The following is a 72089-nucleotide window of genomic DNA, read 5'->3' on the forward strand; positions in this document are numbered from 1 at the left end:
ATGTTTACATTGCAAAACTGGGTCTCTATTTTTGCGAGTGATATTTTTACATACAGTCTCTCTGCAAGTACTTCCCGAGTTTTTCTTTTAAAGCAAAAAGGAAAATGTACAAACTGTGTCCCAAGAGTTGGTCTTTTTGCAGCAATAGTCCATGGTAAATCCCTCTTTTCCTTTTTCCTCTCTCAGTCTCCTCCCATCCCTCCCTCATCTCCCACCCCACTCCTCCAAATAGTACAGCGTTCAACAATAACCAGATAAGGATAACAATAATCATAACAGTAATAATCAGAGCTGAGTTCGATCCCCTCTCTACACTGATCCCGTTGGGATCTTGACCGTCTCTCATTGTCAGGTCTCTTGTTCTCCCCTGGGCAGTAGCAAGAAGACAGACCTCATAATGTGTGAGCAGATGTCCACTAACTCATCTTTCATGTTTCTCTTCATACAGAAAACCCCATTTGCCTCTCAGGTGTTGTTCTAATAGGACTTCAGTGTTTCTAAGGGGGAATAAAAGCTGTGTTTGCACCGTAGTATGTAGAGTGTGTATGTAGGGTTCCCATTTTTTCATAAAAGGTCTGGTTCTCAACTGTACATCTCTTAGGGTGTCTGCTGCTTCATATGTAAGCTGTTTGTGAATGTTCGTTTTGAGTTGTGATAGTGTAGGGGTCCCTGGACTCAACCAATTTTTGAATATGAGTTTCCTAGCTTGTAGGATGATGTTTGTGATCACTTTTTTAAGGGAGTTAGGTGTAGAGGCTGGGATCTCTAAGAATACTATCAGTCTGGGGGAGACTATCAGTTCAGTGTGAAACGTGGATTTTATCCAATATGCTGTCATGCCCCAAAATTTCCGTATCATAGGGCAATGCCACAGCAAGTGGGGCAGGTCCGCATCTGCTGCTTTGCATTTCTTACAGTGACCTTCTGTTTCTGGCCTCCATGTGTTTGCTTATTTTACATGATATGAAGTCTGCATGTTTTATGATAGCTGAAAATTAAGGCAAGGATGAGTGTCTTTCTCTGACCTACAAATTTATTTGGACAGTAAGATCCGTTTGTGGTACACTATTGGAGGACTTTCAAGGTCTCTTTTTCCTGGACTGAGTTATTCAATTTTATTCTCTTATCACTCTCATAGGTGTAAACAGGAAAAAAGAAAACTTCTTAATTCAAGTCCTTATAATAACAGTGGTTATGCTTATATGTGCTGGTTTAAATATGTTGTTTTCAGGTATTTATTAGATACTGCACACTAATATATATCTGTCCTCTTTAATTAAGATATTTTTTTTTCTGGATAATATAACTCTAGATCCCTCTTTATATAAAGGTCTGCTCTGCTCTCTTTGATTGTCTACATCATTTAATTTTGGCAGGAATTCTATTTAGCTATTGGGCTCTTTGTAACTAAGCACGGTAAAAACCTTTCTACATAAATATATATATATATATATATATATATATAGTACTCGTCATTTATACAGGTATTCACTTGCTATTGTGCCTAAATAGGACGGAGTTATTTTTTCTGGCTTTTTTTTTGAGAATTTGTTTTTGTTCACAATTTTGATATTATATCACATGTATATTAATAGAAAAATGTGTTATATATTATATTATCTTACATATCTCGATCAATAGTCTCCAATACACGATCTCTAATGTTTATGGTCCAAATCTTTTGCACCAGAGTTCTGGGTTCTGATTAAATCTAAAATATATCCTTAGTGTAGTAATAAAATATGGCACTTTGCCCTGAAATGGATAGAATGTTTAATAGAAAGACCCCAGAATACAGTACAATAAATAGTTTAAAAAATTCTGTTCCTCTCTTAAATTAAAAGATATCTGGAGAATTAAAATTCTGGATACATGTGCATATTCCTGTGAATCTAAATCCTACCGTACATTTCCAGGATAGATTATATCTCGATCTTAGAGCAACTTACTTTACTGGAATCTATGCCTAAAATATATGATATCTTAATTTCAGACCATGCAATAGTATCTCGTACATTAAATTTATCTAAAAGTGAAAATTATTCCTCGTTTTTTTAATGAATAATGGTAAATTATTAATTAAAAATAATTTAAAGTGACGTGTAAGAACACAGACGTACGCGTGGTGGGGGCGTGGCTGGGCGGATGCGGGCATGGTAGGGGCATGGTTGGGAGGGAGCGGGCATGGCGGGGGCGGGACCGCTGCACTGCAGAAAATGGCCCGTGAACACAGGCTTTAGGACTAGTATTACAATAAAATAGAAACTTTCTGGGAAGCCTCAAAAGCTGTAGTAAGAGGGCAAATTAAATCCTATATGTGTCACTGGAAAAAGAAACACAATGCTTTTGAAACCAATTTTCCAACCAGGTTAAGAATGTCTATAGAGGGTATCGAATACATCCTACTAAGGATAATTGGTCTAGATATTGTGGTGCTAGAATTGAAAGAGATGTTTTTATTAAACACAAATGTTTGTTGGAGGACATCAAAATTAATCATCGTTTCAAGGGATATTATGGATGCTCTGCTAAATACCTAGCTAAGGTAGTAAAGAATAGGAAAAGTAAGAACTATATCAATGATATTAAAGACAGTACTTTTAAATTTACTGACAGTAAAAATATTAGAGAGGCATTTTACAAATTTTACCAGAGACTCTATACAAGTTCAGATATGGATATCACAAAATAGGGTTATTTTTGGTCCAAAGTTGTGATACCTAATATTCTGGATTCTGATCTATGTAATATTAATGTTCCAATCTCTCTTGAAGACAGTGGCGTCACTAGGGGGGGGCGGGCCGCACCCGGGTGACACCCTCCAGGGGGTGACACCAAAAAAAAAAAAATTTTTTTTTTTTTTTAAATTTTATTGAAATTCAAAGAAATACAATGTTGAGATGCATAGATTTTTTTTTTATTAGAGGGGCTGGCATTTGTGAACATTGGTGGGACTGGGGAAGATGTAGACACACAATTTTTTTGCCCCTTGAGCCAGTGCTGCAATTTCAACAACTAGTTTTCCCGGCTGCTTTTGCTTGTTTGTACTTTGCTTCTCCCCTGCCCAGTTTCGCTATGAATGTTGTGGGCATGCCGTGGGGCTTGCAAAGTTGCGCTGCTAGCCTAAATCTGCCTGCCTATCTGTGCTCACTGCTCAGTGACATGTGGAGCAGTGGAGTCACTCACTGCTGTGCTGTCTCTCTAAACGGGAACTGGCAAATCATGAGGGGATGCCTGGTACCTGACCGCATGACTGTTTGACACTGTCTTTAAAATGAAGGAGCCACGTATGATGCCCACCAGACCATTACGGTTACGGTACACTAAGTGCACACTGAACAGGTAGGAGGGCGGGCGGGGGTCTGGGGGTGGGCAGAGTGCAGAGGTGATTGGCCATAAGAAGCGGTAGGCACGCGGCCCGGGGCTGTGCACTGACAGGCTTGGAACAGAGTCAGAGAGCAGAATTGTCATAGTTTGCACCTAAAACTTTTCTTTAGTGATTTATTTTTAGAGTGCTCTGTTTATCTTTCATTTGATGCTCTGCTGAGCCAGGGAGCAGCTCTAGGCATGTGCTTTATAATTAATGCAGTGCAGTTTACATATTTTGTAAGTGTGTGTCTGAGTTTTTGTGTGTGTGTGTGTCTCAGTGTTTTTGTGTGTGTGTTTTTGTGTGTGTGTCTGAGTGTGTTTCCGAGAGTTTGTGTGTGCATCTGAGTATGTTTTAAGTGTGTCTGAGTGTTTGTATGTGTGTTTGCCTGTGTTTTTGTGTGTGTCTGCTTTCTGGGGGGGGGGGGGTGACACCATAACTTACCGCACCGGGTGACACCAACCCTAGTGACGCCACTGCTTGAAGAGATCAATAATGCCATTAAGAAAGCTAAGTTAAATAAAGCGGCTGGCCTTGACTGGCTTCCAATTTAGTTTTATAAAATTATATCGGAAGATATTAAACATACCCTAGTCAAACTCTTTAACAATTATTATACCACTAATAATTTGGTTTCTAATTATTTTGCTGCTGCTAATATTACATTAATTTCTAAGAAAAGGAAAGACCCGGAAGAGCTTTCATCTTATAGACCAATTTCAGTACCAAATGGTGACTATAAAATTCTCACATCTATTATTACTGATAGACCTTTTGTCTGCATAAAATTATCCATTTGGATCAAACAAGTTTTATGCATGGTAGAATCTCGATGATCAATTTACGAAAAGTTGAAACTACCCTAGATTATTTTTTTTTTTTGAAATATCATTTTTATTGAGGGAGAGACAGAACATAATGACAACGCAGTAGACCATCTTGGAGGTTACAAAGAGTAAACACAATTGCTTTGAGTTACAAGATGACAGATGAGTGGCAACATAAGAGTGTAAAGGCATTATGGTCTTAAACATATAAACATTTCAGTTATATAAAAGTTTACAAATGTGAGGCGAGGCCGGCACTGCATATGTCTGCCAATCCCAGACATTTTATTAATTTTTTAGCCTATTAACCCTTTATCCTCTAGCTTGAACTAGCTAGGTGACTAACTAACTATTTAACCTAATAACCCTATATACTCTAGCTTGAACTAGCTAAGTGACTGACTAACTATTTACTACAACTATTCACTATAACTTGGGCCGCTAAGAGCCAAACGTGGGGACGTATAGTCCCCGTAGAGACTTGATTACTACCCCTGTCGAGGCCAGGCGAGGAGAAAAAAAAAAAAAAAAAAGGGGGGGGGGAAGAGGGGGGGAGAGTAAAGGTAAGAGGGGTGAGGCAGGAGAAGAGGAGGGTCAGAAAACAGTGAGAGATAAAATGGAGAAGTGCAACAAAGGCTCAGCAAGGACTCAATAAACGCCCTCTATTGTGCTATATGGAACAGATGGTCCCAATCGCCCCTCAACGCGTCCTCCATGAAGACCACCGAATCCTTAAATGGTCTAAGAACTAGTCTCTGAATTTCTAGCTCAAAAGTGAGAATTAATCTACGCCATTTGCGCAAAAACAGATTAAGTCGGTTCTGGACATCCATTCTTACATCCATTTGTTCAATGAACATCTGGGATTGCAACAGATTCCTAAAACCCTTGAAAGAGGGGCCTATAGCTTTTATCCAGTGTTTTAATATATGTTTCCTAGCTACCAAGATGATTAAGCTCAGTACCGAATCATGTTGTTTGAGGCGCTCATCCCAGTGTAAAAATATTATGGTTTCAGGTTGTATGTCAAGCTGTATCTGAAGTTTTTGTTTCAACCAGAATTGAATTTTACCCAAGTATTGCTTAATCGGGGGGCAGTTCCATATATAATGTAAGAGGTTAGGGTTATCTAATGCGCATTTAGAGCATTTGTTTGTGCAAGTGGGTACCCACTTCGCTAGTGCCCTCGGCGTAAGATATGCCCTGTGTATGAAGCGCACTTGCGACTCTCTCAGCATAGCTGACAGAGAAGCTTTCCTAGTTTTTTCCATACTGTTCCTTATCTCTGCCCAAGTGACCTCCTCAAGACCCTCCCTGACCCAGCCCTCCTGAATAGACTGTTGAAGATGTGAAAGACGGTGCTGTAAAAGGGTCTGGTAAATTTCAGAGAGAGAGAACCTGCCCAATGCGTACAGAGATTGTGTGATACGGAAGGGGGAGCCTTCCCAGAAGTCCGTTGTGTCTCTGACCAGTGTCCCTGCATAATGGCGTATTTGAAGAAAGGCATAAAAATGAGATCTTGGTAAACCAAAATCCCTTTGTAGGGTACCAAAGGTCTTAACTGTTTTAGTTAGTGGGTCAAATAATTGTTTGAGTGACTTTATCCCTCTTTCTTCCCAGATCTTAAAGGGCAGGGTGTCTGTTCCTGCCGGGAAGTCCGGGTTTTTCCTGATAGGTAAGTAAAACGAGGCGTGGCAAGTTTTACCTAAATATTTGTGGGCGAGGTGCCAGGCCTTCAACGGGTCCTTAAACAGAGTGCTAAGTCCCAAGGATCTCAGGGATCTCGAGTCAGCAATATGTGGAAGATAGGCCAGAGAGACATCTCCCAACACCGCCTGCTCCAGGTTCGGGCGACAGAAATGGTGGGTGCCCACCTGCCAGTCCACTACCAGACGGGTTAAGGCAGCCCAGTTTTAAAGTCTAAAATCTGGAAGTGCCATTCCTCCATTAGGAAAGGTCATGTTAAGTTTATCTCTCGAGATCCGTGATTTTTTCCCCTGCCAGATGAACCTTCGAGCTGCAGAGTTTAAGAGCTTAATATCAGATTTATACAGGAGCAAGGGGAGCATAAGGAGTGGATATAGAAATCGGGGAAGAACCACCATCTTAAGCAAGGCAATTCTCCCTGACAGCGACAAAGGTAGAGAGTTCCAGCTATTCATTTGAGCCTGTAATTTGGCGCAAATGGGGTTTAGGTTGTCGGCATAGAGTTTATTGGGGTTAGCAGAGATCTTGATACCGAGGTAAGTAATATTGTGTTTAGCCACCGTAAATGGGTAGGTCTCATCAAAGTTCGTTTTTCTATTTAGCCAGAGTATCTCCGATTTTTGTAAATTTACTTTATATCCCGAGAATAGACCAAAGGTCTTGAGGTTGTTCATGATGACGGGTATGTGCAGCGTAGGATCCTGTACAAAAAGGAGCATGTCATCAGCATATAGTGCCAGATGCTGTGGTGCCCCAGCTATATCCATGCCCGGGAAGTCATGACGCAATTTAATGGCTAGGGGCTCTAACGCTAAATTAAAGAGTAGGGGTGACAGGGGACACCCCTGTCTCGTACCCCTGTGTAGCTGGAAGTCAGGTGAGAAAACATTGTTCACAAGTACATTAGCTGTGGGTAAATGGTAAAGGTTTTTAATGAGGGTGAGGAAGGGGCCAGAGAAGTTAGCACACGCCATGGTGTCGAACAGGTGGCCCCATTCCACCCGGTCGAAGGCCTTCTCTGCATCGAGAGACAGCAGGAAGGCCTCCAGCCTGTTCATCCCAGTTCGGGCTCTGGAGTCAGACCAGAAATGTTGAACCGCCTGCAGAACCCTACGCACATTAACCACCGAGGAACGTGCGTGCATGAAGCCCGTCTGGTCTTCGTGTATGATGTCGGGTAAGATAAATTTTAGTCTCTCGGCAAACAATTTGGTAAGGACCTTGTAGTCCGAGTTCAACAGGGAGATCGGCCTATAAGATTCGGGTAACAGGCAATCTTTACCTGTTTTATGAATCAGTGTAATAGAGGCCGACAGGAATTCTGGAGAGGGTGGTGACCCTTCTCTGAGATAGGTGGAATATAGGGCCAAAAGAGAGGGGGACACCTGAGACTTAAGCAGGCGGTAAAATTCGATTGGCAACCCATCGGGGCCGGGCGCCTTACCCAGTGACATGGACATGATTGTTCTCTCAATCTCTTCCGTCTCTATCGGGGCGTTGAGCTTGTTCAGTTTTTCCTCAGAGACTCTCGGAAGCACAATAGATTCCCAGAAGCGGTCTCTCGTCTCGCTATTAGGGGGGAGTTCACTAGTATATAGTGTAGAGTAGTAGGATGCGAAAGCTTCCGCTATCCTGTTAGAATCCCTGAGAACTCTGTCCCCCAGCTTTAATGCTGCTATATGTTTAGAGGAGTTATTGAGCCTGACTAGAGTGGCTAAAAGCTTTCCAGACTTGTCCCCGAAACGGTAGTATTTGCCTCGAGTCCGAAGGAGAGACTGGGAGGCCTGATGTGCGAGAAATGCATCGTATTCAGTTTTGACACCTATATATTTACGGTAAGAGCCCTCGGAAGGGGTCACACAGTACTCACGATAAGTATCCGAAAGGTTGTTCCTCAGTGTCTCGATCTTTTCCCGGCATTGTTTCTTTCTACGGGCTAAGTACGCGATGATGTCACCGGCAAGAACCTTTTTAGCCGTAGTCCAGAAAAGTTCTGGCTTGTTTATGTGTTGGAAGTTATTTGCCCTATAATCATCCCAGCAGTGAATTAGGTAAGCCTGGAATTCCTGGGACGTCGCGAGATATTTAGGAAATCGTAAGGTGCGTCTGTTACAGACTCTAGGAGCGACGTCAAGGAAGAGTGCAAGGGGGCATGATCAGAGACCAAAACTTCGCCAATTCTTGAATCAGTGACTTGGGTAACTAGAGAGTTGGAAATCATGAAAAGATCAATACGTGACATAGAGGGAGTTGCCCGGGATATGCAGGTATAGTCTCTGCCATCCGGATTAAGCCGTCGCCATATGTCAAGAACATCCAGGGTTCCGCCCAAGCTCCCAAAAACCTCTCTCTCAAATTTGTCTGAAGACCTAGGCAGGTTCTTAGCTATAGACCTATTGGGGTCTCGGAGTCTATCACAATGAGGGTTCGGAGTTAAATTAAAATCCCCTCCCAGGATGAAATGAGTGCCAAGGAAAGGTGTAAGTGTAGTCAAAATGGAGTTCCAGAATTTCCTGTCTTTTTGATTTGGGGCATAGATGTTACATAATGTGTATATGTTGTCTGAGGTGCGGATCTGTACTACAATGAATCTGCCCTCGGGATCTTTAAGTGTGTCTAAAACCTCGTAATCCAATTGTTTGCCAAACAATATGGCTACCCCTCTGCTGGCTGACTTGTATGAGGCGAATTCTACTCTGTCTACCCACCCAGTACGCAATTTGTTATGTTCTGAATCCAAGAGATGCGTCTCTTGAAGAAACACAATCTCCGCACGTTTTTTCCTGAGGTGGTTCAGGATGGTCTTCCTCTTGATGGGGGAATGAATACCCCCTACGTTCCAAGAGTAAAGATTAAATGTTGTCTAAAATTAGCGATCTGTTGGTGGGGCCCGCAAGCATGTGCAGCATAGCAAGTGCAGAGGCATAGAAAGGAAAAAATGCCAGAGGGAGGAGACAGAGGAAGAGGGAAGGAAAATAGAAAAAGCGGAGGAGGAGAGGAAGAAAAAAAAAAAAAAAAAAAAAAGGGGGGTCACACACCTCGCTAATGTGACCCACCATGGAGTGAGTAAGGGCTTCCGGTTCAGCCCTACATCTCGCCATTCCCACGCCTGGCCTCGCCAAAGGGGCACTCCTGGCTGTTGAGCTATAAAGAGAGTCAAATCCGTCAATTAAATCAATTTCCGTACATCTTTTATATCATAACCAATGAAAGTTAGCGTGCTATGACAGACATATACCCCCCTGTGTGTGTACCTGAGTAACCATAGCGGAGAAAAAAACCAACCCACAACAAACCTAACCAAGATCTTAAAACATTTCTTATAAAGCATTAACTTTGGTGCGATAAAGAACCTCAAATGTGACATTAAACTCCATAGTAGCATATCTTTAGTGGTGGGACCAAAAATAGATAAGGGGGTATGGCAGACATCTTTCCCCCTATACTGGTATCTAGATAGGAGCAGCGCATCAAAGGCAACATTGGCATAAAACGTGGTACAATACTCATGAAACTGTGTGAGAGAAAAGACAAGAAAACATCTTGCTCTACCTTCCCTACCTCTTGGCTGCTGCCCATGTTGGGGCTTACTCTCCCAGGTCCTATCTGAAGGCCTAAGGCATAAAGTCCCAATCAGGTCAAATCGTTCCCCTAACAGGGAGCTCAGTATACATAAAATCAACAGGTTCAATTTCCATCCAACCATGATGTTGGAATAAAGATTAAATGGTTAAAAAAGAGACTTTGATTTTCCATTTTATTCTAACTCTAGTGTGCTCTCTCAGCCCTCCTCTCCTCTCACCTGTCTCTGTGGACTATGTATGGGGCTGCGAGCAGGGGGCTCATACTTGTCAAGAAACTCCTGAGCAGCAGCTGGGGTATCAAAGAACCTAGGGCCCCTAAGAGTAATTAGTTTGAGCATTGCGGGGTACAAAAGGAAAGCCTGTCTGCCTTGCTTGTGAAGCTGGGAACAGAGGGACGAGAACTCCCTGCGGCGTCTCATGAGGTCCGCAGAGTAGTCCTGGAATAGCAGCAATCTTGCGTTTTCAAACACCAGCTCATGTACTTTCCGGTACGCTCTGAGGATGGCCGTTTTGGTCTGAAAATGCAAGAATTTTATCATTACGGGGCGAGGTTGTGTAACATTCTGACCTTCCCTATCCGGGCCCACCCTATGTGCCCTTTCCACCCCTCCAATTAGATCTTTGGTAGGTATGTTTAATAGTGGTGGAAGTGTATGTTCTACAAAGTGGATTAAATCAGATTGCTTAACAGTTTCGGGAAGGCCGAGGAGACGCATATTATTGCGCCTTGATCTATTTTCTAGATCATCTATTGGAGGGAAGTGGCTTGTCTCTCCAATTGTTCTATCTTGCTATTGTTGGTGAGATTGGAGTCCTCTAGGTCTGATATTCTGCCCTCCGCCTCCCCCATCCTAGTTGAAAACTGCTTAACCTCACCCGCAAGGGTATCAACTCTCCTCTGACGGTTGTCAATTTTGGGCATGAAGAGCATAGTTATTTGTTTAACAATAGGATGTGTGTCAATAGGGTCTACCTCAGATAAAGATTCAGAGCTGGGACCCTGTGAGGCCTAATCAGTTGTCGCCTTATGACGGCGGTCATTGGCTTTATTGCGGCTCGCCATTGGTGTGTTGGTTAAGTATTTATCCATAAACCCATGCAGTGACTAGGGCAGATGTTTTAAGGTAAAAAAAATCAGTGTTATAATACTTAGTTATAATACTTAGTTAGGCTAAGATAGCGCCGGGTGATAGGCCTCTCTGGCAGGCCCAAAGAACAAAATTGGATTATTATTTGTTGTCAAGATCAGCTGCATAAAGCATGAGTGAGCAGGGAAATGTAAAGCAAGTTATCCCTGTGTGAGTGTTAAGGTGCTATATAGTTACCAACGCCAACAACCTAGCTGTCTAGTAGGGAGAAAGAGGCAGTTAACTGCAAATAGTTACAATGCTACGATTTCAATTCCATACAGCAGGTTTCCATAGGCAAGACATGCAGTTAGTTGACAGCATAATATATACAGTTTTATACCAAATTTAACAATCTAGCTGCCTAGTAGGGAGAAAGAAGCAGTGGCATGCAAACATTGACAATGCTACGTTTTCAAATCTATACAGTGTGTTCCCTCAAGCAAGACATGAAGAAAAGCATGGACCAGCATGTAACTCTTGATAACATGTACAGAACTTTCTAACAATTATTAAATGCGGCACACTATAGGAATTAACTGATGCGTAGTTATGAGACTTAGCAATCCTAAACAGCAAGATGCAGAGTTATCAAGTACTTAAACAGTCTGGCTTCACAAACCCTTATTATGCCTCGTTCAGAGTCAGTCCCAAGTGTTATTCTGAGGGTTCTATGCTCTACGTTATGCCCCAATGTCAGTAAAATCTTTGTGAGAGAGCCCACTTTCACAGTCACTTGGTGTCAGCCAGATCTTACCCCCGGTCACTCAGAACAATTTCTGCTCTGTGAGCAGTGACAGCAGGATGATCCGGTGGTGCAGGCAGGCAAACTACCACATAACAGGCAGACTTTTTAACGTGTTGCAGGTCACTTCCCCACTGATTCCCTCTACTGCGGCAAAAAGTGAGATAGAGAATACCCGCCCGCTGCAAGTGAACTGTGACTTAAGCACCCCACACCCGTTTAATCTCCTCCGACAGTCTTATGTACTTGCTCCCACCATGCTTTTCAGTGTGTCTCTGCAGGCCTATAGTGAGGCCAAGATTGTGAGGCCGGCTGGGGTGTATGTCCAGGAGGTTTCTACACTGAGCGTAAGTTGAAGCGGTGTTGTGTGTCTAGGGCTTTCAGGCTTACCGACAGCGGTCTGACGATGACTTCGATGTGCTGCCGTCACCACGATCACCAGTTGTCTGTGTACAGCTGTGAAGTGCTTCTTACTGCCGAGGCAAGATTGCGTGTCTGAGTGTGCGGAAAATGGCGCCCGATGTTTCGCGCCTCCTTCTTGAACCTCTCCGCCACACTCTCTGACCCCACCAAGCCGGGTATTGTTCAGTAGCCTTCGGGGTCCCAGACCGGGTGCTAATCAAGGGCTAGCCTCCAAATTGCTCCGCCATCGGTTCAACCTGGCTCACCAGCTCCCCTTTGCCGGGTTCTCATGCGTGTCTTCTCAAAGATGGCGCCTAGGTGCCGGCTTTTTTTCTCCGGTTACGAGTCAGGGTACAAGGGGCTGATGATGTACCCTCTTGTCTGTAGTAAGTGGTTCCCGGGGCTCCCTCTCTGCACACTTGACTGCTTTAATCCGCCACTCCAGCTGCTATGGATAGCGATGCTGCTCCGCACCCCGGCGGCTTCCTTGCCCTTGTACTCCCGTACTGTGAGGCTAGCGGGTCTTCGGTAGGGGAATGGTGTTATTTTTCCAGCGTTATATTATGTCCAGGCACAGTCTTTGCCAAGGACCAAATCGCTCGGGCACAGTATTTTTCAGTAATATACCATGTATATTAGAAGTTTCACGGAGCTCTAACTTGGAGCTGCTCACTCTTAGCCCGCCCACCGGAAGTCTCTAGATTATTTTTTTTAATAAATATTTAGCAGAAAAAATAATAATAATAGTAAGAGGGCCGATAATGATATATCTATATTAACAGTTGATGCAGAAAAAGCTTTTGACTCTATCTCTTGGGATCAAATATTCTTTACATTAGGGAAGTTTGGTTTCAATGGTCATTTTCTTCAATTTATCCTCAACATTTATAAGAATCCTTTCTCTTCGCTTCTTATCAATTGTAGCTTATCGCCAAAAATCCCTCTTGGTAGAGCCACCAGACAAGGTTGCCCTCTTTCAACACTCCTTTTTAATATTCCCATTGAACCTTTAGCTATTTGGTTGAGGCAAGAATTGAAGGGAATACGATTTGGGTCACAGTTTCTGAAAATTCTACTATATGCAGATTATCTGTTAATTTTCCTGGAAGATAAGAATGTTACTATCACTCAAATACTCCACATTTTCTATTTATTTAGTTCTTTTTCAGGATATAAGATTAACTTTGAAGAAATGTAACTCCTGTGGATTATTAAATCTAGTGGTAGCTGCCTAAATCACCCATTTAAAGTTACTGAATATATTAAATACCTTTTGGTACAAACTAAACTACCCACAGGTTTTCCAGAAAGCAATTTTGGACCTTAAGAACTGGTCAGCCTTACCACTCTCACTATCTGCTAGAGTGAACCTGATAAAGACGACTATATTTCCTCGAATCCTTTATCTGCTTCAAAATCTCCCTCTCTTCATTTGTAATCAAGAGATTTGCAACTTTTGTTTTGCCTGCTCCAAATTTCTATGGGCTGGGCACAAGGTGCGTATTTCTATTTCCAAAATATCTCAAGGAAGGGATAATGCAGGTTATCGCTACCGGATATTAAATTATATAATATTGCTGCCTTAGCCAAAATTGCTTTGGACTGGACTACTGAATTAAAGATTGTCTCTTCTATTGAGATTGAGAGTTCTTTATCTTCCCCATTCGACTTACAAGCGATTCTACATTGCCCTTTAAAAAACCTTCCAATAAATGTGATCAATGTAATAACCATTAAAATGCAATTATTGCTTGACAGAGACTCTGTATCTGTCTAGATTTCAGTTTTTCAGTTTTTCTTTACCCATCCAGGGTAACCCAGAGTTTATGCCTGGAATTTCTTTGACCTATGGTTGTTTAATCCTTTTAAAAATATCAGATAATTATTCAGAATTGTGAATTACAGCGCCTATGCTAGAGTTGGCAAAAAAAATATGTATCCAAAACACCATTGGGCCAGGTTAAAAACAATTTCATGTAATGGAGGGCAGGGATAGGCACGGACCAAGGCTGTGGCGGACATTTTCCAAAGTACTGACATTAGTGAAGGACATCAAGGTACATTTCAAATTAAAAACATCAAAAAACACTCTCTTTACAGAAAGGGTAGTGGATACATGGTGGAATAGCCATCCAGCAGAAGTGGTAGAGACAGTGAAGTAGTTTAAACATGCCTGGGATACACATAAGGTTAAGCTAGATATAAGCCCAGGAACTAATGAAAGTATTCAGAAAATTGGGCAGGCTAGATAGGCTGAATATTTCCTATCTGCCGACATATTCTATGTTTTATAAGTCAGGAGAGCGACACTTTGCTCTCAAATGGGCTGCACGTTGGAGGCCCTGGCCTAGTTCCACAAGTACAAATTAGTCATCTAATCAAAGAAGTTTAAAATAACATTTATATAAAGACTGCTTGTGGTATTACCTTTTATTATTTTTTTTTGGTTATATTGAGAGTCTGCAACTCCTGACCAAACCCACCCACCTTGATGTTAATTGCATGATCATCATGGTTGGTGACTTACTTGGTTACGTAAGGTTTGTCAGAGTAGGCAGCGGTCTTCTACACACAGACACCAGCACCATGCTGCTGCACAGATCAAGGAATTGGGATGAGTCACGACTCACGGTTAGTTGACTGCAGGCAGCTTGCTTCTTCCCTCACTTTCCCGCTACTAAGCGTGGCGCGGCTTGGGTCAAGGAGGTGTGAGGACCAGCATTCATCTGTCCTACTCCTCCCTCTGCAAAACGGGTCACGGACACCAGTGTCCGTGTATGGACACCTTGCCTATGCCTGATGGAGGGGGATCTACACTACGTATATTCATAGCAAAATCAGTGGCCCAATGGTCATTAACCCTTTGTAAATATCAGTTACTTATTCAAAAATGTGAATTACAGCACCTATGCCAGAGTTGGCATCAATTCATGTCTCCTAAACACCATTTAGCCAGGCTAAAAACAATTTTATATCATGGAGGGGAATCTACCCTACATATATTCATAGTGAATTCAGTGCCCAATGGTTATTTACACTTTGTAAATATCAGTTACTTATTCAAAATTGTGAATTATAGCACCTATGCCAATGTTGGCATCAATTTCTGTGCCTAAAATACCATTGGGCCAGGCTAAAAACAATTCCATGTCATGGAGGGGGATCTTCCCTAGGTATATTCATAGTAAATATGTTACTTATTCAAAATTCTAATATTTGTATTGATGCCGCTTGTCCTTTGTTTCCAGTTTGTATATAGGATTGTATAAATGGAATTTACCTCTGTGCACCTACATTATATGAAAATCTAAATTTCCTTATCGTGGTAAACCAATGAGTCTTTTGATCTCTATACAAAGTCCAAACACACAACAGCAGAAGTACAATAAAGAGCTCCCATTGATTTGAGTCTTGCACTCACTCTACTTTTGCAACTTTCCTCAACGCTCGCTGTGTACCATGTGATCACTGCAGTCACATGACTGACGTGACGTCAGATGGTTCTCCAGAAGGATGGGATCTAGCTGTTACCATATGTACAGAACACTTGTCATTGTCCTGCATATAGTGGAGCAGAAATAATGCATTAAGCATCGACAGCAGTGAGTTAGACGACATGGTCGGAAGGGGCAGTGTGAGGGCAACACCCAGAGAGCAGTCAGAAGCTAGAAGAATCCTAGAGTAACCGGCGACCTGCTTGAGATTCCTGTTCTAATTTGCTGACTTTTTTTTTTCTTTGCTGGAGGTTCTGGTGTGATCAGGTAATGTAGGAAAATAAGCGTTTTAATACTTTGGCTGTGGGAGAGGGCAGTGTTGTAGCACTCTTGCAACCTTATGGTTAAATGTAGTGTTGATGTGGTTGCTTATAGTTAACTTTTTATAATGTGACTGCGGTCATGCTACATAATGATAATGACGATATGGGTTCTAAGCAATTTTATGACCTAACTATGTGATTGTTTAATAGTGTCCTCCGTGATAAGAGCTTTCAGCGTAAAAAAAATGAAATAGGAAAAATCAGCTTGCTGTTTACAATAATACCATTTGCATACTCACAGCAAAGTGCTAGAAACTGGTTACTGTTTAATCTTGGTTTGAGATTGAGAACCACAATGTGATTTTGTTATACCAAGGTCACAAATTGAGGTTTGGGTTAATTTACTGCCAGTAAGTGATGCTGTCTATATAAAGCAGTGGCGCCCAAACTGAGATCTCATAGATCAAGAAGAATGTTCCACTCCCTGCACCAAATAACACACGTCTAACGTTTCTAAAATTTCTAAATTTAACTTTCACCAGTAAGATACTCAAATATAGTCAGACACTGGATTTAAACATTTTCCCATGGATCCAAAATGGATCCAAAATAAATGTCATGTGTCACATATGCCCCTTGATACTGTTCGAGCATCACTACATCTACCACAGAACAGATTGGCTTATGTATATCCTATTTTCATATTTTAATTATTGATAGTGGCAAAATGTTTATGCTGTTATATCTATCAAATTGGCAACATAGTTTTCTTCTGTTTGGGTTTCTAAATTTAGATAATTTAATACTTCTCAAGCTACAGCCAAGTATTAGCTTTACGCTTTCTCTCATTAAACGGACATTAAACAGTGAAAAAGGTATGCATTATCTGTAAAGTGACCTACACTCATATTATATATGATTACCAAACTGATAACATTAATAACTATTTATTTATTTTTATATATATATATATATATATATCAGTGACGTGCAGTGACGTCAGAGGCTGGTGAGGCAGTGGCTTGGATACGCCTTCATTCTTTAGATATCCTTTGTTGAAGAAATAGCAATGCACATGGGTGAGCCAATCACATGAGGTATCTATGTGAATCCACCAATCAGCAGCTACTGAGCATATTTAGATATGATTTTCAACAAAGGATATCAAAAGAATGAAGACAATTAGATATTAGATGTAAATTGGAAAGTTATTTAAATTGCATGTTCTTTCTAAATCATGAAAGAAAACATATGGGTTTCATGTCCCTTTAAATGGTGTCTTAGAAAACTGGTCAACTTAGTAAACATCTGATTTTAGTCTAAAGGATTGTAACAGAAACACTTGCCAGATAACAAAATGCTTGCTCTTATTATGAGATCTAGAAATCCATGCCCATTAAAATATGTTTAAAACATACTTTTTACTTTAATGCTGCAAATTATGATTATAGATTCTTTCATTATTCAGTAAATATAAAAATTTCTTGATCCAGTGGCAGCTGGTGAAATTTAAAGATGGTGGGGCGCTTGACCCCACCCCTTTAAATAAAGCCACACCATCAGATGGCACTACCAATTCATTAATTAAATAAATAAAAGGTAGACAGAAACACATACACAGAGGGTTAGAGAGAGAAAGAGAGAGAAAGAGAGAGAAAGAGAGAGAAAGAGAGAGAAAGAGAAAGACACACACAGAGGGTTAGAGAGAGAGAGAAAGAGAGAGAGAGAGACAGAGAGAGAGAGCAACAAAGAGAGAGAGACACACACAGAGGGTTAGAGAGAGAGAGAAAGAGAGAGAGAGACACACAGAGGGTTAGAGAGAGACAGAGAGAGAAAAAGAGAGAGACACACACACAGAGGGTTAGAGAGAGAGAGAAAGAGAGAGAGAGAGAGACACAGAGGGTTAGAGAGAGAGAGACACACACACAGAGGGTTAGAGAGAGAGAAAGAGAGAGAGAGAAAGAGAGAGAGAGAGAGACACACACAGAGGGTTAGAGAGAGAGAGAAAGAGAGAGAGACACACAATCACACACAGAGGGTTAGAGAAAGAGAGAGAGACACAATCAAACACAGAGGGTTAGAGAGACACATAAGGGATGAGAGAGTCAGAGGGGGAGGAAGCGAGACAGAGAGACCATGGGGGAGAACAACACATAAGGAGAGAGATGGATAGATATAGATAGATAGATAGATAGAGAGAGAGACACACACACAAGGGGGGAGGGAGAGAGACCACTGCATTTTTATGTAATAAAACAGCAGAGCTACAGAGAGTTCAGAAAGTGAAGGCAAGCTGTTAAGTTAGTGGGTGTAAAGGTTGAGGAAACAAAATACAAAAACGATCCTTCAACTGCTGTTAAAGAGTAAAAACACAAAAAACACTAAATCACATTCATTAAATTATAATTTTCACTAACAGAATCCCTTTAAGTGAAATTTAAGGTTGTAGAACTTACTTCAAAGATGTGTCTTAAACACTGCTTATTGACTGAATCTCTTCCTGCTCTGCCTCTGTCTGTATTAAGGAAGTGACAGTGGAACATTCCACTGCACTTAGAGGGGAAATACAGAACTCTCTTTTTCACTTTAGCAAAAGCTGGCAGCTTCACAGCACAGCAACAAAATAAATGAAAGTAGTTTTTTTTCCGTTTTTGTTTTGTTTTATATGATTTAACATCCAGCCCCAACCCTAAGTTCCACTGACTAATGCCTCTCACTAGATTGGTTCAGCCCAAATAGGACTGCCTCAAATAAGCAATTATGGGACATGCAATGAGCTTAACCACTTTAATCCAGTAGGTGGCGCAGCATGTTGTGTATTGGTGGGCAGACCTGCTTGTGCCTCTCCATTGCACAACATGTAGCTGTGAAAAAAAAAATGCTGGGGAAAAAATTTGCAATTTTTTTATTTTATTTTTTTAAAGCCCATAAAAAATATATATATTTTTGCACATATGTAAGGTGAAGCACTGCCTCACCTGCCTCTAGCGACTGCACATCACTGATAGATATATATATATATATATATATATATATATATATATATATATATATATATATATATATACATACAATTGATGTTGATGCTCATGCTATTGCATGTTGGAGGCTATATATGTATATTTAGTTGCTACAGTCCTGCTACATAGCAGTGCAGTGGCTCAGTTCTTGCTTCATCTGACCTGCATATAAGAAAATATAAAGATATTTTATAGGCTTTTTAAAAGAATGTGTATAAAAAGTTTTTTTATCTGACAGTTATAATTGCCATTTTTTTCCTTTTGCTATCTTTATTTGAAAAAGCAGGAACCTAAGCTTAGGAGCCAGCCCATTTTTGGTTCAGCATCCTGGATAGCGCTTGCTGATTGGTGGCTACATTTAGCCAGCAATCAGCAAGCACTACCCAGGGTGCTGAACCAAAAACGGGCCGGCTCCTGACCTTTAGATTCCTGCTTTTTCAATAAAGATAGCAAGATTACCAAGAAAAATTGTTATTGGGGGGAATTAGAAAGTTGCTTAAAGGAATATCCTAGTCAAAATAAAACTTGCCTATCCCTTTACGACTACATGCTCTATCTGAATCATGAAATACAAAATTGGGTTTAGTATCCCTTTAAGATATAGCATTCAGTTTTAAAAAAGCTTTCCAATTTACTTATATATTTTTTTAATTTTCTTTGTATCCTTTGCTGAAAAGCATACCTAGGTCGACTTAGGGCTAGATTTATTAACTTGTGATTGCAGCTTTTTCTGCTATGTGGATCAGGTTTGCATAAATACATACACATATTTTAAGAAGCACTCTCCTCCACCTAAGAGATGGTGAGATCAATCACCCCGACACTCGCCTGTTTGGGATGATTGACATGCCTTGCTCCAGGGCAACTGGTTGCACTGGTGCAGGGGGTGGCATTGCACATGAAACCTCTTGTGAAATGGTAAAGTTTGAAGTTTTATGCAACATTGCAAGTGGTGACTACAGGCGGACATGTTCACTGCTTACAAACATGTCTGTCTGCAGGCATTGTACATTTTGCCTTTAGGAGTAGCAATACAGTACTCAGGCTCACCCAAATGGATTCAAGTAGCTACCAGAAGTGCATTGTTGCTCCTTAAAGTGACACTCAAATATTTAGCACACAAATTGAGAGAACGAAACAGAGCGTCAAACATCCCTTCTATTTTGCTTCCAAACGGTACCTTAACTTTCCATCCTCAGCAAATAGTTGAGGCATTTGCCGATTTCTACAGGAATCTATATGATGGAAAGAAAGTCACATCCTCCCCAAATCTAAACTTAAAAACCAAGACATTCTTAGAGGAAGCAAATTTTAAAATTCTTTCTAAGGAAAATAGAAATCCTTAAGGCACCAACCACAAGGGCTGAAGTCCTGGCAGTGATAAAGGATCTCAAAATAGTAAAGGCAGCAAGACCAGACAGATTTGCCAGTGAGTATTACAATTTTTTTAAGGATATTCTAGTACGCCATATCACAGACTTTTGTAACCACATTTTAGAAGGTCAGACAATACACCCTGAATTGCTACAAGCAAAAATAGTGGTAATTCCAAAATCAGGGAAAAATATTAAACTATGTTCCAACTATCGCCCCATCTCACTTATAAATCAGGACTTGAAAATTCTAACCAAAATCTTGCCAACAGATTAAACCCTATACTCCCCTCATTGATACACTCAGATCGGGTGGGTTTTATTAGGGATAGGGAAGCTCCGGATAATATTAGGCGGATGATAAATATAATAGACTATTTTGGTAAGACGCGGGTGCCTTCTCTGCTTCTATCGCTGGATGCGGAGAAGGCATTCGATAGGATAGATTGGAATTATATGAAGGCAGTTTTAGCTCACATGGGCTTTGAGGGTTCATTTATTAAAGCTATACAAACAATATATATGACACCTTCGGCTCAGGTTACGGTGGCAGGGTACAAATCTAAAATCTTCCCAATACTAAATGGTACGAGGCAAGGCTGCCCCCTATCTCCCTTGATTTTTGCTCTATGCATAGAGTCTCTGGCGCCCAAAATTAGAATCTCTCCAGATATCACAGGTGCAACAATAATGAACCAAGATTATAAATTTACACTTTTTGCTGACGCCATTCTCCTAACCCTGACAAGACCCTTAATCTCAATACCTAATCTATATAATCTATTGACCCAATTTTCTGGCATATCAGGCTACAAAGTCAATCACGATAAATGTGAAGCATTACCTTTGGCCCTCTCACAACATACTATGAAAGTAATTGAAACTAATTTTCGACTTCAAATGGGCTAAGAATTCCCTTAAATATTTAGGTATCCACCTTACAACACAATTTGATCAGCTCTATAAATATAACTTCCTACCCATTTTTAAAGAAATTAGGAAGAACATTAATAAATGGAAGACTTATACATTCTCGTGGTTTGGTAGGCTATCAGCAGTTAAAATCACTATTTTACCCCGCCTGTTATACCTCTTTAGCGCCCTTCCCATCAAAATTCCAAAGTCGTAGCTAGAGAAGTTACTATCAGATTTGGTGACATTCATTGGGGGGGAATGGCAAGAATTCCTATCTCTTTTATCACCAGACATAAAGTGGGGTGGGAGCCCCAAATTTGGTAGAGTATTACAAAGCATCAAGACTAGCACAAACGACTTTACTAGGGAGAAATTCTGGGGAAATCCTTTGGACCAATCTAGAAGCTAAATTACATGGCTCATCACACTGGGATGAGATTCTATGGGATAAGTCACACAAAGACAAAAAAGAGGGACACTATAAATCTCCCATTTCGGAGTCCACTAGATACATCTTGTCGTTTGCGACTAAAGCTAAAAATCTACTACCGCACGGCGCACCACTCGTTAACAACTCCTCTCAGATACATATTACCAAAAGAAACCCAAAGTATAGTTGAATAAATGGGAAAATAAGGGGTTATATAGAGTTGCGGATGTGCTACTTAGTAGGAAAGTGATGACTTTTACTCAAATTCAGGACATTATAACTCCTATGAAACTACATTGGTATCAATATCTTCAACTTACCTTAGTTATTCAACAATAACTAAAAACCACACAAAATTAGGAAACTACAACTATAGAGCTCTTAAAGGGACAGTACACCGTAAAATTGTTTTCCAATTAATTTATTTACAATGACTTGTTATACCAGCTGCAGAGTATAAAATGCTTGATAATTTGCATTTTCATGTTTAATTATGTATATGAATTAGCTTGTTTTGTGCTTTTAAACCACAGCCTATTACAATGGGTTGAGTTTCCAGCTAATATCAGATCTCATTATGTTATCACTTTTATTCACACAGACTTGCTTCCTTATCTTTTATATATGTTTGTAAAGCAAACCTCAATACTTAGAAAGAACAATGGAAAATTAACATTTTATTACTTAAACTTTCCTGCAACCCACTGAGAGTGTAATTTTTTTTTCTGCTGACTGTGTTTACATAGTCTGTCAATAGCATATACTCCAGTATCAACATTTTTAGTATAGGTTGTGATACCACAGGCTAAATCAGCTATTTCATATGCTGAAATAGGGGTAAAGGAGCTACTTGTAAACAATTTAATACACTACAGCAGATAAAATGGATCATTGGGAACAATTTAAAGGGGAGATTTTTTTGGGGTGAACTGTCCCTTTAATAAAAAATCCACGTAGGCCCAAACAAACCATTTCCAAACTTTATACTGCGATCCAATCACTATCTGATAATACAAAATCCAATATAATATTAAAATGGAAACATTTAAATATAACAATGGAAAGGACAGCATGGGATGACATTTTTGACTCTGCTTGCAAAGGACTCCGTTGGTACCGGACACCCCTAAAAACCTCACACATGTCACCGTCCAAAAACAGATTATGCTGCAGGGGATGTGGAGCCATAGGCTCCTACCGCCATATGTGGTGGGATTGCAAACAGGTTAGACCCATATGGGAAACGCTATCTTCCCTACTAAGTGACACTCTTGACGAATACATACAATGATCTATTTCCCAAGCCCTCCTACATGAATCTATATGTGGATATAATAAACCTATTAACATCTTTATCAAAATGTTATGCACAGTTACCAGATTTTATATAGCAAGATACTGGAAGACAGACAAATGCCCCTACATGGACAGAAATTAAAAATAAAATTTCTACAACCTATAAGATGTATGATTTGATAAAGTCTGGTATTACTGGATCTTACAGGAAAGCGCAGATAATTAACACCGCTCAACATTAAGGAAAGTTAAAAGGTTCCAATAGTACAACAGGATCTCTGTGTCTCAAACTTTTTATATTTTTATTATTATTCTCTTTTATTTATTTTATATTTTTATTTTTTTATTTTTAACATTATTTCAATTTACATAGTAACATAGTAGATGAGGTTGAAAAAAGAGTCCATCGAGTTCAACCTATACAAATCTAAAATATATACAAAAAGCTCCAGTTAAAGGAACAGTCTACCATAGAATTGTTATTGTTTTTAAAGATAGATAATTCCTTTATTACCCATTTCCCAGTTTTGCATAACCAACACAGTTATAGTAATGTACTTTTTACCTCTGTGATTACCTTGTATCTAGGAACCTTCTTCCAGCCCCCTGATCACATGACTGTGACTGTTTATTATCTATTATCTTAAATTTAGCATTGTTTTGTGCTAAATCTTAAATAACCCCCTGTGCCTGAACACAGTGTTATCTATGTGGCCCACGTGTACTTTCTGTCTTTGTGTTGAAAAGAGATTTAAAAAGCATGTGATAAGAGGCTGCCCTCAAAGGCTTAGAAATTAACATATGAGCCTACCTATTTTTAGTTTAAACTAAGAATACCAAGAGAAAAAAGCAAACTTGATGATAAAAATAAATTGGAAAGTTGTTTAACCTCTTAAGGACATATGACGGAATTTTTCCGTCATAAAACAATTGAGCAAACTGAAAGCTGTGTCCTTAAAGGGTTAAAATTAAAAGTCCTATCTGAATAATGAAAGTTTAATTTATATTAGACTGTCCCTTTAAGCTTAAATAATCCCACTAAAAGGTGACCCATTTAATACTAGCAATCGTATCCATGAATTTTCTTTATAGACAGAAATGTATCCAAATAATTTTTAAAATGTATCTAGGGTATTGGCATTCACTACCTCCTTTGGTAATGAGTTCCAAAATGTTAAAAATGTTATTGCTCTTACAGTGAAAAAACTTTTCCGTTTGGGTGAACTGTCCCTTAAAGGGACAGTTCACCCAAAAACTTTCTCCCCTTTAAATTATTCCCAATGATCCTTTTTACCTGCTAGAGTGTATTAAATTGGTTGCAAGTAGCTCCTTTACTCATATTTCAGCATTTGAAATAGCTGATTTAGCTTGGGGTTTCCCAACCTATACTGAAAGTTTTGATACTGGCGTATACGCTATTGACAAGCCTAAGTATACACAGCCAGCAGAAGAGATTACACCCTCAGTGGGGGGCATGATAGTTAAGTAATAAAATGATAATTTTCCATTGTTCTCTCTAAGTATTGAGTTGGTGTTTCAGACAAATATAAGATAAGGAAGCAAGTATGTGTACATAAAAGTGATAACATAATGAGATCTGATATTACCTGAAGCTCAACCCATTGTAATAGGCTGTGGTTTCAAAGCACAAAACCAGCAACTTCCGATACACAAATAAACCCGAAAATGCAATTTCTCAAATATTTTATACTCTGCAGTTGGTATAACAAGTCATTTAAAATACATTTATGGAAAAACTATTTTACAGTGTACTGTCCCTTTAAATTGTGACCTCTGGTCACAAACAATTTTCTTGGAATAAACAGCGCTTCTGCTATCTCTGTATATGGGCCTTGAATATATTTATATAAAGTAATCATGTCACCTCTTAAGTGCCTTTTTTCTAAAGAAAACAGACCCAGTTTGGCTTTTACTTTTGTCTTATATTAGGATAATGTTGTTAGGTTGTGAGCAATCTATTGCTCTTGTTTGACAATAAGGAGGAGGAAACCCTCTTATCAATTTCCTGGCACAAATACTCCCTTTGACTTCTCAATGGATATGAAAATAAATAATTGGAGTACTAGAAGCTTGAGCTGGTGGAATGACTATATTGTTTTTCATTTGTACTATACTATGATACCTTCACATATTGGATTCGGTAGAAGAGAAAGACTTATGTAAAATTGAGAGGTACAATATCTCCGTCTTGTTTCCCCCTATTGCTTTATATTTTTCATATGAAAAATATATGTTTTAAAAAATGTTTCAATAAAAAGATTTCAATATAAAGTGTCACTCAAGTCAAATTAAACTTTCATGAATCAGAGCATGCAATTTACTTCCATTAACAAAATTTGCACAGTCTTATTATTTTTACACTTTTTGAGTCACCAGTTCCTACTGAGCATGTTGAAGAATTAACAGAATATACATATATGCATTTTTGATTGGCTGATGGCTATCACATGATACAGGAGGGGAAATAGACATAACTTAAATTTTTCAGAAAAAAAGTCTACTACTCATTTGAAGTTCAGACTAAGTGCTATTGCATTGTCTTTTTATCATGCATTTGTTGATTATGCAAATATACTGTATTTACCGGTCCTTTAACCTACATAAATTTACTCTTCAACAAATTATACTAAGATAACACGACAAATTTGATAATAGAAGTAAACTGGAAAGTTGTTCAGAATTGTGCTTTGTCCTACACCCCCTAGTCAGGCCAAATAGCAAAATCTGTAACCTAGGTTTTCAAAATGCCGCACACTGCATGGCAGAAAAACAAACATAGCTCAGCACCTGATATAACCCTCCTGGGTAGTGCACGCTGGACTGGAGGCCACGGCCAGGTCCCAAGTATGTATAGCACAAAGTTCACGTCCACAGCACTATTAATTCGGCAAGACTTTTAATGAAACATACAGACAAACAAAAAGCTAATTTTCTTTGTATTATTCTTATCCACTATGGGGGTTGTTCATTGTATAAAGCACATTTTGGTATGTTTAGAGTTAATATTTTAAAGGGATAGTAAACCCCCCAAAAAATATTTTATTTATGATTTGGATAGAACATATAATTTTAAACAACTTTTCAATTTACTTCTATTATCAAATTTGCTTCATTCTCTTGCTATCCATTGCTGAAGGAACAGCATTGCACTACTGGCAGGAAGCTGAGCACATCTAGTTAGCCAATTACAAGAGACAAATGTATGCAGGCACCAATTAGCAGCAGCTCCCACTAGTGTATGATAACTAGTGTATGATATGTGAGTATTCTTTTTCAACAAGGGATATTAAGAGTACGAAGCACATTTGAAAATAGAAGTGGATTTAAAAGTGTCTTAAAATGACATGCTCTATCTGAATCATGCAAGTTTAATTTTGACTTTCCTGTCCCTTTTAAGTGTGTGCTCATTGGCTGAAGCAGCCTTCAAAGGTAACACAGGTGTACACAGAAACCATGCAAACTGCATGAGACTGCTATTTGATTGGCAAGTTACACATTTGCATCTCTTTCATGTAATTGGCAAGAGTCCATGAGCTAGTGACGTATAGGATATACAATTCTACCAGGAGGGGCAAAGTTTCCAAAACCTCAAAATGCCTATAAATACACCCCTCACCACACCCACAATTCAGTTTTACAAACTTTGCCTCCTATGGAGGTGGTGAAGTAAGTTTGTGCTAAGATTTCTACGTTGATATGCGTTCTCAGCATTTTTTGAAGCCCGATTCCTCTCAGAGTACAGTGAATGTCTGAGGGATGTGAAGGCAGTATTACCTATTGAATGCAATGGTTTTCCTCATGGGGATCTATTTCATAGGTTCTCTGCTATCAGTCGTAGAGATTCATCTCCTACCTCCCTTTTCAGATCGACGATATACTCTTATATTCCATTACCTCTACTGATAAATGTTTCAGTACAGGTTTGGCTATCTGCTATATGTGGATGGGTGTCTTTCGTTAAGTATGTTTTCATTACTTAAGACACTCTCAGCTATGGTTTGGCACTTTATGCATTTATATAAAGTTCTAAATATATGTATTGTACTTATATTTGCCATGAGTCAGGTTCATGTATTTCCTTTTGCAGACTGTCAGTTTCATATCTGGGAAATGCTTTTTTATGAAAATTTATTTCTTACCTGGGGTATAGTCTCTTTTTCAAATTGGGCAGATTTAGGCTCGCGAGGGCGCAAAATGCCAAAGTTTATTGCGTCATTCTTGGCGCGAGATTTTTTGGCGCAAAGTTACGTTCATTGACGCAAATCCGTCATTTCTGGCGTCTTAGTTGACGCCGAGTCCTTCACAAGGTTGCGTCATCTATGACGCGAGTGTGACGTTTTTGGTGCCAAAAAAATATTTTTCTGTTTGTTGTGCGTCATACTTGGCGCCAAATATATTCATTATTTAAGACCCCATTTTTATTTGCCTCTTGCCTTTTTCTATGTCAAAGGGCTATGCTGTTTGCATTTTTTCCCATTCCTGAAACTGCCATATAAGGAAATTGATAATTTTGCTTTATATGTTTTTTTTTTCTCTTACATTTGCAAGATGTCTCAATCTGATCCTGTCTCAGAATTCACTGTTGGATCCCAGCTGCCTGATAACAGTTCTACCAAAGCTAAGTGCATTTGTTGTAAACTTGTGGAGATTATACCTCCAGCTGTGGTTTGTAATAGTTGTCATGATAAACTTTTACATGCAGAAAATGTATCCATCAGTAGTAGTTCATTACCTGTTGCTGTTCCCTCAACATTTAATGTACAAGATATACCTGTAAATTTAAAATAATTTATTTCTGATTCTTTTCAGAAGGCTTTGTCTGCCATTCCGCCTTCTAATAAACATAAAAGGTCTTTTAAAACTTCTCATAGAGTTGATGAAATTTCAAATGACCGGCAACATACTGATTTATCCTTCTCTGATGAGGATCTATCTGACTTAGAAGATCCTGCCTCAGATATTGACACTGACAAATCCTCTTATTTATTTAAAATTGAGTATATTCGTTCTTTATTAAAAGAAGTGTTGATTACATTGGATATGGAGGAAACTAGTCCTCTTGATATTAAAACTAGTAAACGTTTAAATTCTGTTTATAAACCTCCTGTGGTTATTCCAGAGGTTTTTCCAGTTCCTGATGCTATTTCTGATATGATTTCTAAAGAATGGAATAGGCCTGGTACTTCTTTTATTCCTTCTTCAAGGTTTAAAAAATTTGTATCCTTTGCCAGCATTTAGATTGGAGTTTTGGGAAAAGATCCCCAAAGTTGATGGGGCTATCTCCACTCTTGCTAAATGTACTACTATTCCTACGGAAGATAGTACTTCTTTTAAAGATCCTTTAGATAGGAAACTTAAATCTTATCTAAGAAAGGCTTATTTATATTCAGGTCATCTTCTTAGGCCTGCAATTTCTTTGGCTGATGTTGCAGCTGCTTCAACTTTTTGGTTGGAAACTTTAGCGCAACAAGTATCAGATCATGATTTTTCTAGCATTGTTAAGTTGATTCAACAATTGCTAATAATTTCATTTGTGATGCATTTTTTAATATAATCAAAATTGATGTTAGATATACGTCTTTAGCTATTTTAGCTAGAAGAGCTTTGTGGCTCAAATCTTGGAATGCTGATATGACTTCTAAATCCAGATTGATTTCTCTTTCTTTCCAAGGTAATAAATTATTTGGTTCTCAGTTGGATTCAATAATTTCAACTGTCACTGGGGGAAGGGAGTTTTTTTGCCTCAGGATCTCTGATGAAGCGCATGTGCTCATGCGCGAAACACGTAAGATAGGAGCTCACCTGTTGTCTTATATGGAAGCCTGCTCCTAATAAACCTTTCTGCATCAACTTGAAAACTCAGCTCCTCTTTTTCCTCATCTCCATATGTACCGGCGGTAGGAGGATCCGCTGCATGCTGAGCCTTTCCCTTGGAAGTTGCACATTCAACATTTATTCAGAATTTTAAGAGTACTCCTTCTCCGCACTCACCGAATCATCGCCATCTTTACCGGAATGGTATGATTTCACATTAGAGGGACCCATAGAGCTACGTAAGAATCGGAGCGACACGCTCACACACGCTAACGTGAGAGAAGCTCTCTCTAAGTGAGCTAATCAACACCCGACACGCACAGACGCTAGGAAGCGCATACGTACGGACATCCCTACATGGAGATTACTCAGAAGGACCTACTACGGATCACCTTGTCTACTCTGCACACTCCAAATTGGGCAACAAGTGACACCAACTCTGGCTCCACAATCGGCAATCCCTCTTTTGTTTCTCTGCAACAGATCCAACAACCGGTGAGCGGAGCAAGATAGTTATCACCACTTGTGAGTACTCTTATTCTGATACATACTGTTAAACTGTACTTATATTTGCTACAATAGAGACATATATATTCAAGAGGAATATTGTCTAAGAACTGTTAGAGTCACAGCATTAGGTCTCAACTTTAGTCTCTCCGCAAAAGAAATCAAGTGGATCTCTTTGTGGGTGGGTTTTTCACAACTACAGTACAGTGACTTGCCTGTCTGCTTTTCAATCCCTCACATCACGTGTGGCCTAAAAAACCTATTTAAATAACTGTCTACATACAAAAAACCTAAAGAAGGGACACTGTAAGAACCTTTTTTGATTGGGACTACTCAAATCCGCCAGCTGTGACCCATTTAAATCTGACACAGTGACTAGCCTGTTTTTCATCTACCTAGCAGTATCAACACCATCTTGGAATTCCCAGGACTGCTTTTGCCTATAAGTGTTACTGGCTATATAATACCTAAGATTGATATCATCATAGTTATATTTCTCACTCTAGCCTTGTACACACTAGAAAGCAAATATCGTTGATTGTAGACAGTATCATATACCTCTATTATAGATGAAGTACACACACTTTGTATACTTATACATACTACCTACTATCCATACAATTTAGGTACTTCTATACAGAGTGCATATCTTCCTTTTTGAGAAACTTTTACCCCTGATTAGTTATAGATCATTAGCCTCCACAGTTTCTATCTTTGTTCAGATTTTCCTAACATTTAGAACTATCCTAAGTATTCTCTACACAGTTAAATAGTACACTAGTACTAATAGACATCTTGCAATTCATTATGGCTGAAAGCAACCTTCCAACGGGGGTATTAGACACAGACAGAAGAAAACACATAATGAACAATGCATTAAAGGGTAACTCCATCAGAACAGAAGAACCCATGGAAGGGGATCTAATGCATATTTTTAGCAATTTAGAAAAACAGAAATATAAAGAGAGCAACCTCTGGTGGGACATTGAATTTCTAGAATTATATATCGGTGAAAGAAAAGTCCCTAGAGGACTAAGGATGAAAAAATATCCCTCATTTGCACTACACAACTCTGACTTCATGGAAGAATGGAACAACAGTCTGACTAACTGCTCCATTATTCTAATGAAGCAGTTACTCAGACATTAAAAAGGAGGAAAAAGACTCCTTGCTGGTGCAAATTGAGGGAATATTTGAATCACTGAAACCTTTTGAACCAACAAAAAAATATAGAGACTATAAAACACAATTGGATTCTACCATGCAACAACTAGACACTACATTGTCGGAAAGGAAAGTCAATAAGTATAAGAGATGTGAAAGATTACGAACTAGACATTGTGTATTCATGGCAAAAGAATCAGCCACACAGACAAAAGAACCACTCACAACACAAGAACAAAAATAAAAACAAAAGGAAGGGCACCTTTAACAATACATCTAATGCCAAACGAGTCACATTTTCTAGTATAGACACAGACAACACAGAAACCTCATCAACTATAGAAGATTCTCAAGCGCACAACACTAATGAAGAAATAGCCAGTGCTGACACTACAGAGGGCAGGGTAAAACTACCCACACTGGTAAACACACCTGTCACTAGTAGTACACCAAAAAAGGACACACCACTACGTTATCCAAGTAGGATTAGTAATTAATTTGTCTAACATTTCACATTTTCACTCACCAGTCCACAGATCACTCTGTTAAACAAAGGATTGTCATTTGCACCATCCACTCACTTTGATTTATTTTCCACTATATTAGATATCAATGCCTTGGTTAGGAAAATCACGTTATACAAACACTTTTCATCATTGTCACTAACAAATAACCAACCCAGAGATGTTTCACTATTGGAAAATAACACTATCACTACTCAACAATCCATAGGCCTAAAATTCACGGACCAGCAGGACCTTAATACACTCATTTCACTACAAGCTACAACACTAAGAGAAGCTAGCACTTATGACACTATCCCTAAATTCAACACTTCTTCCCATAATAAATCGTATTTCTATCCAGTCCACAGCAGGAGTGAATCAATAGAAATGTTTCAAAGTTTAATAGAACTAGAGATTACCAGTTTACACTTTTCACTAGAAACACCACCTAACACATCTTCAGCACTTAAGAACAAACATAATTTATCAAGTAAAGAACAACAAGCACTCTTGTCACTCAGTAACAACAAAGACATTGTAGTCACCCCAGCAAGGGAGGAGCTGTAGTCATTTTGAACACAGCTGACTATAAGAAAGAAGTCTATAGACAACTAAATGTCAGTGATACATATCAGAAACTGACATTTAATCCAACTCATAAATACAAACAAGAACTCCACACACTATTAGATTCATCAGTGGAAGAAGGCATCCTCAACCTAGAACTAGCTGAATATTGTCTAGTGGAACATCCCACCATCCCTACCTTTCGCACAGTACCAAAAATACACAAAACTCTTACCAACACACCGGGCAGACCCATTGTGGCCAGCCGGGGTTCACTGTGTGAGAGGATAGGTGACTGGCTAGACAATGTGCTACAACCCATTTTTAAGTCCTTGCCCGGTTACATACGTGATAGCACTCATCTTATACAACAAATACAATCAATTTCCTGGCAAGAAAATTATACATGGCTTACCATAGACGTAACGGCTCTTTACTCAAGCATTCCTCATGAGGAAGGCCTCAAAGTTCTTACATAGATGCTCAAACGGTACACTAGCTATCCTGATCAATTCATTGCATTCGTAGAAGAACTCACATAATTTCTCCTCACCCACAACTACTTTTGTCTTTGAGGGCCAGTACTACCTCCAAAAATGTGGCACTGCCATGGGGGCCAAGTTTGCCCCCTCATATGCTAATTTGTACATGGGATATTTTGAACACCTATCTCTTTGGGGGTGGGCTGGCCCTTGGAGACAAAGTAGTTGTATATGGTAGGTTTATAGATGATCTTATTCTCATCTATAAAAAGAACACGGAACTAACCATACAAGAAATGATTACCTACTTTAACAACAATACACTGAACTTAGAATTTACCCACAAAAATAATGACTCGACAATAGATTTTCTAGACCTCACTCTAGAGCATAATGATGAAGGCCAGATAATAGCACATTTAGAAAACCATTATCCAAAAATACTATTCTTAGAGCTGATTCTTGTCATGCTTCGCATATTTCAAAAGGTATCCCCAAGGGCCAATACCTTAGATTACGAAGAAATTGTAGCACAATATATTTGTACAATAAACAAGCAGAAGAACTCACTCACAGACTAGTAGCAAGAGGATACAAGAAAAGCATCCTCCTTAAAGGGACATAATACTCATATGCTAAATCACTTGAAACTGATGCAGTATAACTGTAAAAAGCTGACAGGAAAATATCCCCTGAGCATCTCTATGTAAAAAAGGAAGATATTTTACCTCACAATTTCCTCAGCTCAGCAGAGTAAGTTCTGTGTAAAAAGTTATACTCAGCTGCTCCCAGCTGCAGGTAAAAATAAAAAAAAAATGAAGAAATGAACAGCAGCCAATCAGCATCAGCAGTGCTGAGGTCATGAACTCTTACTATGATCTCATGAGATTTGACTTAACTCTCATGAGATTTCATAGTAAGCTTCCTTTACCTGATTGGTGAAATAATATGAGAGTTCACGAGGCTTATCCTTTCAGCTGTCCCAGGACAGACACACTAAAATGCTGCTTAGAAATCCTTTACAAAGGGATTTGGCTACTGAGGAACTTTTGAGGTAAAATATCTTTCTTTTTTACATAGAGATGTTCAGGTGATATTTTCTAGTCAGCTTTTTACAGCTATGCTGCATCACTTTCAAGTGTTTCAACATTTGGGTATTATGGCCCTTTAAGACCAAATCACAGGTAGCAAGAATGGATAGGGATACGCTTCTCACAAAGAGTACAAGTACCAAAACTCAGAGAATATCTAATAGTGAGAATAAGACCATCATACCTAAAGAAAATATATGTGTTTCACAACCAGATACAGCAATCAATTCCACACCATAGTTAAGATCATTAAGAAATACTTACCGGTCTTGAACAGAGATATGTCTTTAAGACATAAATTAGACAAAAACATCAAATTTGTAGTCAAAAGAGCACCAACTATACGTGATCAAATTACACAAAAATTCCACTGTAAGACCTTACCTAACACCAATTGGCTAACACCTATTAAAGGTAATTTCAAATGTGGACATCTTCCATGCAAAAGCTGCAAATATACTGACGAGCTCTACATTTAATTCCTCAGAAACTAATAAATCATATCCCATTAAAAATAGAATGGTCTGTACGTCTACACATGTAATATACCTTATAACGTGCACATACTGTAAACAACAATATACAGGTATCACTACACGTCCTTTAAAAGATCGTATTAGAGAACATCTCTTATCAATAGAAGAAGAAATCCCAAGAACCCCGGTAGCCAAACACTTTCACACACATCCACAGAAATTATCCAATTTTTCCTTTAAGGCAATTGAACAAATCCAAAAAAAAACGTTAGGGGTGATAGAAATAGGACATTACTTAAAAGAGAAGTATATTGGATATTTACGCTACAGACTAGAGCACCACAAGGTATGAATAAAAAATATGACGTGAGTTTATTCATAGACTAACTCACAAGTAATCACACCCTCTTATGTTACAAAACTCAAGCAAATACCTGTGCATATCTGCACACCCTAGTCTTCTTTCTCCAAATAATGTCATATTAACACACAACATTTCAAGCAAATCCATGCCCTAAAAAGCTTTAACAGTCCATAGGGTTATCAGAGGCTGCATACTCTCTTATTATTTCTTCCCCTTCCATCTATTCAGTTAGTCTTTCCCTTCTTTTATCTTTCATTTTTAATTTTTTGTCATACAAGAAAATGTTTTTATCTTCTAGAGCATAGTTGTCTCAGTCATTTCCCCTTTTGTTTTCTCTTAAATAACTGGAGTTTGAAATCCCAGTCATTCCTATCTATGAACTTTATTACTCCTTATGGTGTTTTTAAACAAAATAAGTATTACATGATAGTTGTGTAAATGAATGACTAACCACATATCACTTACACATTATAGTTTAATATCAAAATTCAACAGGGATATATACAGAGACACATACAATCTAGCTCGTTCACTTACTATTCTTCTAGTGCTCTCTATTCACTAGTTTGCTAACACCATACACAACATAAAGTGTTTTGAGTCCCTTAACTCATGCTCACTAAATATTGAGCCTAAATGTTATTAACTTTTTTTTAATTATTATTTCTCCTTGTCTGTCAAAGTAATTAATTATTCATTATACACTGGGACTAGTGAAGTTACCCATATTATGGGCTTCAACAAGAGTTTTCTTAATTGTAAACACATATTTGTATATCTAATACAAGTAGTCCCAATATACGGTCTAATGACAAGCATCCTCATTGCAAATACTAACTGTATTGCCATATTTTTATGAATCTGTTATATGTTTGATTTTGTTCTAATATGCTTCCTCCTGCTGGATAACAATATTTTGTGTGGGAGCATCTGTTTGCATTGTCGGGTGTATTATGGTGTGCCATTCCCCTTTTACTAGTCTATACAGCCTATCCTATACATCAAGGGTTAACTTATACACACCTTCTCTAATACACCTCTCATTGGCCCACCACACCTATAAATTGACCTCCAGCAGCAGGAATCATTATCTCTGAGGAAGCACATGCGCGAAACACGTAAGATAGGAGCTCACCTGTTGTCTTTTATATGGAAGCCTTCTCCTAATAAACCTTTCTGCATCAACTTGAAGACTCAGCGCCTCTTTTTCCTCATCTTCAGGATAAAAAACCTAAAGGTAAATCTAAAGCTTTTAACCGTTTTCGTTCCTTTCGACATAAGTAACAGAAATCTAATCCTTCCCCAAAGAAATCTGTTTCCAATTGCAAGCCTTCCTCAAATTGGAATAAATCCAAGCCTTTTAAGAGATCAAAGCCAGCCCCCAAGTCTGCATGAATGTGCGGCCCTCATTCCAGCTCAGCTAGTAGGGGGCAGATTAAAATTCTTCAAAGATGTTTGGTCCAAAATCATTGGATTCAGAGTATTGTCTCTCAGGGCCTGGGGTTTTATTCAAATCTATTCATTGTCCCAAAGAAAGAAAATTCATTCAGACCAGTTTTGGGTCTAAAAATTTTGAAACGATATGTAAGAGAACCAACTTTCAAAATGGTGACTATAAGGACTATTCTGCCTTTTGTTCAGCAAGGGCATTATATGTCCACAATAGACTTACAGGATGCATATCTTCATATTCCGATTCATCCGGATCACTATCAGTTCCTGAGATTCTCTTTTCTAGACAAGCATTAACAATTTGTTGCTCCTTCTTTTGGTCTAGCAACAGCTCCAAGAATCTTTTCAAAGGTTCTCGGTGCCCTACTCTCTGTAATCAGAGCGGAGTATTGCAGTGTTTCCTTATTTGGACGATATCTTGGTACTCGCTCAGTCTTTATGTTCTGCAGAATCTCACGTGAATCAACTAGTGTTGTTTCTTCAAAGACATGGTTGGAGGATCAATTTACCAAAAAATTCTTTGATTCCTCATACAAAGGTAACCTTTTTAGATTTCCAGATAGATTCAGTGTCCAATACTCTGTCTCTAACAGACAAGAGACGTTTGAAATTGGTTGCAGCCTGTCGGAACCTTCAGTCTCAGTCATTCCCTTCTGTAGCTATGTGCATGGAAGTTTTAGGTCTCGTGACTGCAGCATCGGACGCGATCCCCTTTGCTTGTTTTCATATGAGACCTCTCCAGCTTTGTATGCTGAACCAATGGTGCAGGGATTATACAAGAATATCACAATTAATATCCTTATATCCCAATGTTCGACTTTCTCTGACTTGGTGGTTAGATCACCATTGTATAATTTTAGGGGCCTCTTTCGTTCGTCCAACCTGGACTGTGATCACAACAGATGCGAGTCTTTCAGGTCTGGGAGCTGTTTGGGGATCTCTGACAGCACAAGGGGTTTGGAAATCTCAAGGAGCGAGATTACCAATCAATATTTTGGAACTCCGTGCAATTCTCAGGGCTCTTCAGTTCTGGCCTCTGTTGAAGAGAGAACTGTTCATTTGTTTTCAGACAGACAATATTACAACTGTGGCATATGTCAATCATCAGGGTGGGACTCACAGTCCTCAAGCTATGAAAGAAGTATCTCGGATACTTGTTTGGGTGGAATCCAGCTCCTGTCTAATCTCTGCGGTTCATATCCCAGGTATAGACAATTGGGAAGCGGATTATCTCAGTCGTCAGACTTTACATCCGGAAGAATGATCTCTTCATCCAGATGTGTTTTCTCAAATTGTTCAGATGTAGGGGCTTCCAGAAATAGATCTGATGGCTTCTCATCTAAACAAGAAACTTCCCAGGTACCTGTCCAGGTCCAGGAATCCTCAGGCGGAAGCAGTGGATGCGTTGACACTTCCTTGGTGTTACCAACCTGCTTATGTTTTCCCGACTCTAGTTCTTCTTCCAAGAGTGATCTCCAAAATCATCATGGAGCAATCGTTTGTGCTGCTGGTGGCTCCAGCATGGCCTCACAGGTTTTGGTATGCGGATCTTGTTCGGATGTCTAGTTGCCAACCTTGGCCACTTCCATTAAGGCCAGACCTTCTATCTCAAGGTCCGTTTTTCCATCAGGATCTCAAATGATTAAATTTGAAGGTATGGAAATTGAACGCTTAGTGCTTAGTCATAGAGGTTTCTCTGACTCAGTGATTAATACTATGTTGCAGGCTCGTAAATCTGTTTCTAGAAAGATTTATTATCGAGTTTGAAAGACTTATATTTCATGGTGTTCTTCTCATAAATTCTCCTGGCGTTCTTTTAGAATTCCTAGAATTTTACATTTTCTTCAAGATGGTTTGGATAAAGGTTTGTCTGCAAGTTCCTTGAAAGGACAAATCTCTGCTCTTTCTGTTTTATTCCACAGGAAAATTGCTAAACTTCCTGATATTCATTGTTTTGTACAGGCTTTGGTTTGTATCAAGCCTGTCATTAAATCAATCTCTCCTCCTTGGAGTCTTAATTTGGTTTTGAAGGCTTTGCAGGCTCCTCCATTTGAGCCTATGCATTCTTTGGACATTAAACTACTTTCTTGGAAAGTGTTGTTCCTTTTGGCCATCTCTTCTGCTAGAAGAGTTTCTGAATTATCCGCTCTCTCTTGTGAATCTCCTTTTTCTGATTTTTCATCAGGATAAGGCAGTTTTGCGGACTTCATTTAAATGTTTACTAAGGTTGTGAATTCTAACAACATTAATAGACAAATTGTTGTCCCTTCCTTGTGTCCTAATCCTAAGAATTCTTTGGAGAGATCTTTACATTATTTGGATGTGGTGAGAGCTCTGAAACATTATGTTGAAGCCACTAAAGATTTCAGGAAGACTTCTAGTCTATTCGTTTTCTGGTTCCAGGAAAGGTCAGAAGGCTTCTGCCGTTTCTTTGGCATCGTGGTTAAAGCTTTTGATTCATCAAGCTTATTTGGAGTCGGGTAAAGCTCCGCCTCAGAGAATTACAGCTCATTCTACTAGATCAGTTTCCACTTCTTGGGATTTTAAGAATGAAGCTACGGTTGACCAGATTTGCAAAGCAGCATCTTGGTGGTCTTTGCATACATTTTACTAAATTCTACCATTTTGATGTGTTTGCTTCTTTGAAAGCAGTTTTTGGTAGGAAAGTTCTTCGGGCAGCTGTTTCAGTTTGATTCTTCTGCTTATGATTTAAGTTTTTCTTTTTTGAGAATGAACTTATATTTGGGTTGTGGATTTATTTTTTTTCAGCGAAATTGCTGTTTTTATTTTGTCCCTCCCCCTCTAGTGACTCTTGCGTGGAGTTCCACATCTTGGGTATTGCTATCCCATACGTCACTAGCTCATGGACTCTTGCCAATTACATGAAAGAAAACATAATTTATGTAAGAACTTACCTGATAAATTCATTTCTTTCATATTAGCAAGAGTCCATGAGACCCACCCTTTTTTATGGTGCTTATGATTTTTTTTGTATAAAGCACAATTATTTCCAAATTCCTTTGTTGATGCTTTTTACTCCTTTCTTTATCGCCCCACTTCTTGGCTATTTGTTAAACTGAATTGTGGGTGTGGTGAGGGGTGTATTTATAGGCATTTTGAGGTTTGGGAAACTTTGCCCCTCCTGGTAGGATTGTATATCCCATACGTCACTAGCTCATGGACTCTTGCCAATATGAAAGAAATTAATTTATCAGGTAAGTTCTTACATAAATGATGTTTTTACCCTTTCTAGGGAGTTTGGAACAAGCATCATTTTAACACAAAGGTAATATGGGTTTAACGTTTCACTGATTATTTCAATTTTTAAAAGTTTAATGCCCTCAGACTTCTGTAACTAAATATATTTAAAAATATGATACTTTCATTAAAAAAAAATGTTTTTTTTTCTTTCAGATGTTGAAGGTGAATTTGTGGACTCCTGAACAAAAACTTTCAAGATGAGTTGCTCAGAGAAATATAGCTACCAGTATTATGTTCTAGTAGTTGTGTAGCACCTGGGAAGAAAGAAATTCCTTATTTTAATTAAAAAAAAAAAAAAAAAAACTTAACAAAAAACAAACAAGCTGTAAAGTAAAATGTTTTTAACATTTTCTAGAAAGTCTGTGTCACAGAAGCTCAGCATTCTTTTGCTTGCCTTTGGATTGATTTGGGGACTAATGTTGCTACGATATATGTTTTTGTATCCAAGACACCAAAGCAGCTCTGAGCTTCGAGAACAAATACTGGACTTAAGTAGAAAATATGTCAAAGCTTTGACAGAGGAAAACAAAGACCTAATAAATGGTGGGGATGGGGGTTCCATGGCGGGATTTGGTAAGTATCCCTCCATTTATATTATCATGAAAAAATGTCATACTTGTGACTTGTCTAGCTTTATTAATAATTAGAACAATGGAATGGAAAGAACACACAAATCAGTGGATATAGGAAGCAAAATATGGCATAGCTATCTAAAAAAATATATTTAAAAAAAAAAAAAATTCTCCTTACTGAAGAGATTTAAATGCCTGGAGCATTAAAACAAAGTCTTCTTTATTTCATAAAGTAATGAGAGTCCACAAGCCATGGGATTCAACTTCTGGCCACAAGGAGGGGGCAAAGATACCCTAACATTCCAAGAGCTTTTAGTCCTTCCCACCTCTCGTGTATCTTAGTCTTATCTTTGCCTCTACAGGAGGAAGGTGAAGAATAGAGGGCTCCCCTAAAATGAATAAAGGCTGTTTCTCCTAGATCAGTTTCCACCACTTGAGCATTTTAAAACTAAGCTTCTGTCAACAGATTTGCAAAGCTATTAACATTTTGCGTTTTTGCTTCTTCTGTAGCAGCAAGAAAAGGCCTACAGACTGTGACTGATAATAGGTGCCTACCTTCATTTTTGTCACCCTTTTCTCATGGACTCCACAGCTTGGGTATTGGATCTAAGGTGCAATGGTGTGTGGATTCTGGCCTTTTGAAAGAAAACAAAATGTATGCTTACCTGATAAATTAATTTAATTGCGATGAGAGTCCACGAGAGCTGCCCACATTTATACTTTCAGTTGGTGGCAGTTCTAGTTTTACACCTCATTTAATCTGAATTATCCTTTTCTACGTTTGTTTGTTTTTCTGCTTTCTGGGCTATTTGTTAGACAGAGATACCAGAAAGGTGGGCAGGACTAAAAGCTCTTGGAAATTTAGGGTATCTTTGCCTCCTCCTAGTGGCTAGGAGTTTAATTCCACGGTTAATGAATTGTGGACTCTCCCCACCATGAAAGAAATTAATTTATAAGGTAAGCATACATTTTTTTTTCTTCTTCTTTGCCAATAAAGGGCAAGATTACAAGACGCGCGGCAAATCTGTTTTTCACAGTTGCAAAAACACAGCGCGCGTTATGGTTTTTTTTTGCATTTGGGGTTGTGCAGGTATTAAGTTGCAAAATAACTTTATTTTTCGCGCGCGTTAACACGTGTAATCCAAACAGCCAAATCGTGTGCGCATTCACGCATTCCCCTATAGAAGTCAATGGAGAAGACAAATGGAAAAAAAAAACTAATCTGTTGCGCAAATCCGAGACGTATTCTCCTCAAAAAGTGTATATGAAAATGCGAATATTTCATATTGCATGTCTAGATATCTCGATCTATATGCGATTATCTCTTTGAAAATCCCTCTGAGATATTGTTTAATGTGCATAAGATTGTAATGTGAAATATTTTCATTGTCTGCATCAGCTTTTTTTTTTTTTCTAACACCTGAGATCTTGTATATTTGAGTCCTTAGAACTTTTGTGTGCAATATTTTTTTTTTATAATTTTTATTAGGCAGTGTTAAAGGGACACTGAACCCAATTTTTTTTCTTTCGTGATTCAGATAGAGCATGCAATTTTAAACAACTTTCTAATTTACTCCTACTGTCAATTTTTCTTCGTTCTCTTGCTATCTTTATTTGAAAAAGACATCTAAGCTTTTATTTTTGGATAGCACTTTTTTTATTGGTGGATTAATTTATCCACCAATCGGCAAGAACAACCCAGTTTGTTCACCAAAAAATGGCCTGGCTTCTAAACTTACATTGTTGCATTTCAAATAAAGATACCAAGAGAATGAAGAAAATTTGATAATAGGAGTAAATTGGAAAGTTGCTTAAAATGTCATGCTCTATCTGAATCACGAAACAAAAAATTTGGGTTCAGTGTCAATTTAATAGAAGTGTAACTGTACTTTGTAATGTATTTTGGAAGTGTTTTGTTAAACTTTTATGTTGCGGAAAACTGTTAACTACAGCTCTTCGAGCGCGGAAAGGATTGTTGCGTAAAATGCGATTGCGCGTGAAATTGCGATTTCTCAAGATTTGTAATACCTGCGCAATGGAAATTGTTTGCGAAAAGACCATATCGCACGACTTGTAATCTTGCCCAAAGAGAGCATTTTAAAATACTGTAATAACTTTTTTATTTTTTATAAAGCAGATGTTCCTGTGTAAGGGATTTATCGGCATCATTGTGCCCAGTCTGAGATAACTTTATACCTTATCATTCTAGTACTGAACCTGTAAAACATATCAAATAGAAACAATTTAGTACAACATAACACATTCCTATGGGGGCTACAAAAGAGTTCCTGTGTTTTTCTTTCATTGCACTACATTTATTAAATGGGCAGTAAAAAAAAGAATCTATTATCCATATATAAGAGTGCTACTTAAACATGTTAAAATTGTTTTTGTCAGGAAAAAAACCCTGTTTATTTTAATTTTGAAGTTAACATTAAATGCATGTGCATATAATTGGGCCTTAGACATTTAAACTGCTGAGCACAACTACATTTGCTTTGGTTACTACTCACTCACTTTTTACCTTGTGTGCCTGCAGCTCTCTTCAAAGACTTTCTCTTATTTTAAAGGGACACTCTACACCTTAGTCATCTTAACCCCTTAGACGACGCTGGTCATTATGCCCTTAAGGACCAGCGATGTACCCTATACGCCACTGCAGTCCTGGGCTTCTCTCTGCCGCAATCTCGCTCAAAATAGCGAGATTGCGCTATTTCTGCATGCCCCACCAGCGGGGAACTGCAGAAATAGATTTGCAGAGTTATTGATCTCTGCATCGCACAGCAGTGGTGCTGATCGTTAGTGGGAGGCTAAGGAGGGAAACGGGAGGTGGGCCAGAGTTGCGTGCGACGATTTAGAAAAAAAACAAAAACACTGAAAGCGGCAGGGAGGGGGAAAAAGGGAGGGGGAGAGGGGGGATCCTGGTTATTTTGCTTATTAATGGGAATAGGAGGGTGAGAAATTGATCTGAGAGGGGGGGTAGGATATTGAGGGGGAGCAGCTACACTACAGAAAAAATGGCTTTAAAAAACTGCCAGTACCTAAGATGGTGGCAATTAGAGGGGGGATCAGAGAGGTTGGGGGGTAAGGGGGGATCCTACACTGCAGAAAAAAAAATAATATATATATATATATATATATATATATAATGATGGGGAAAAAAGCCCTTTATTTTAGTACTGGACTTACCAGACTTTCTGCCAGTACTTAAGATGGCGGTGACAATTGTGAGGTGGGGGAGGGAAGAGAGCTGTTTGAGAGGGGACTTCTAATTACCAAAAAGCAATGCCAAAACCATATATGTCTGCTATTTCTGAACAACGGGGACCCCAGAGAAGCATTTACAACCATTTGTGCCATGATTGCACAAGCTGTTTGTAAATAATTTCAGTGAGAATTTTTTTTTATTTGATCGCATTTGGCGGTGAATTGGTGGCATGAAATATACCAAAATGGGCCTAGATCAATACTTTGGGTTGTCTACTAAAAAAATATATAGAGATTCGATAGGTAAATATAAAAAAGGCGCTGTTTCTGTTTAAATATAGTGATGGCAAAAATAAAAAAATAAATTCTGGGGAAGTTTTTGTCTAAAATGCCTGGTCTTTAAGGGGTTAAAGGGACATAAAACAAATTGGGATAGAGACAAAATATAATATGTACTTTAATTACTTTACCTGCAAATTTATACTGCAGTGCTTCTCCATTAACCCTTTTCATTTTAGTTTCTGAATTGTAAAGCTCTAACTCCCCACACACATTTCCTTCTATGGCTATATCTATTGTTGTTTTGGTAGAATGCAAAAATGCATAGGGATTATCTGCTGGAGCATGCCTAGAAGCTGTGAACTCAGTTGAAATACAATGCCTGTGTTTTAACACTGATAAGGGGGGTGGAGTTGTCTTCTCCAGGCAGCTTAGCTATGTAATTAATTTTGCTTATTTTTTTTAAATTATTTTAAAACATTTGCCAGCAATTTTTAAACATTTTTTTTTTATGCAAACTATTTTTAATTAATAAGCCCTTTTAGGATATGCACAGATATCAACCTGTTTTATGTCCCTTTAATGTCTTAAGTTGTAAATAGCCTCCTGCACCCATTTCTATATCGTTCAGCAGGAACAGTAAAAAAGTTATTTTAAAATGAATATTGTTTCTGGCCACGTTAAAATGGCTGCCAAGCATCAAGACACTCAGCTGAAAAGCATTGTCTGTTGAGTCCAATAGTGAGCCTTTTGTGATTGGATGCCATATGCAGCCCAGATCATGATGTCATCAGTGGGCTGAGCTTTGCAGCCATTTTGAAGTGGCCAGAAACAATATTCATTTTAGAATACATTTTTTTCCATTCTTGCTGCATGATATAGAAAAGGTGCAGGAGGCTATTTGAAGTTTAATCTAAGGTAAGACTTTAAGATGACCAATGTGTTGACTGTCCCTTTAACCCTTTATAAGTGCTGGTTAGTGAAACTCTGCATCTTCACACTGGGCTCCGCCATCTTGGAGTTTAAGTAGTGTGCATTTACAGATCTGTGATATTGTTGTATTTTTAACAAGCATTTCTGTGCACTTCAGTTTAGAGTGCACAATACAGAGCAGGTACTGTACATTTTTACATTTTTATTTTAAACTGTGTTTAAAAAATGGAATTATTTAAAGCTTTTACTTTCTATTGTGTGAGATAATTCAAAACACAGGTACAGCTGGGAAAAAGCCAGCAACATCACTGATCTGTGAAAGCTCACTGCTTCTGTATCAGGATGCAACAATATGCGTGCTACAATATGGCGGCACCCAGTACAAAGATGCAGAGCTTTGCCAACTGGCTTCTGTAATGGGTTAAATAAGAGGCTTTAAAAAGAGCTGCAGTTGAAGAAATAAAAACACTAGCATGCTGATTAGTAACTATTGCAATCTGAAAAAATGGAAGGGTATACAGAGGGCGACTCCTAGTGCAGATTAGTTAGCAATGTATGTACCCACCAACTTATCCCTTCAGAGAGATACTCACACAGTAGAAAGCACACTGTAGTGCTAATGTAACCTGCTGGGTATATTACAGTGGCCCAGCGCACATACCACTCCGGCAAAAAATTGTTCCAAGGTACTATGATGCTCAAATGAGAAGGTAGGAGACTTCAGTAGTATAAAAAAGCACTTTATGTAAAAATCAATAGATAAACAAGTAAAAACAATCAGTAAAACACTATCATTTGATTAGTAACTATGCTACTGAGGCTGTACCCAGGAATGTAATGTCCCTTTAATGACCAATTGCACATTGGCTGATAAACAGAGCTCTTTATCTCTTATGTGTGTATTTGCTCTCTAATTTTGATGTGCACATAAATACTGTGCTCTGTATTGAATTCTTGTTCACGATTTGATGTTGTCGTGTAAACATAAATTTGATGAATACTGTGTGCATTCTGCTATTAATATAATTTTGCAGTTAATTGTGGGTCAGAGTAAATTCTAACTCAATTATGTGTTTAGAGTAGCTGGCTCCTTATGAAAGGGAATTAAATTAAAATCTTTAATGATTTAGACAGATTATGCCATTTTAAACAACGTTCCAATTCACTTCTGTTTCTAATTTGCTATGTTCTCTTCCTTTGGTGAAAGCATATCTTGGTAGGCTCAGCAGCAGAAATGTTATGCCTCTTGTCATTGGCTTAAAATAGAAAAGTTTTCTGCAGCACCTGCTATTACAAAAAAAAACCAAATGTGATACCAACTGTAGCTGCTCGCTAAGCCTTGAGCGATACAGAAATTGGCAGTAACAATTGAACCAATGAAGTCTTAGCCGGCCGCCACTCACCCTTGCTATGTTCGAAAAGCAAATTTCAGTGACATTGGATGTATAGTGCGATAATACGTGAGCATACAAATCCCTCACTTACAGTTACTGTGTAAAGTCCCTGTGCCGGTCTTAAGGGAGCCGACTCCAAGGCACCAAAGCCTTTGCTGTGTTATTACAGACCTCTGTTAGAGCAGACCATCCCCTCATTCAGCAACTCTCCACTGCCAAACTTGACGCTCTGACAAGGGGGGGGTGTCCAAGCGGCCGGCCACTTCAAAAGATACGTCCAGGCTTGTTGAGGGATAAGCAAATCCCTGCATTGTGTGCAATCCGTGCTCACCAGGTAATCCTTGAAACTTGGAAACAAAAATGAGAGCAGGAGCACTGGATACAGTTAAAAATTTTATTACAGATAAAACATGGAAATAAGGCTATGATGAATGTGTGGGTATCCTAGTTACCCGCTGACGAGTTTCGGCGTTGTGCCGTATTCGTTGCATGGGTAACACCTGAATTGCATACTTTTTTTTTTTTTTTTTTTTTTTTTTTTACCTTTTAAAAGTGCCTAGTAATTGGCTAAAAGAAACGTGATCATACCTCACAAGCACACCTTGGTGTAAAAACACGCCCCCTAATAGACATTTAAACACAATTCACTTCAACTTGTTTTATATACATTAAGAATTACTTGTATGCGACATATCACAAAAATATACTTCAGTATTTAGAATTTCAATGTATACAGTGTGTGTACATTAGGCTACAAGAAAATCTAATATAGATTACAACATAAATTTCTGCAAGTTACATGGAGTCCTAAAAACGGCGTATGTAGATAGTGGTTTCATTTTAGATGACACAAGTTACACGTGTTTGACTGTATCTCATAGTGTAATATAACTGCATCACATCGGATACATATTCTCACACAAAAAGTTAGAGTAACTCAGTTCTCTGACTACATTAATAGATAAATAAAGTGCATCAATCTATCTGGCTTAAACATGAGCAATATACCAAAATGTTATAAAATGCATGCCTCCAGCCGGCTGCCTGTGCATATACATAATTGTAGCCCATACAGTTATATGTTTCTACAGTCTGTCAGGGATACAAAACCCTTGTATTTAATCTGTGGATCCAAAAAGCTTCACGTTTGGATAAAAGGATATTTTTGTCCCCGCCTCTTGTGTCAGTCTTAACTACTTCTATAATAGACCATGTTAAAGATCTTGTTTCTTTATTGTGTTTGGTCTTGAAGTGCTGAACGAGAGGCGTGGACAGATCACCTTGTTTGATATTACAAAGGTGTTCCCTTATCCTAGATCTCACTTAACGAGTCGTGAGACCTACGTACTGTATTTCACACAACTTGCAATTTAAGAGATCTACAGTGAATGTGGATCTATAGTTGTAAAATGCTTTGTGTACAAATGTTTCCCATGTTATTGCACTTTTATTTTGAAATATTTTTATTTAGGTATTTTGTACGTGCATACATAAAACAGAATAAAACAAACAATAATCAAATGAATCCAACATTACTTGTACATAAATCTCTCTTATGAAATAACTGAATTAAAGTCACAGTTGTACCTGCTATTACTATCTCTCTATGGAGTGGTCCGCCTTTCTGCATTTCCTGCTCTCTCCCCCCTCCTGGAGGCCTCATAGTAGTGAATGTAGGGTTCCCATTGCAACAGGAATGCTTCCTTATTATTTAGGGTTTCTGCGGCTGCACTCGCTTTCTCATAGTGATAAGTTATTTTTTGTTTTACCCTTTCAAAACCGGGAGGGGTACTCTTCCAGAATTGGGCAATACACAGCCTAACTATAGTACAAATCCACATAATTAGCTTGTTATTATGTTTGGTGAATCCCCCAATCGGGAAGTGTAGTAAAGCCTGTTCCATAGTTAAAGTCACCCTCTTCTGAAATATCTCGCTAATGAGGTTGGAGGTATGATCCCAAATTTCCTTAGTGTATCTGCAACCCCACCACATGTGTGAGTAGGTCCCTGTTTCTCCGCACCCTCTATAACATAATTTGGCAAGTGGATCATTTCCCCCTCCCGGTCTAGCCGGGTAGAGGTACCATCGAAAGGCCACCTTAATAAAGTTTTCCTTGAGTGTTGCGTTTTGCGAAAAAGATAGCCCACCTACAAGGTGTTCTGTCCACTTTTCGGCAGACCACGTTTTCCCCGTATCTTGTTCCCATTTTAACATGAGATGAGATTTATCAGCTCTCGGTGGTCGGTTGAAGATTTTGTATAGGACTGAGATACTCCCCCTTATATAGTGAGTCGATAAACTAAGTGTTTCTAGTGTAGTGCAGGGTGGAACCTTTCCATTACCCAATATCTGTTGAACCCTAGATTTTAATTGTAAGTAATGATACCAGATGTGTTTATCTTCAAAGTCTAGGGCTTGGTATTGATCGTAAGTCATCAGTGATCCTTCTTTATGTACATCTGCTATCCTATATAGCCCCTTATTGATCCATTTTTGCTGTATAGTTGTGTCAATGAGAGAAGTTTGAGTTATTAAAGGGGTCATTTTCGATTTCTTATTGAGTAGGGGAAATCTTAAATTAAGCTTTTTCCAAATGTGTAAGGTATGTTGTATAGTGATATAGTCATATTTTTTGTGTGGCGTGGTATTATCCGGGGTCCATAATAAATTAGATACTGGAAAGATATTTGAAACCTTAGATTCTATGTGAACCCATTGTGGAATGTTACTGATTTGGAACCACTTTAAGGTTTGTGCCATTCGGGCCGAGTAGTAGTATGGTACTAGGTTTGGTAAGCCCACCCCGCCCCCCTTCCTATCTGTGCACATGTTTTTTTTATTAATCCTCGCCCTTTTGCCCTGCCATATAAAGTTAAGAATGTCTTTTTGGAGTTTGTGCAATTCCGTGATTGGTAGCGTTATTGGTAGAGATCGGAATAAATAAAGTAGCTTAGGGAGTAAGGACATCTTTATGGATATGATTCTTCCATATAAGGATAGTTTCAGTTTCATCCACTTCGCCAAAAGCTCTTTGGCATGTGTGAACATTGGTAAGTAGTTCAAGTGGTAAAGGGAATGTATGTTGCTGGATAAATTAATTCCTAGATATTTGATTGATTTTTTTGGCCAACTAAATGAAAAGTTTAATTCCATTAATTTTTTGGTGTGCTGTGGCAATTTAATACCGAATGCTTCGCATTTACTCTCGTTTATTTTATATCCTGAGATACGTCCAAAACGTTGTATTAGGTCATAAACTGGGGGTAGAGAGAGAAGTGGTCTGGTTAGTGTTAGTATAACGTCGTCGGCGAATAAAGAGATTTTATGGTCAGTCTGTCCTACTTTAATACATGTAATGTCATTATTGTCTCGAATTTTAACTGCTAAGGGTTCTATACTTAACGCAAATAATAGTGGGGAGAGCGGGCATCCCTGACGTGTTCCATTATTAATGTGTATTGTATGAGATTGGTACCCGGAGAGTTTAACATGAGCAGAAGGATAGGAGTACAATGATTTAATTGCATCCGCAAAAGAACCTTTAATTCCCACCCTACCAAGCACTGCAAACATAAAGTCCCAGTCAATCCTATCGAACGCCTTCTCTGTGTCCAAAGACAGGAACAGAGAAGGCGTTCCCCTTACTGTGGCTACGTTGATTAAGTCTTTTATTTTCCTTGTGTTGTCTGGTGCTTCCCTTTGCATAATGAACCCAACTTGGTCGGGGTGGATTAGTTTGACGAGGAGGGGGTTGAGGCGATTTGCTAGAATTTTGGTGAATAGTTTTATATCTTGATTAATTAATGAGATGGGCCTGTAATTTTGACAATGGTTTTTATTTTCCCCCGGTTTTGGTATGACTGTGATTCTCGCCATCAGCATTTCCTTGGGTATGTCCTTACCCTACATCATCGAATTAAATACCTGGGTTAGTTGCGGTACTAATAAGGGTTGTAGTGTTTTATAGAAAAGTCCAGAGTAACCGTCAGGGCCCGGGGCTTTTGAGCCTTTAAGGTTCTTAATGCTTAATTTTATTTCCTCTTGGGTTATGGGTCTATTTAGAGAGTCACATTCTTCTGCTGTAATGGTTGGGAAGGGACTGTCTTCTAGGAAATCTAGTAATTCTGTAGTCTTGTCTTTGTCTTTATTGCTAGTCTGTAAGTTATATAATCTATTGTAGTAGTCTGCGAAAATATTCGCTATATCTTGGGGGTCATTAGTAATTCTGTTGTCTGACGTTTGCAACTGAGGAATTGTAGTGGTTCTAGTGATTTCCTTCAGTTTGTTAGCAAGCATTTTATCTGGTTTGTTTCCATAGATGTAGTACTGGGTGTCAATTACTCTTATTGATCCAAGTGCCTATTTTTTTAGGAGTTTATCTAATTCCTCATTTATTGATTTTAATTGTTTGGATATGGCGTGTGTAGGGCGTATACTGAATTGTGATCTCAATTTATTGGCTTCTACTCTTAACTTTGTTTTTGTAGCTTCCATGAATGTGCGTTGCTTGGCGGATTCTGCAATCAGAAGCCCTCTAGTATATGCTTTCAATGCTCCCCACTCAAGGATTGGGTTATTAGTAGAGCCCTTATTAAGTTCAATAAATTCTTTAATTTGCTGTTGCACTCTATCCAAAATCACACTATCCTGGAGCAAAATGGGGTCAAAGGTCCACGTTTTAAGTCTGCGTGGGTTAATCATTCCCGTCAAGGTTGCTGTCACAATGGAGTGGTCAGACCATGAGCAATTTTTTATTGAAGCTCTGGTTAGTAGGGGCATTAGGGCATTAGGATTTGGCTTATGAGGATGTAGTCTATTCTAGAATGTGTTGTATGTGCTGGGGAGAGTAGTAAGTGTAGTCCCGGACAGTTTGGTTCAATGATCGCCAGCTATCTATCAGATTGTGATCTGTGGTAAGGTCTAAAAGGACTTTACTCTTCTTTTTAGGCTTGTCAGTTTGTGAGAAAGCTTGAGTCGTCCTGTCTATTTTATCATTCATAGTGCAGTTGAAGTCACCTCCTACAATTGTTTTATATCTTTTCCACAGTGTGAGATGTTTGCTCACCTTGGAAAGGAATTTTGCCTGTTGATCATTTGGGGCATATATGTTGACTATTAGGACAGGGGTGTTTTGTAATGTTCCCTTTATTATTTGAAATCGTCCCTCCCTATCCCGCACAACCGATTCTTCGTGAAAATTCAATGTAGAGTGGATTAGTACTGAGACCCCACATTTTTTTTTTGGTCCTATGGCGTGGTATTGTGTGGGAAAAGCTTTATCCCAGTATTTGGGAGTGTATTGGCGTGTGAAGTGTGTTTCCTGCAACATTACTATGTGTGCATTTAGAGCTTTGTATTCTATAATTGCTTTCTTCCTCTTGATGTCCGAGTTTAAGCCTCTTACATTATGTGAGATTATGTTTATTGACATGATGTGTCTGTGTAGGGGGTGTAGCTCAACCGGTACCTGTGATTAAACAAGAGAGGAACCCAAGTCCTGACATCCTGGGGGAGAGCAGTGCGGACCATCCTATTTGTGGTCTCCTCATTCGGAGAACATACCAAATCTATATTATGAGCAGAGAGATAGCAAAGTTCATTATATGACAATGAGATATACCTGGTAATGAGAAAGCAGATTTCAAGAATTTCAGTTAAGAGTACAATAGATAAACCAAAAAAGTCGAGCAATGTTGAAGAATATATCAAACAAGTGAACATGAGGAAACATTATTTGACAAATAAACCTGAAATTGTTAATATGAACATGTGCATTTCTTTGTAACTAGACGAGGGTGGGGATAATGGAGGAGGATGAGGGACGAGGAAAGGTAGGGAGAGGGGACAAGGGGAATAGGGAAGGGGTTAGATCCTGAGAATTTAAGCATGGTTTTAATATGCAACATTTAGTCCTGCAATAAAGGTGGTAACAATAATATGACATGGTACTAGGACTAAGTTTTGGGATGGTGTTATCAATCAAAAATCGGAAGAGATAGGCTCTTCCTATGAACACTAGGGAACTTTAAGACTCTGTAACTTTAGATAAGAAGAACAAAGTTTGAACTGACAACTGGGAAATGATGAATGTGAGCCCACTTGCCAGGGCTCAGTTTAGTCCAACCAGTCCATGGACCGATCCTGAACCTTTAAAGTCTATATACTAAACCTCTTAATCAATCTGAAGAGTCCTCATCGTCGGTTAGGTGGGCTGCCTGTGTAGTGTTGCTTAACTTCGTTTTTTGTCTCTTTGCTTTACCATTTTTCCCCACTGGGGTCCATTCTCTTTGGATAGATTTCTTCTGAGGTTCTGGGATGGTAGGTGAAATGGGAAGGTCTGTCTGGATTTTTAGTCGGTCCAGTAAGGCTTTTCCTTCTTCCAGAGTGGAGCATGCGTAATTGCTGTTTTGATAAGAAAAGGTTAGCTTAAAGGGGAAATTCCACCTGTATTTGATGTGCTTTTTGGTGAGGGCTGTGGTTAAGGGTTTCAAATTTCTTCTTTTTCTTAATGTAATAGGGGCCAGGTCTGCGAAAATCTGGATGTTGTTGCCTTCAAATTCAATGCATTTTTTTTTATCTAGCAGCTTTCATAATGAGCTCTTTCACATGATAGTAATGCATCTTAAGAACTACGTCTCTGTTTGCATTTTGCTGGGGTCTTGTAAGGGCTCTGTGTACCCTGTCCATTAGTAATAAGTTCAGATCAAGGTCGGGCACTAACTGCTGGAACAAATCAGTAATGGTTGCTTCTAAATCTTTATAGGATTCTGGGAGATCCCGGATTCGCAGGTTAGATCTACGTGATCTATTTTCAAGATCTTCAAGCTGGTCCTCCAGTTTAGTTATGTAAGATGCGTTGTCCTGGATGGAGCTTTTAATAGCAGGGATTTCTTCAGCTATATTGTCTAGTTCTCCCCCTTATTTCTTTAATATCTTGTCTAATCTCTTGTAAAGCTGTTTTAAGTTCTTCTTGGAACAAGGATTTGATCTGAGACAGTAGTTCTCTGTTGGGGTCTTCTGGGTTAAGGGCTTCGGGGCCCCCTAAATTGCCTGCTGGCGGGCTGTTGACTGTAGCTGGGTGATTTTTATCTGTACTTTTCTGTTTCAGTTGCGACCTAGACAGGCACTCCTTAACCGTTTGGGACTTATTTTTCATGCTGGCCTGTTTCATAGGGCACAATAAGACTGTTTGGGAGGGGGTAGAGGACACGTCGTGTTTAGTGTAAATGATGGTTCCCTTTTATTTCTCAGGATCTAGTTTGGGAATTAACTTCTTATGCACATGCCTACTTATGTCCAATAAATAATTGGAGTTACATGTATAAAAGGTTTATTGCCTTGCTCCGCTCCTCTGCTCTCACATCAAAGCAACAAATGATAGGAATCTGATGCTGAAGAATGTGTGATATCCCTCTCGTCAATTGACTAATAGACCCCAAATGAGTCTCTCCTAATTTTCCTAGGCCGCTGCTAATAGGCACCACAGCCTAGGTAGGGGGTTCAGTTCTGATGGGTCTATAGAGAGGACTTGTGTGTTGCTTAAAAAATTCTGAGATTTAGGCACATATTCCGCAACAGGGTTTTAGGACAGTGCAGGTTTCAGTAATGTGAATAGGGAGAATGGGTGTAGGATGGCGTCTTTTCCCGCCGTTTGGGGAACTGCTTATAACACTCTACTATGCAGTCTCTGTGTTACATTAAATGGTGCCGCTAGAGTCCCTCCGGTTTAAAATTAATGTATTTGACTGTCTCCCTTAATATGGCCAAAAGTGCAAAGGTGTTCTTACTTGCTGCTTGCCTTCAACCCTCCTCAAGTTCTTACCGTGGGGGTCAGCTTGCCTCTCTCTCCGTTGCCGTCTGGGATTGCAGACAGTGCCTTATTCTGATCCCGGTGGTTGGTGACGGCTCTCGAATGACAGCGGTCTTAGCAGAATCTGCAGCGCTAATCCTGGCAGCTACCGGAGCGGAGCCCCGACCCTCCGGTCACTGCTGCGTGCTTCTGAGGCCTCAGGTTGTGAGCAAAAGGGGTTTTAATATAACCCGGTCTCCAAAGTGGTACCCTTGGGCTTGGCGCTTCTTCTATATGCCCCCAGGACACTTTTGCAGATTAGAGGGGTTAAATGATAGTGGAAAATGCACTTTATTACTCTCAAAGTACAGAGCTCTGCTGGGTCACGTCTGTCTCTTACGGCAGTTAGCTCCTCCATGTTATTGCACTTTTAAAGCCATGCCCACTTCTACAAATTCATAGGCTGTGCATTTGGAATAACTGCATTTATAAACCCCTTTAAATCTGAGCCAAGAGCTCTGTTGTGTCCCCTGTGGTCTCAATTCTGTGGGTGCAATAGTATTGCCTATCGTTCTTCCACATCTGTAAGCAAACCTGCAACCTCTAGAGACTGCATCCACCAAACCATCATCTGCTTTTAGTAGTGGGATATGTTTGCGTATAATGTTGCAAATCCGGTGGTATTGCCTACTATACTGTGTGACAAAGGTTATTCCATTTTAGTCTTTATTGTTGGTGCCAAGCCTTCCCTTGTCTTTTAAGAGCTCAGACCTATCCAAAATTGCAATCTCATCATGCACTTTTTTAAAGTGCCCTTTCTCATACCCTCTTTTCCAAAATCTTTTAGAAAGGTACTCTGCATGAGATTCGTAACCTTTGTCAACAGTACAGTTTCCTTTCAAGTGGGTGAATTGCCCTTTGAGTACTGAATTGAATACTCTTTTTGGGTGGCAGCTACGGGCATGGAGTATTGTATTCCCTGTAATGGGCTTTCTGTATAATTTCACTTCTACACCACCCTCCTTAGACCCTTCACCATCCTAGAAATTAATGGTATTTTTCTCATACTCGTATGTGGATTGTAAACCTACTGTGTTGATATTTAGTGTATCCACAAATTGCACAGCCTTTTCTCTGTCCCCCTTCCACACAAAGAGAAGATTGTCTATATACCGACGAAAATACGCTATATTAGATCTGAAAGCAGTGTCTTGTGCACCTTGGGAAGGTGATTGAAGATAGTGGTTTTAGGATGGTCCACATATAAAAAGAAACATGTATCTCCCGAGATGTGGCACAGCAATGGGGGCAAAATGTGCCCCCTCTTACATCAACCTATTTTTTGGGTTGGTGGGAGCTGTGCCACATCTTTGGAGATGGAAATGCTTTCAGATCTGATATAGCCTATTTTCGTCGGTATATAGACAATCTGCTCTTTGTGTGAAAGATTAAAATTGTATGCTCTATCTGAATCGTGAAACATCATATCTGAAAAAAACAAGTTTAATGGCTTAATGTTCTTTGAAAAGCTAAAACTAAATCGAAGGTGTACAGTGTGCTGGCAAAAATGCTTGTAGTTAAAATTACTACGACTTTAATTAATAATGTTCAAACTGAGGAGACAGTCTCAGGTCGTGCACTAGTAAAAGCAAGTGTATTCTAATAGAATTTGAAATGCACTGCTGTACCTGGACTCTGTCAATTATGTAAACATAACCACATTTTCTAACTCCCTAGCTTGGGTTCCAGAGCAGGCCAGGGAAAAACAGACACTCAGAACCAAATCTTTAAGAAATATATTCCTTTTATTACAAATGATCACATGGAATTAGATAATATGTATTAAAGGGCATTTTTAAATTAAATTCCCCCCCCCCATTTATTATTATTATTATTATTTTACCTCCACATCTAGAAAAACAGTAAAAGAAGAACATAGTTTGATATGCATACATGACTGTGTGAAAACAAATGCTGTAAAGATTCATTACTTATACATTTGTGTTTGTCTCCTCCTTGTTTCTCATTTGACAGATTGCATTTCTCATATCAGTAGATTTATTTACAAGTTTTTTTTCTCCATACTAAGTTTTTTTTTTTTTTTTTTTTTCTCACCCTAAAACAGCTGACTTAAAGCGAACAATTGCGGTTCTTTTGGATGATATTCTACAGCGCCTTGGAAAACTAGAGAACAAAATAGACTACTTTGTAGCCAATGGATCTTCCAGTAATAGCACCAACAGTTCCAGCGGGAATATGGTTCCACTGACTAAACGTATCAATACAGCAGGAAATGTGAGATAGCGAATGGAAAACACAGAATATTATTAAAGGGGCAGTACAGTCAAATTTTACACATCAATGGAATGGTCAAAAGTGTGAAATTTTAAACCACTTTCCAGTTTATTTCTATTATCAGTTTTGCTTAGTATAGCTACCTGGCAGCAGTGTTTTCGACAATGTGTATAGCGGTGTTTATACATTGTTGCAAATACTGCTGCCATAGACATATGCACAGTCCTAAGTTCCTATTAGCCTACCTATCTTTACTCTTCAACAAAGAACAAGAGAACAGAGCAGATTCCATAAAATAATTAAATTGGAAAGTTGTTTCAAATTTGCACGCTCTGACTAAATCATGAAATTATAATTTTGGCCTTACTATCCTTTTAAGTTCCATACTCATCTGTCTACACTCCAGATTGGACTATTTTGTTTTTTAACATTCAATGTATTGAGACAGCAAACTCTTGAAGCATAAAGTACTAAATACCAAGCTGCTATAGATGGAACATGCATATATTTGCATTATTGGCCATAATCTTTGTAGTGCATTTTTTTAAAGCTTATGTATTATATTAAACCAGGCGGGATATCCAATCTGTTTGAATAAGGACCACATTAGATTTGCTTTCTTCATATGGATGCTGGTGAACAAACTGTAATATTCATTTAAAACAGTAATATACCTATATATAATTATACTTTAAATTTCTTTAGATATATAGGTGTCACATAGCTCTAGGTGCACAAAACCTATATACACTTGATCCTGTACCATAAACACTGGATCCAGAGATTACAGGAGTGACCCAGCTAGTGAGATGATGAAAACATGAAAGTGCCAATTGACAAGAAGTGTTGGCACATTGCTGAACGTGGTGAGGTGCGCAGAGGAAGCACTGGAGAGGCTGTGTGATGGGGCATTAGGTTGGACAACCCTGGCTAAGCTTTGTTGCTGGTTCTAATTTTAGCACTGTAAATGTAAAGAGAATTAATGAATTATAGAAAAATGTATACTTTAGAGTACACTTTATTTTGCTACATACGATTTATGTTTGAGGTAAAGTTAAGAAAGGGTTACCCAAAGAATGTATTATTTGCACTATTTGTCAAGGCCTAACTGTAGGTAAGTGCTGATATGTGTATCTATGTTCATACATGCAGAACAAAAAGGTACATCTATAAATAAAAATAAAAAAAGGTTTGATTTCAATGTTATGCTCGTCATTGTGACATAGTAGTAAAATGCCTTTTTTCTTTCCTATGACACGGAGAGTCCACAACGTTATTCCAATTACTAGTGGGATATTCAACTCCTAGCCAGCAGGAGGAGGCAAAGAGCACATATGTTTGTCTTGTGTTTTTAATGGGTAAAATGTTTTTAAACATACTAAATAAAAGTTAATTTTTATTGACCTTCTTGTCACTTTCACTTCACATATGAAGACTATTTCTAATTGATGATTATGAGTGGTTGAGTGCTATTTATGTACACTTTTTTTGTAGTGTGAAACTCACACTACTATCCCTGTCTCACCCCAGCAAAGCTGTTAAGTGTAACTGCCTTACCCATAACCCCCAGTCATTCTCTTTGCCTCTGTCAATGGAGGTTGTGCGAAGTTGGTGTCTGAAGATTTTAATCCTTTCATGGGTACTTTTCCCTGCAAGCAAGGATTGGGGTTTTAGCTGTGTCCACAACAATCTCTTGAGTAAGATTAGTCATGGCTTTTAAGCAGTTAAAATAAAAAGCAAGGGCTACCTCGCCGCCTTTTAACACTTGCTTCCCCTTTACAAAAAAGCCAGAGTTGGTTACTCTGTTCTTTATTTTCCTACAGGTCCATGACAGGGAGTACAGTACCTGCTACACCTAAGGAGCAGCATCTGTTCTGCAGGATCTAAGGTAAGTGCTTTTACCTGCTAGGTACTGAAGGAGAGCAGCACTTAGGAGGTTAATCCTCTTATGGATCCTTTTAGTCTGGCACTAGTTATCCTTTTATAGTTAAGGATACATGTTGGGGGACATATTTAACTTTATGTTTAAATTTGAGACATTTTCACAGTTAAAGAGAATTCACTTGGGGAGTTCATTTTTTGGCTGAGGAACATTTAGTTATTGGGACTTGTGCAGAGATATCGCTATGAGGTTTTATTTTATAGCGGTTCTCTATTTTTTGGCTCTGTGGCAGGTTTATGATTATATGAGGACATTTTCACATTAATAGTCGTTATTAGGCCACTTTGTCTGTTGCACTCGTCTTTTTCTGTGACCTGTGTTTCTCCTCCCTGCTCACGTGATGCCCGCACTTCCGCTTTTACGGAGCGGAGCCAAAGTGAGATTAGTAGTGCCTAGGAGTGCCTCACATCGATAGTTTATACAGAATCTCTGGTTTCATCTTAGCGGATCGTGAGAGGAGCAGTGTACAAGCTTTTTTCTTTTGCTACTGGGGTATTCCTCTCTTGTACGGTAGGAGCCTCAGGCATCTGAGGTGGTTTTTCTTTTTGGCCCTTTGTTGTTTATGATTAAATAGAAAACTTCATTCCTATAGCTGTGAACAGGGGTTTACTAAATCTTTAGATATTAAAAGATATTTTTTTTCTGCGACTGCAGTAATGGAGCCTGATTTAGATCTGTCAGTGTCAGTGGACAAGTGTTTACTGCGTTTAGAGGCTCAAATTGTTCTGCCAATGCAATTGTGTTCCTCATGTTTATCAAAGACTTTAAAATTTAAGGATAAATGACTCCCTTCTGAGCCAAGTGTCTCTCAGGATGATGCTGTGCATAACATGCCTCAGCTTTCTCCTCAAACGTCCCAAGCATTAACTGTGTCTCTTTCTGTGCCTTCTATGTCCTCTTATCCACCTGGGGGTGTATTTACCTGGGAATTTTGCCGCTCACGTTTCTTTTGCAGTAACAGCGGCTTTGTCAGCTTTCCCTACATTGGGTAAGCGTAAAAGAAAATACAAACATTTGCCTGATTCTAGGGTTTCTGACTCTTAAGACTGCATTAGCAACGCTTGCTCAGATGTCTGATGAGGAGCATACTTCAGTAGCTTCTGAAGGTGAACTCTCAGATTCTTAGACTTTAGCAGTAAAATCATCTGAATTTGAAGAGGTTAATTTTAGATTTAAGCTTGAACACCTCCGGTTACTATTGAAGGAGGTTCTAGATACTTTAGACGACTCTGAACCTTTGGAAATTGGATAGAGTTTGATTCCCCATCTTCTGAGGAGGTTTTTCCTGTCCCAAGGAAGATGTCTGAAATTATTGCTCAGGAATGGGATAAGCCAGGGGTTCCTTTTTTCCCCTTCCCCTATTTTCAAGAAGATGTTTCCTGTTGCTCTCTATTTGTGACTCATGGCGCACTGTTCCTAAAGTAGAAGGAGCTATTTCTACTCTTGCCAAGAGAAATACCATTCCTATACAGTGGGGCAAAAAAGTATTTAGTCAGCCACCAATTGTGCAATTTCTCCCACTTAAGAAGACGAGAGAGGCCTGTAATTTTCATCATAGGTATACCTCAACTGTGAGAGACAAAATGTGGAAACAAATCCAGACAATCACATTGTCTGATTTGGAAAGAATTTATTTGCATATTATGGTGGAAAATAAGTATTTGGTCACCTAAAAACAAGCAAGATTTCTGGCTCTCACAGACCTGTATCTTCTTCTTTAAGAGGCTCCTCTGTCCTCCACTCATTACCTGTATTAATGGCACCTGTTTGAACTTATCAGTATAAAAGACACCTGTCCACAACCTCAAACAGTCACACTCCAAACTCTACTATGGTGAAGAATAAAGAGCTGTCGAAGGACACCAGAAACAAAATTGTAGACCTGCACCAGGCTGGGAAGACTGAATCTGCAATAGGCAAGCAGCGTGGTGTGAAGAAATCAACTGTGGGAGCAATAATTAGAAAATGGAAGATATACAAGACCACTGATAATCTCCCTCGATCTGGGGCTCCAAGCAAGATCTCACCCCGTGGGGTCAAAATGATCACAAGAATGGTGAGCAAACATCCCAGAACCACACCGGAGGACCTAGTGAATGACCTGCAGAGAGCTGGGACCAACGTAACAAAGGCTACAATCAGTAACACACTACGCCGCCAGGGACTCAGATCCTGCAGTGCCAGACATGTCCCCCTGCTTAAGCCAATACATGTCCGGGGCCCGTCTGAAGTATGCTAGAGAGCATTTGGATGATCCAGAAGCAGATTGGGAGAATGTCATATGGTCAGATGAAACCAAAGTAGAACTGTTTGGTAGAAACACAACTAGTCGTGTTTGGAGGAGAGAGAATGCTGAGTTGCAACCAAAGAATACCATACCTACTGTGAAGCATGGGGGTGGCAACATCATGCTTTGGGGCTGTTTCTCTGCAAAGGGAGCAGGACGACTGATCCGTGTACATGAAAGAATGAATGGGGCCATGTATCTTGAGATTTTGAGTGCAAAACTCCTTCCATCAGCAAGGGCATTGAAGATGAAACGTGGCTGGGTCTTTCAGCATGACAATGATCCCAAGCACACCGCCCGGGCAACGGAGTGGCTTTGTAAGAAGCAAGATCTAGCCAGTCTGCAGATCTCGACCCCATAGAAAACCTTTGGAGGGAGTTGAAAGTCCGTGTTGCCCAGCGACAGCCCCAAAACATCACTGCTCTAGAGGAGATTTGCATGCAGGAATGGGCCAACATACCAGCAACAGTGTGTGACAACCTTGTGAAGACTTACAGAAAATGTTTGACCTCTGTCATTGCCAACAAAGGATATATAACAAAGTATTAAGATGAACTTTTGATATTGACCAAATACTTATTTTCCACCATAATTTGCAAATAAATTCTTTCCAAATCAGACAATGTGATTGTCTGGATTTGTTTCCACATTTTGTCTCTCATAGTTGAGGTATACCTATGATGAAAATTACAGGCCTCTCTCATCTTCTTAAGTGGGAGAACTTGCACATCTGGTGGCTGACTAAATACTTTTTTGCCCCACTGTAGAGGATAGTTGCTCTTTTAAGGAACCAATGTATTAAAGCTTGAGGCTTACTTAAGGAAAATGTATATCCATCAAGGGTTACAGTGGTAACCAGCAGCGAGTATTGCTACGGTTGCAGGAGCTGCATCTTATTGGTGCAATGCATTGTCTGATCTTATTACAGTAGAGGAGATCCAAGATATGATCAGGCTCTCAAATTGGCCAATACTTTTATCTGTGATGCCAATATGCAAATAATTTGTCTGGGAGCTAAGATGTCTAGCTTCATGGTTCTAGCTCGCAGGGCTCTGTGGTTAAAATCTTTGTCGGCCGATGTCTTATTTAATGCCAAACTTTTGGCTTTACCCTACAAGGGAAAGACCCTGTTTGGACCTGGTCTGGCTGAGATCATTTCAGAAATTACGAGTGGAAAGAGATCTTTCCTACCTCAGGGCAAGAAAAATAGACCTAGAGGTCGTCAGACTTCTAATTTTTGTTCCTTTCCTAACTTTAAGGGACATAAGTCCTCCTCTTCAAAACCAGATCAACTCAGATCTTCTTGGAAATCCAACCAGCCCTGGAACAAGGGAAAACAAAACAAGAAGCCTTCTACTGACTCAGCATGAAGGGTCCGCCCCTGATTCCAGTGTGGATCAGGTGGGGGACAAGCTTTCTCTTTTTCATGAAGCCTGGATACGCGATGTCCCAGACCCTTGGACGGTGGACATAATTTACCAGCGTTACAGAATGGGATTCAAGTCTTTCCTTCCAAGGGGCAGATTTCTCCTGTCAAGACTATCCTCAAACCAAATAAAGAAGGAGGCCGCCTTAAACTGTGTAAAGGACCTTTACTCTCTGGGAGAAATTGTTCCTGTCCCTCTAGCAGAACAGGGTCTAGGGTTCTATTCAAATCTATTTGTGGTTCCCAAAAAGGAGGGAACTTTTTGGCACATTCTAGTGCCTCAACAAATTCTTCAGGGTGCTGTACTTCAAGATGGAAACTATTCGTTCCATTCTTCCTTTGGTACAGGAAGGTCAGTTTATGACGCATACCTTCATGTTCCCATTTATAGGGAACACCATCAGTATCTGAGTTTTGCATTTCTGGACAAGCACTTTCAATTTGTTGCACTTCCATTTTGTCTGGCCACGGCTCCCAAAATATTCACAAAGGTTTTGGGGGCGCTATTGGCTGTGATCAGATCCCAGGGAATTGCTGTGTTGCCTTATCTAGATGACATATTGGTTCAGGCGTCATCTTTTCAACTAGCCCAATCTCATGCAGAGATGCTGTAGTCTTTTCTTTGTTCCCATGGGTGGAAGGTGAATTTGGAAAAAAGTTCTCTTGTTCTATCTACCAAAGTGTGTTTCCTAGGGACTATAATAGATTCCCTGTCCATGAAGATTTTTCTCACAGAGGTCAGAAAAGACAAGATTCTTGCTTCCTGACTTTCTCTCCAGTCTCCCAAGGCATGGAGGTGATTGGTCTGATGGTGGCATCCATGGACATCATTACTTTTGCACGGTTCCATCTTCAACCGCTGCAGCTTTGTATGCTCAGTCAATGGAACGGGGATCATTCGAATTTATCTCAAAGGATAAATCTGGACCCTCTAACAAGAGACTCTCTCGTGGTGGGTGTCACAGGAACATCCGTCTCTGGGCACTTGCTTTCTGAGACCTTCCTGGGAAATTGTGACTACGGACACCAGCCTGTCGGGCTGGGGTGCTGTTTGGGGCCCTCTAAGGGCTCAGGGCCTGTGGTCTCGGGAAGAGTCCTCTCTTCCCATAAACATCTTGAAGTTGAGAGCTATCATCAATGCCCTATCAGCGTGGCCTCAACTGTCATTGGTCCGGTTTATAAGATTCCAATCGGACAAGATCACCTCAGTGGCTTACCTGCAAAATGTGTTTCTTTCCGGACATGGAAACGACCCTGCCCTCTTTTTTTATTATAATTTGGCAGTATTTTTGAGTAGACCTCAGGCACCTTTTCACACTTGTGTTTCTTCCTTTTTCCATATCCTTTGGCTGAATGACTGGGGGTTATGGGTAAGGCAGTTACACTTAACAGCTTTGCTGAGGTGCTCTGTGCCTCCTCCTGCTGACCAGGAGTTGAATTCCCCTCTAGTAATTGGAATGACGTTGTGGACTCTCCATGTCCAGAAAGAAACAAATTTATCAGATAAGCATAAATTTTGTTTTCACGGTTTGTGTGACTGTCCCCCCGCAATGTTCTCTTGTCATACAAACTGGGGTATCATATAATGTGATCTCTAGTTCCCATATATCCATGGATCTACAATTATCTTTAACTATATGCTTGTTTTTATATATATATATATATATATATATATATATATATATATATGCTCCTGTCCATATTAAAGTAACTTTTATAATTGACAGAAAATGTTTCTCATGTACATAATATCATTTTCATTTTTTATTTATCATTGTTTAATTTTGTAGCTTCATGAAAAATTACCACAAATAACTTTTAATTTTAATTTAAGAGCTATAATAATAAGAAATGCCTTACAACCGACACCAAGGTAAATGTATCTTTGAGGATGCATTGCAGGTTCAGTGATAGTAAATGTTCCCGATCTGGTAAATCTATCGAGAAACTATGCAATAAATTAAAGAGACCTTAATTCATCATTTTGAAGTGAATATGCGCTATAACCTGACTGCCCACCACCAAAGTATTTTTTTTCTTTTTTCTTCTCATGAGTTAACATTTCCACCTCTTATCAGTAGCCATGCTAGCCAAACGGCACTTTTCACTAAAAATTTACAAGCTTATATAGTAAACGTCCTTAAACTGAGTAGGGAAGTAACAGGACTGTACCTACACATGCCAGATGCAGGCTCACTTGCAAATCCCAGAACTAGCATCCTGATAGGCTGCTTAAAGTCCCTATACGATGGGACATGGCTACTGAGGTAAAATATCTTGCTTTTTACATGTTCAAGTGATATTTTCTAGCCAGCTTATTATAGCTATGCTGCATCAGTTTAAAGTGCTTCAACATTTGGGTATCATTTCCCTTTAAGAACTGCATATAATCCTTTAAAAATTTCTGGCTACAGCACTTAGAGATTAGTGTAATCTACCACTTCAACAAAAAAAAAATATATATATATATATATATATATATATATATTTATATATTAATTTATACATTTAACTCATTGGACACTATGTTATACTTGGTGATTTGAAGCCTTTATAAATAAATTTATAACCTACAGCACCGACTAGATACTAATTTTGTTTTGTTTTTATTCACATTTTTCCTTTATTTTTTATATTAAATTAATCAAATAACTAAATAATGCTGTGACTGACATGTTCTTATAATTGTTTTTGAAAAATGTGACAGTGTTTATAAGCAGTAATAGGAGTTTAAATATGGTATATAAATATGTATAATGTGTGTGTATGTCTATATATATATATATGTATGCATGTATGTATATATATATATATATATATATACACGTGTGTGTATGTATGTGTGTATATATGTATATGTGTGTGTATATATATATATATATATATATATATATATATATATATATATATATATATATATATATATATATATATATATTACATTCTAATGTTCTGTTTAGTTATGATTGGTGGAGAATAGTTCTAGATTTTCCTTTTCAGACATGCCCAGCAATAAAAGTGGTTAGCAACACTACCTATCTGATCTAAATGTGCTAAATTATTTAACAATATTCTGAAGATGTGTGTGTAATAACATAATAAAGCTCACTTTATAAAACCTAGTGCGTGTATTATTCTATCCTCATTTGACTATACAAACAGCTTCCGACTTTTGGTCAGTATAAGCCAGGAGTCAGTTTGGAACATTTGTATACAGGTTGTAATCACAAAAGACGTGTTCTCTGTTTATTTGCAATACAAACTGACATTTTGTGATTAGTTATAATTCTTTATTCCAGTTTAAGGCTCCAGCAGGCAAGAAAAAAATATCCCTGTCTTGTTGAGTTATTACACTTTAAACAGAGATCAAGCAAATATGTAAGTATTTGTCTATGTATTTCAGTTTCAGTGAGCAACCATTTTCATGCAACATTAAAAAACTTACTAGACAAATCCATCTCCAACTGAGGAAGGGTGCCTGGTGGCACAGGGAACGCATCATATCTTTCTTGTTGGTATGATGTGGAATGAATATATATATATATATATACACATTGTCTACAATAAATTATATCATTTTTTACCTGCATCCAAGAAATTTTTTTTTTTCTTTTTCACAATTATGAATAGACTGTGTACCATTTATACATAAATATTTTAATTATTTGCTTCTTGTGATACATGCATGTGCAGTGTGCTTTCTATTATCTATTTATGTGTGTGTATATATATATATATATATATATATATATCCAATATGAAGCGAAAAAGTTCCAGCCGTGAGTATAGCTTAAAAGTATGTCTTTATTAGGTCATTTAAAAGCATAAACTCTAGGCATACAAATATACAAAATTGGGCGACAGATCAGGTCCAAACATACATACACTCACCGGCCACTTTATTAGGTACACCTGTTCAATTGCTTGGTTACACAAATTGAAAATCAGCCAATCACATGGCAGCAACTCAATGCTTATGCCGAAAGTTTGCAAAATTAGAAGACTTTGATAAAGAGTCTTCACTACTGAAAGAGAAATTTGTAACCAAAAAATATCCTAAAAAACTTTTGGATATTTCCATAAAAAGAGGAAGAGATCTCGACCGAGACTCGCTCTTGGCAAAACCAAATTTAAGTAAAATGGAGAGGGTTAAAAACAAAGCTCAACCTAAACATAAGTTAGGACTCATTTAACGAGGCTGCTCCAGATATCAAGAGGATACTACAAAAACACTGGCCTGTACTTTAACAAGATAAGCTCCTAACTAATATCATAGGAGATAAACCATCCGTGACCTTTAGAAAAAACAAAAATATTAGAAACATACTAGCTCCAAGCAAGCTGAGGACCAGTGAAAATAAAGTAAATTGATTAGATATAAACACTGAGTTTCTTTAAGTGTTATAGGAGTAATTGCTCCAGCTGTACTCATGCTTCTGGGGGTAATAAACCAACAAAATTTATATCAGCTACTGCAAATAAGAAAACGTGTACATTAAAACACATCACTAACTTGTGGTCTATATTCTGAAATGTAGCTGTGAATTACAGTATATAGGACGCACAAAACAACCCTATAAAAAGAGGTTGGCAGAACACATTACTAATATCGAATTGTCCTTTAAAGACCATAACCTATCCAAACATTACAGGACAGTGCACAATAGTGATCCAAAATGTTTAAGAGGTTCAATCCTAGAACATATTCCCCAACCTAAAAAAGGAGGAGATAGGCTAATTAAAGTCAGACAAAGGGAAACATTCTGGATACACTACTTCAACACTCTCATTCCACATGGTCTAAACAAGGATATCAATATTTTAGCTTTTTCTATAATGATATTTCTATAAGAATATCAATCATCTATATTTATTTTATATCAACTTTGTAGGGAACCCTTTGTGTTCCCTTTTTCAGATTTTACTCTGTACAGAACATCATGTTAAGAAACATTCATCATAATAAACTTGTGATTCACTTATTCTATATATATATATATATATATATATATATATATATATCTCAACTCATAAGATAGAATAATCAATTAGCTTTATTGGTTAGCCCTTCTCTTATGAGAGCATAGCAAACAGTCTTCTCTCCCTTAAAGAGGGATTTTAATCTCTATAGCTAGTTTGCAGTTAATTAATCATCCTTTAGGGTTATTGGACTTCTGTTTCTATTACTACTAAAGTTTATACCCTTAGCTTTCTGAATATCAGATACTTTTTTATTGTATATATATTTATTTTGCTATACATTTTTATTAGGATCTTTTTATTATCTGCTTTTTTAATTAATTATATGAATATGAGAAATATCTTTGTGTTTGGATTGTAAATTTCCTTCTTAATATAAGGAGAGTCCATGGCTTCATTCTTTACTGTTGGGAAATACTGAACCTGGCCACCAGGAGGAGGCAAAGACACCCCAGCCAAAGGCTTAAATACCTCTCCTACTTCCCCTATCCCCCAGTCATTCTTTGCCTTTCGTCACAGGAGGATGGCAGAGAAGTGTCAGAAGATTTCAGAGTTGTTCCTCAGGAGGAATATATGCCTTTCGTTATGGAAGTGGAGTTTTAAGTAGTCTTGTCAGCCTCTCAGAGCATTGATGAAAGTTAGAGTCTGGAGATGCAGGGAGAATCTTTCTGCAAACCCATCCAGACTGCCTGCTAACAGCTCCTTAAGCAACTAGTGTAGACAAGTTTCACTGTCTGCTTCCTTCACTCAAGTCGATGTCGGAAACAATGCTACAAGACTGTCACATTTGAGAAGTTGTGTTTCTGTTCCACAGCATGGATTCTGGTAAGATCTTTTACATTTTTACTTATGTTGAAATTGCTGAAGACAGGGTCACAGTGTGTCTCCTTTTATCTTTATAGAATCGTGGGTAAATATCTCCTGAGGGAGGTTATTGAACAGTGGGGATTAATCAAATGTGTTTTCTTTGATTTATGCTGCTTTATGTGTGAGATTTATTTTGGGTTTATAGACTGGCACAGGGCCGGTGGTCTCAGGAGGAACACTCCCTCCCTATCAACATTTTGGAGCTTCGAGCAATCTATAATTCTCTGAAGGCTTGGCCTCTTCTGGGTTTGTCCCGGTTTATCAGATTCCAATCGGATAATATAACCTTGGTGGCTTACATCAACCATTAGAGGGGGAACGAGAAGCTCCCTAGCAATGAGGGAAGTATCTCGGATTCTGTAGTGGGCAGAGGCCCACAGCTGTTCGCTGTCAGCTATCCACATTCCGGGTGTGGACAACTGGGGAGCAGATTTTCTCAGCAGACAATCCTTTCATCTGGGGGAATGGTCTCTCCATCCTGAAGTGTTTGCAGAGATATGCTACAGGTGGGGGACGCCGAAGATATATCTCATGGGGTCTTGTCTCAATACCAAACTACCCAGATATGGGTCGAGGTCCAGGGATCCTCAGGCAGAGCTAAAAGATGCATTAGCGGTGCCTTGGAGGTTCAATGTAATCTACCTTTTTCCACCATTCTCACTCCTTCCTTGGGTAGTGGCCCGCATCAAGCGGGAACAGGCAACAGTAATACTGATTGCTCTATCATGGCCGCGAAGGATGTGGTTCATGAACCTAGTGAGGATGTCATCTTCTCCTCCATTGAAGTTACCTTGTCGCAGGGATCTGCTGGAACAAGGTCCTTTTGTTCATCAAAATCTAGATTCTCTGAGGCTGACTGTGTGGAGATCGAATGCTTAGTCCTAGCCAAGAGAGGTTTTTCTGAGAGAGTTATTGATACTCTCATCCAAGCTCGTAAGCCAGTTACTCGTTGCATCTATCATAAGGTGTGGAGAACCTACTTATTCTGGTGTGAAGAGCGTGGTTTTCCTTGGCATAAAGTTAAGGTTGCCAGCATTCTGTTGTTTCTCCAGGATGGTCTGGAGAAGGGTCTTTCGGCCAGTTCCCTGAGGGGACAGATTTCGGCCTTGTCTGTTTTACTGCACAAGAGGTTCTCTGAGCTTCCAGATGTTCAGTCTTTTGTTAGGGCTCTGATTAGGATAAGACCTGTGTTCAGATCTCCGGCTCCCCCTTGGAGTCTTAAAGTTTTGTAACGGGCTCTGTTTGAGCCTATGCATGAAATTGATATTAAATTGTTGCCCTGGAAAGTTCTCTTTCTACTGGCTGTTGCCTCGGCGCGCAGAGTATCTGAGATTGCTGCCTTGCAATGTGAGCCTCCTTATCTGGTGTTCCATTCGGATAAGGCTGTCCTACGTACTAAGGTAAGATTCCTCCCTAAAGTTGTGTCAGACCGCAACATCAATCAAGAGATTGTGGTCCCTTCTTTGTGTCCTAATCCTTCTTCGAGGGAACGTAACTTCATAATTTGGACGTGGTTCGTGCTTTGAAGTTTTATCTTCAAGCTACTAAGGATTTTAGACAAACTTTTTCCTTGTTTGTGGCATATTCTGAGAAGCTTAAGGGTCAGAAGGTCTCATCGACTTCCTTATCATTTTGGTTGAGGAGTCTTATCCGCTTAGCCTATGAAACAGCGGGACATAGAGCTCCTCAGAGGATTACGGCTCATTCTACTAGAGCAGTGGCTTCCACTTGGGCCTTTAAAAACAAGGCCTCTATGGATCAGATTTGTAAGGCGTCTACCTGGTCCTCCTTACACACTTTTTCTAAATTCTACAAGTTTGATGTTTTTGCTTCAGCTAAAGCAGCCTTCGGAAGAAAGGTTTGGCAGGCTGTGGTGCCCTCAGATTAGGGTCCGCCTCTTTTTTGTCCCTCCCGTTATCATTCAGTGTCCTCTAGAACTTGGGTATAAGTTTCCCAACAGTAAGAAATGAAGCTGTGGACTCTCCTTATATTAAGAAGGAAAACATAAATTATGCTTATCAGATAATTTCATTTCCTTCTGTATAAGGAGAGTCCACAGCTCCCGCCCGTGTTTCTCTGATGGGCGGCCGCCTAAATTTTGTGTTTTCTTCTGGCACCTTTTATACCCTGATATTTCTCCTACTGTTCCTTGTTCCCTCGGCAGAATGACTGGGGATAGGGGAAGTGGGGGAGGTATTTAAGCCTTTGGCTGGGGTGTCTTTGCCTCCTCCTGGTGGCCAGGTTCAGTATTTCCCAACAGTAGGAAATGAAGCTGTGGACTCTCTTTATACAGAAGGAAATTAAATTACACCCCTGTAACATTTGATTCGATTCGCATCTGGAGCATACTATTTTGCTCACTGTTATACTCTCTATGCCATAGATGCTGCAGATTTTTCTTTTCTTTTTTTTGTGATATAGATGCTCGCTGATTCATATTCTACAAGTGTATACTTACATTCCTGTATTTACAATTTTTTTAGTATTTGCACTTAAGTTTTTTATTATCCAGTTATTTACATAGTCGTATGTGATTCTCTATTTTCACTTACATGTCATGTCTCTTCCCGCACTGATTGCTCTTGTATTTACATTTACGTCACCAAATAGCTTTAAGCAGCGATTTACTGACTACATAAGAGGTGTGTCCAATAACGTTGCGCCCTCTGTGTTTTGGTCTTTGACGTAACGCATCACGTTCTTCAATCGCGAGTTGAACCGGGTGCCCTTAGACCGCGAATATCAGTATTTAAATAAATTTGCAGAGGAGATAGGACTTAGTAAATGTTTTTTATTTCTTTGTGCAATTTCAGATTGTAACTTCAGTGTAATAGTTGTATGGTGGGGCCAGGGGTCCATAAAATATTTTTTTAGCAATATGCAGCAGTGTATTTATGATTATATGACAATGCTGTAGAAATTCTATATTTAAAACCATGCATTAATGTTTCCTCCTCAATACAAAAATTGTAGGTGCCCTTTTTGCAGATATTAATTTTTCTATTTATATATATATTTTAATTACATTACAGTCTACTACCCCTCTATGCAATGACTTTCCAGATGCCAGGAGGCATTTTATCCATAAGTACAGCTGACAAATGGGAACATTTGTACACCATTCACCATTACCCCTGACGAAGAAGACTTGGATCTTTGAAATACATAAGGTTCATGGTGGGCATCCCGGTATTAACTCGTGAGCTGCAGATGTGTATTTCACTTTGAAGTTGTTTACTTACCTGAGGGCCGCCATCATTGGTAAAAAAGGGTGACTCCTGCCCACTATTATTAAAAAAAAAATTCAAATATTGCCAGCCACCAGAGGGCGCTACAGCAGAGTGCTATTGAGCACAGGAAATTTCATTAAAAGGAGTAAAGCATTGGCATTCGAGAGGATTTCTGAGTGTGCACTAAACCACTATGCACAGTGTGAGACAGACTTCACACTTCAGTTTGTACAGTGTGTGCCTGAGTCAGACTGAAGATCACTTTCATTTCCAGAGGAAATAGGATTTAGTAAATGTTTTTTATTTCTTTGTGCAATTTCAGATTGTAACGTCAGTGTGGTAGTTGTATTTTTTAGCAATATGCAGCAGTGTATTTATGATTATATGACAATGCTGTAGAAATACTATATTTAAAACCATGCAGAAAGGTTTCCTCCTCAATACACAAATGGTAGGTGCCCTTTTGGCAGGTATTAATCTTTTTATTTATATATATATATATTTTAATTACATTCCAGTTTACTACCCCTTTATGCAATGACTTTCCAGATGCCAGGAGTCATTTTATCCATAAGTACAACTGACAGATGGGAACATTTGTACACCAGATTTGAAGTGCTGCTCTTGGTTGGGGAAAATGGGGGGGGGGGGGGGGCTCCAAACATATATCAACCTTTCAAAAGTGCTTTTTTCATCTACCCATTCTGACAGATCATTAATGTACAATTTGGAATTCACAGAAGTATTTTTGTTTGCACATTTACAATTATGATTCTTTAAAAAGGGATTTCTAAATTCCTGCTATTTTTTTATTATGCATATCACACACTGTTGATTTAGGGGATGGCAATGTGCAAAAATGTTACCTCCTATAAGTGTTTCTGTGGGTGTCTGTGTTTATGTCTTTGTGCTTTTGTTGGTGTCTCTATGGGTGTGTATGTATTTTTTTTCTGTGGGTCTCTCTGTATGGGTGTGTGTGTCTGTCTTTGTGCATTTTCTGTGGATGTCTCTGTCAGGGTGTGTGTTTCTGTCTTTGTGCATTTTCTGTGGATGTCTCTGTGAGGGTGTGTGTGTATGTCTTCGTGCATTTTCTGTGGCTGTCTCTTTGAGGGTGTGTGTGTATGTCTTTGTGCATTTTCTGTGGGTGTCTCTGGGAAGGTGTGTGTGTGTGTGTGTGTATGCCTGTGTATTTTCTGTGGATGCCTCTGTGAGGGTGGGTGTGTATGTCTTTGTGTGTTTTCTGTGTATGTCACTGTGAGGGTGTGTGTGTATGTATGTCTGTGTTTTCTGTGGATGTCTCTGTGAGGGTGTGTGCATATGTCTTTGTGCATTGTCTGTGGGTGTCTCTGTGAGGGTGTGTGTGTGTGTTTATGTATGTATTTGTGTATTTTCTGTATTTTCTGTGGATGTCTCTGTGAGGGTATGTGCATATGTCTGTGCATTTTATGTGGGTGTCTCTGAGGGTGTGTGTGTGTGTGTGTGTGTGTGTGTGTGTGTGTGTGTGTGTGTATGTGTGTTTTCTCTCACAGAGACACCCACAGAAAACACACAGACATATGCACACACCCTCACAGAGATTTGTGAGGGTGTGTGCATTTGTCTGTGCGTTTTCTGTGGGTGTTTCTGTGAGGGTGTGTGTATATGTCTGTGTGTTTTATGTGGGTGTCTCTGTGAGTGTGTGTATGTGTATGTCTTTGTGCATTTTCTGTGGGTGTCTCTGTGAGTGTGTGTGTGTATGTCTTGGTGTGTTTTCTGTGGATGTCTCAGTGAGGCTGTGTGTGTGCATGTATGTCTGTGTGTTTTCTATGTGTGTCTCTGTGTGTGTCTTTGTGTGTTTTCTGTGGGTGAATGTAAGTGTGTATGTCTTTGTGTGTTTTCTGAGGCTGTCTCTGTGGGTATTTCCTTGGGTGTATGTACAAGTTTGTGTATGTGTGTGTCCATTGTCTGTTCCTTTTTAGGACATTTTGACCTTACTACTGATTATTCACATCTTTCTACAGACTTTGAGACTAATTAGACCTTTCAAGAAGTCACCAATCCACCACTTAACTTTTAAATGATTGTTTAGGCAGTTCAGGGCCCTTCCTTTCAGCCACTGCATGCTGTGGCCATCATATAGTTGGCATCTTCCTTGACAAAAAGATAATCAGAACTCCATATTTTGTCTTTTAAATCTCCTTTTTTGACAAAACTGTAGCTATCTCATTACTTGTCAGGTCAATATAAACAAGTGCTGAGTGTCTGTGTGGGTGTTTGTGTGTTTCTTTGTATGTCTGCTAGAGTGTCTATATGTAAATCCTGCTAGAGTGTGTGTTTTAGCATATGAAAGTGTCTGTGTGTTTCTGTGTTTGTGTGTTACTACCTTTACAACATTTCCAAGTTTGACTACACTTAAGAATAAAGTGCATATACGTTTTAGTCACTTGGTCAAAAATTGCACATGTCAAGGGGGTGGGGGGGGGCTGATCAATGGTCAAGTCAGGGGCCCCAAAATTTCTAGTGGCGGCCCTGCTTACTTCATACGATTGAATTTCTCTGATGTAAGGACCTTCTTTTATTGTTATCGCCTTTTTTAATAAACAGTAATGCACTATTAGTGTATCTATGTCGTTTCCTTTTCCCTTCATCTGG

At 38.9% G+C, this 72089-nt stretch overlaps 1 protein-coding gene across 1 annotated transcript; it reads left to right on the forward strand.

Moving 5' to 3' along the window:
• Positions 1-15259: 15259 nt before the first annotated feature.
• CCDC126 (coiled-coil domain containing 126) lies at positions 15260-56129 on the forward strand. Its single transcript, XM_053714148.1, has 3 exons — positions 15260-15520; positions 38409-38828; positions 54557-56129. Exons 2-3 carry the CDS (start codon positions 38591-38593, stop codon positions 54733-54735), a joined length of 417 nt encoding a protein of 138 aa, XP_053570123.1. The 5' UTR covers positions 15260-15520; positions 38409-38590; the 3' UTR covers positions 54736-56129.
• The last annotated feature ends 15960 nt before the right edge of the window (positions 56130-72089 follow it).

The sequence above is a fragment of the Bombina bombina genome, chromosome 5 (genome assembly GCF_027579735.1).
Source record: "Bombina bombina isolate aBomBom1 chromosome 5, aBomBom1.pri, whole genome shotgun sequence".
Taxonomy (NCBI): Eukaryota; Metazoa; Chordata; class Amphibia; order Anura; family Bombinatoridae; genus Bombina; species Bombina bombina.

What these genes read in the sequence shown, in the direction of transcription:
- CCDC126 (XM_053714148.1), top strand. Translation starts at nt 38,591, where the DNA reads ATGTTTTTAACATTTTCTAGAAAGTCTGTGTCACAGAAGCTCAGCATT. An exon ending in GGGTTCCATGGCGGGATTTG is followed by an intron (nt 38,829 to 54,556) that starts GTAAGTATCCCT and finishes ACCCTAAAACAG; the next exon opens with CTGACTTAAAGCGAACAATT.